The sequence below is a fragment of the Phodopus roborovskii genome, unplaced genomic scaffold (assembly GCF_943737965.1).
Source record: "Phodopus roborovskii unplaced genomic scaffold, PHOROB, whole genome shotgun sequence".
NCBI lineage: Eukaryota > Metazoa > Chordata > Mammalia > Rodentia > Cricetidae > Phodopus > Phodopus roborovskii.
This window is the reverse complement of record NW_026125927.1, coordinates 363,747-435,835: the sequence shown is the minus strand read 5'-3', so window position 1 is coordinate 435,835 and position 72,089 is coordinate 363,747. Positions and strand designations below refer to the sequence as shown.

The 72,089-nt window shown below is 39.0% G+C and overlaps 2 protein-coding genes across 2 annotated transcripts in view; one reads left to right on the top strand and one right to left on the bottom strand.

The window, feature by feature from the left end:
* Eif2s3 (eukaryotic translation initiation factor 2 subunit gamma) overlaps window positions 1-4,761 on the bottom strand; it is a 17,709-nt gene extending 12,948 nt beyond the window's left edge. The window contains exons 1-5 of the mRNA XM_051178989.1: window positions 4,598-4,761; window positions 3,820-3,883; window positions 2,362-2,489; window positions 2,141-2,262; window positions 746-840 (exon numbers count right to left, since the gene is read on the bottom strand). Of these exons, the coding sequence (XP_051034946.1) occupies window positions 746-840; window positions 2,141-2,262; window positions 2,362-2,489; window positions 3,820-3,883; window positions 4,598-4,708 (520 nt within the window). The 5' untranslated portion in view covers window positions 4,709-4,761. The remainder of the gene's footprint in view (window positions 1-745; window positions 841-2,140; window positions 2,263-2,361; window positions 2,490-3,819; window positions 3,884-4,597) is intronic.
* A 21,355-nt stretch (window positions 4,762-26,116) lies between these two features.
* Window positions 26,117-64,083, top strand: Klhl15 (kelch like family member 15). The gene is made up of 3 exons (XM_051178988.1): window positions 26,117-26,601; window positions 41,935-42,646; window positions 61,327-64,083. The coding sequence occupies exons 2-3, from the start codon at window positions 41,942-41,944 to the stop codon at window positions 62,434-62,436; spliced, it is 1,815 nt and encodes a 604-aa protein (XP_051034945.1). The 5' UTR covers window positions 26,117-26,601; window positions 41,935-41,941; the 3' UTR covers window positions 62,437-64,083.
* The last annotated feature ends 8,006 nt before the right edge of the window (window positions 64,084-72,089 follow it).

The window sequence follows — 72,089 nt, the reverse complement described above, 5'->3', positions numbered from 1 at the left end:
ATCCACATCTGTCTAATCTCTTACTAGCTCACATTAGGAAGCACAATGTTAACACCGAAAACTCTCTCCCATGGCAATTATTGTCTACATGGAGGGGCAACTCAAAACACGCATAAATGTCCTAACACACAAATTTTAAGTGGAAATAATATATGTGAAACTACATTCCTTTTTGGATACTGTAAGACTTCTTTGAAGCCATTGTGGGGCCCAGACCAGCTTGGGCACATTGCTGCCATGGCAGGCTTAATAAAAAACAGCTACAAAGCAGGCTTGAGTTTCAGTTTACTGGCAAGCAGCACCAGGTTCCAGAAAAAGCCATAAGCTGACACCACCTGGGGAGGGCCAGCATCTAAGGGGAAGATACCCTAGAGAAATGTCAGCCAAGCAGGGCCTTGAACCCTGAAAATCCCCTCACCCAGCCTCTACTGTGATAAAAAACTATACCCTGCTCAGGCCGGGCACTCTCTGCTCTCAACCTCAAGCTTGAAAAAAGACTCTTTGATTTAGCATGAGTGTGGACTCCTTGGTGGTTTTCGGGGATGCTGTGATCTGGGCATAACAGCTATAACTATAGGACTCTTGCTTGTCATATCTATTAGAAGGAAATGTCATTCTGGATGATACATGGCTATCATTTAAGTAATGTAATGGACATGGCCTCCAAAGGTTTTAGTTCTTCCTTACATATTCCACTCCAATTAGTTCTTTATTGGTTTGTTCAAATCAATTCTGATGATTTTACCTATCAACAGAAGAGCTGCATCCATCACTGCTGCACCGTTCAGCATCGTAGCCATCAAAATGTCATGTCCAGGACAGTCAACAAAGGAAACATGCCTAACAATTGAGAAATGACAATCAGCCTTAATTAAGACCAATCACAACTACAAGCAAACTGTAGATTTCTTAAAAGTTAAGTCACAGGGGAACTGGTTCCCGTTATTGACAAATGTACACTTTGGGTCTCCACAGGTACTGGCGTCCAGGTAAGCACACCCAAACGCATACATATAAACAAAAATAAATATTAAAAAGGAGAATGAGGATTTTAAAGAAATTGTCCAAATTACCACTTCCCGAATTGTGCATCTGAAGTGAGGACAGCACTGCTCTAAAGTGACAATACACAAAGTCAAGATTTTTGAAGAATTTACTTCTTAGATCTTATTTTAATCTCACAGAAGACAGAAGAGAGTATCAGCAACCCTCGAGCTGGAAATTAGAGGCACTTGTGACTGTTGGAAACTGAACTCCAGTCCTCTTTTAGAGGACCCCAGTTCAACTTCTGGCACCCACATAGTGGTTCGCAACTATCTGGAACTCCAGTTCCAAGGGAATCTAGCATTCTCACAGGCATACAAGCAGGAAAATACCACTGCACATACACATTAAATAATTTTTTTAAATGACTGTATTAAAGTATTTATCCTGATTATTGACATTTCTTGTGTTTTCCCCTCCACCAGTAAATTTTGGGCCTGAGAAGAGATCTAATTCTACTCTGATCTAAAATGGTCTTATAGACTTATAACAAAGATGTTAGTAACTAGATACCAGCACCCTCTGGTAAAGAACCAGCATCTGCAATCATATTCAGAAAATTTTTGAAAACACATGCATTTATTTTAAAGAAGTAATTTTGGCTTCATTTCTTTCATATCTAACAAACAGAAATGACACTGTTTAAATCCAGTGAATTGTGTTTTCTCTCCCTTCCCCTCATGCAATACTTACCTTAAAAAAAAATTGTTAATGAGTGTTTTATGTCTGGTACCATTAGAGGACACAAGAGGGTGTGGATCTTCTGGAACAGGAGTTACAGATGGCTGTCAGTCACCAAGTGGATGCTGGGAATCAAACCTGGGTCCTCTTTAAGAGCAGCCAGTGCATGTAACAACTGAGCCTTTCTAGCTCCCTTATGGGATTTTTCAGCTTACAGAACTTCTTTTTATAAGTATTTAAAATTAATCAAAAATATTTAAAATTTTAAAATCATCATTGTATAAAATAACATGAAATAATGGGAAAACAATGAAACCATTCAGCAATTAAGCTTATTGTTCTGTACCTTAAGTATTTTAAAAAGCACAAAACAGTGGTTTAAAAAGCATAAAGTATTTTTTAGCATAAAAGTTACCTGACTAATTTGAAGTTCCCTTTGGTCCCTGGAATGTCTGTAGGAAACTCATCTGGCGTACTGCTTCCACACGACCTGTAACATTCTGGTCTAGGACAACTTGGGTCATCAAGTTTATAAATCTGAAAGTTTCAATATCATAGGAAAAAGGAATAACTGGATTTGTTACCTATGCAACAATTAAAGTTAAACAGTTTCTAACTTCATTGTACATAGATCACCTTAGCATTAGCATATCCAAGCTTGATGGTAATGTTTCTTTCTAGTTCATTTTTGAATCTGACGGTGTGAACTCCAGAAATAGCCTTTACCACAGTAGACTTCCCATGAGCTACATGACCAATTGTACCTATTGAAAAATTACAACAAAATTAACTTCTACATGTAAGTACACCAAACAATTTTTTTTCAAATAGTGTTAAGTAAATAACAAAAAAACCTGACCAAGTGGTGGTGGCTTAGGCCTTTAACCCCAGCACTTGGAGGAGGCAGAGGGCAGAGGCAGGCTGATCTCTGTGAGTTTGAGGCCAGCCAGGCTAACAATGAGAAAGCCTATCTAGGGAAAACAAACAAAAATCTCCAAAACCTAAAAACTCTAACCATGAACATCAGAGTAAAACCAACAGTGATAGGGCTAGTGACATGGCTCAACAGGTAAAAGAACTTTTCACAAAAGTCTGAAGACCTGAGCTCCTAGAACATGTAGTGAATGGAGTTAACCAACTCCTGAAAGTTGTTCTTACTTCAACACCTGTGCATGGACAAACACACACAAAATAATAATAATCATAATAGAAATAAAATTGTTTAAAGTGATTTCAATTTCTCCCTCTATGTGCTGTATCCTATTACAAAGTTCTTCTGAGACCAACTTTGGTAGAATAAGTACTTGAGAGGAAGAAACAAGATGGATAGTTTAAGGTCAGCCTGGACAATGTAGGTAGACCCTGCTATAAAATTTGAAAAAGGAAAAATACTCAAAAATTCGACTATCAAGAGCAGGGGGCAGGTTGGATCTCTGAGTTATAGGCCATTTTGGTCTACATACAGAGAGTTCCAGAAAGAACAGCCAGGACTACAGAGAAACCCTGCCTCAAGGAACAAACCAAATCATCTTTTCTATCAAGAAACATCAAAGCATCATACCCAGTTAATATGACAAACTCTGACACAACAAAAAAAAGAGAGAATACTTATTTGCCTTGAGTTAAGAGTTAAGCTTGGGTGAATACCAGGCTAGCCAGGATTAGGGTTACATAGGAAGTCTGTCTCAAAACTTAAAAAAAAAAAAAAAAAAAAAAAAACACCAAAAAACAGACCACACCACATTTTATACTCAAGCAATATACCTCAACAGTTCTAGGTGCCAATTAGGGGGGAAAGAATTCTACTTAATTATAGCTTATATATCAAATAAAACTTCCATAAACTGCCCTTGTATGACAAGAATGCACTTTCACTTCAAACTTCTGCTACTGTGTGATTACATACTGTCTTGTACTAAATTAAACTTGTCATACATATATCTCAAAAAAAAGAAACACTGTTTACAAGGGCTCCACAACTTTCTTTTTGACACTGTACTGCTCAAGCCGATCTTCAAGTAAACACCCATATTATTCAATTATACAAAAGAAGAGGTTAAAATTACTTTTAAGTCAAGTGATGAGCTATCTTACCAATATTAATTGTAGCTTGTCTGCTGATAACTTCATGTGAAAGTGGTGTCAACTTGGTGACGTCCTGCAATGAAATATTTCAAGACATAATCAATATAAACCAGAAAAATTTCCGTGACTTTATAGTCCCCAGATACAACTCTGCCCTGTATAAGCAGCTATTTTCTCCTGCTAAAATTTGTCTTTTTTCCTTAACGTGCTAAAACTGTCACACAAGACAACTCCACTCACTAAGAGGCCTGGAAATGAGAGGTCATCTAATTTTGGAACCTTAGCAAGTCCTAACTGTCCAACACAGTAGTGTAGTCCAGTCTTCAATCCTTTACAAACTTAAACCTTAATGACTTTTAAGAATCTCGTGTCTCGTGCTATCTTCAAGTTCCATATGTAGCCAAGAATGACCCTAACTTTTGATCTACCTGTTTCCATCTCTTAAGTACTAGGAGTACAGGCATGCAATTATTCACTTCTGGGGATGGAATTCAGGATTTGTGCCTGCTAAGTATTTCGCTCTACACAGTGAACTGCAGCTCCATACTCCTTAATTGTATTTCTCCCGCAAACACTCCAGGAGTTCCAAGTCTCACAATCGTTCACCATTTTGGGGACTAGGCAAGGTACTGGCAACGGAGCTGGCACGCCTTAGACTCACAGGGTCTGGGACAGCTCCTTTACTCCACGCTCCAGCCACCACCGCACGGCCTCATCTCCACTCCCTCCGAGAGTCCTTTCCCACCCTCAGTTCACGGTGCATTTCCGCCGCAAATCGAAAACTCACCAACGTGGCGAGATCCTGTCGGGAAAGATGTGGCTGCCCGAGAGTCACTCCAACCTCACCCCCAGCCATCTTGCTCAGAGAGGAAGGAAACGCTGGGCAGCCTCCTGACATAAACGTAGGCAGGCCCCCTTGGGCGGAGCGAAGGAGGAGCGGCGGGAAGGCGGACTACGGCCCAGACTTGGTAAAAAGGATGACAAATGCGGCACCGATCTCACGCTTGGACTTCTCTGTGTCTTAATTTTTACAGGACCTACCCGAAACCTTACTGGAAAGCACGATACAAAGTTTCGGAATGTATCTCTTGTGGTCCTTTTAGATTTTTGTGCAGGCAATCTTGTGGACAGCCCAAAGATAGGCCCCTGGAGGGGAGGGTTATTAATGCGACACAGTGCGCAAGACAGGGGAACCATTTTCGTTTCCTTTTGGCACTCCCCGGAAGAGCTTCCTGCCGTCTGGGCATTTTACCTAGGATGTAAAGTTAGGAAGTGGAAATTCCTCTTTTATTTTATTCCCTTAATGTATTTATTCGCTTTAAGCATTTCTATTATCTAGTAGAGCGGTATCAGCCCGGCGTCCTCTTCTGCCTTGCTTGGGCTCTGGCTCCAGAGGACGACACCGCATGCTAAGCTCGCCAAGCTCAAACCTGCGGTCCCCAGTGAGCTCACACAGAGCGCCCTCGCGCGGAGATCTGGGGAAGGGCTCAGGGTCGTATTGTTGAGGAAAAGTCCCTCCCTTTTTCCCTGGGAGAAGTTTCTAGTGATGGTGAGGTGGTGCATGGTGACATTAGTTGGTCTGTTGGTCTGCATCCGTGTGAATTTAACGTCTGAAAGCTGGGTGTCAGAACGTCCGCAGCTCTTTTTTTTTTCTTTTAAGCTGAACCTAGTGCATCTGTTTTTAAATTTTTAAATATCTTAAAAGATTTTCTTATTTTTTATCGTCTGTTAAAAAGTGATATTTTCTGGCTGGTCGGTGTGGTGCAAGCCTTTAATCCCAGCATTTGGGAGACACAGACAGGCGGATCGCAGTGAGTTCGAGAACAACCTTGTCTACAGAGCGGGTTACAGGACAGCCAGGACTGTTAAACAGAAAAAACCCTGTCTTGAAAAACCAAAGGGGGGGGGGAGATTTTCTGTGGGTGCTGGCACCCACATAATCCTCACACTGAGGAGGCAGAATCAGGAACTCATAAGCAGGTAGGCCAACCTGTGCTATGTAGAGACCCTGTTTTTTAAAAAGGGGGATGGGGTGGGGCTAAGAACGCAGCTTTATACCAAAGCAAGTTTAAGGACAGGCAAAGCTGTCAAACCTATCTCGGAAAAACAAAAAACGAAGTTTACTCAGAAATTGTTTCCCTGGCATGTGTGATTCTCTAGGTTTAGTTTCCAACCATCAAAAAAGGAAAATTATCTTTTAAAATTCTCTTTTATTGTTTTTTGTTTTGAGAGAGGCAGACTCTTACATATCCCAGGCTGGTCTTTAACTTGCTTCGAGTCAGGATTAACTCAAATTTCTGCCCCTCCTGCCTTTACCTTCCCTTAGTGCTGGCATTACAGGGTTTGATCATTGCTTGGTTCATTGGGTGCTGGAACTGAACCCAGAACCTCATCCATGTTGGGTAAGAACTCTTTTGTTTGTTTGTTTTTGTTTTGTTTTTTTTCCAGACAGGGTTTCTCTGTATTGCTTTGGAGCCTATCCTGGCATTTGCTCTGTAGACCAGGCTGGCCTCAAACTCACAGAGATCTGCCTGCCTCTGCCTCCCGATTGCTGGGTATTTTGGAACTAAATGTTTGTGCCACCACCTCCCGGCCTGAGTAAGCACTCTTAGCAACTGAGCTGTACCCTCAGCCCCATCTTGTATTTCTGAACAAGTTTCTGTTTATAAACTCACCTCACTCTCCCTTATCAATTTTTTTAAGCCAATGGCTATTTGTAATCCCAAATAGCTTTATTATTATTATTATTATTATTATTATTATTATTATTTTGGTTTTTTGAGACAGGGCTTTTCTGTGGCTTTGGAGGCTGTCCTGGAACTCAGGAACTCACTCTTGTAGACAAGGTGTGCACCACCAATGCCTGACAGAGGTGTTTTATTGTTTGTTTTTTGAGACAGGGTCTCATTATATAGGCCTTGGCTGGCCTTGAATTCATAGAGATCTGCCTGTCTCTCAAGTGCTAAGGTTAAAGGCATGCGCCACCACAGCGCACACACACACACACACACACACCTTAACCTCATATCCTTACCTTTTTTTTTTTTCTTTTGAGACGGGGTTTCTATGTGTAGCTTGGAGGCTGTCCTGGAACTCGCTCAGTCTATTGCGGTCTACCAGGCTGGCCTCCAACTCACAGAGATCTGACTGCCTCTCCCTCTGAGTGCTAAGATTAAAGGCATGCACCACCACTGCCCAGCCTGCTTTAGCCTTTTATAATAAGTTTTTTTTAATGTTTTATGAATTAATATTATTCTCTGCTGTTTCCTTGTTGTTTATATTTTGAGATAGGATCTGTCTTGGTAGCCCTGGCTGGCCTGGAACTCTCTCTGTAGACCAGGCTGGACTTGAACTCAAAGATCTGTCTGCCACTGCCTCCTGAGTGCTGGTATTAAAGGCTTGTACCACCACTGCCTGGCTACCTTTTGATTTTTACCTTATATCAAATTTTTGTTTTATTTTGCATTCTAAATAGCTTTATCATTCAATTAAAAAAAAAACATTTTCAACTTTGGTTCAAAATGTTTGCTGTGCATGCTGGGGCCCATGTAGTCTCCACACTCAAAGCACCCAGGAGGACCAGGCAGAAACTCAGGAAAGCTGGGGTTATAACTCAGTTGGTAGAGTACTTGTGAGGCCCTGGGTTCAATACTCAATATTTAAGATAAAGAGCAGTGAGTTAGGCATAGAAGCCAGAATCTGTAACTTCAGCATTGGTAAGCTAAAACAGGAGTTCAAGGCCAACTGGGGCTATGCTCAAGGTGCCTCGGGGGTCTATGCAGGGCCCTATAATTTCAACCAATATAGATAGGATCACAAGCTGTCCCTCAGCCCAGCACATAACCATCCCCTTTCACCAAGACACCCCTAGACAAATGTCAGCCAATCAGGGCTCCTGACCCTTAGAAATCCCCTACCCTAACCTTGGCTATGATTAAAAAACAAAACAAAAAACAAAAACAAAACCATCCCAGCTGAGCTCAAGACTCTCATGCCAATGCATTTGACACACACAGAAAGTATCTAGCTTGAATAAAGGCTCTTGCTTTTATATACAGTATACAGTCTCCTTGTTGGATTTTGGGGCTCTCCAAGATATGGGCATAGTAGGTGTGTGGTGTGATGGTACTATTGATCTGATCCATCCCAGGGCCTCATGCATACTAAGCAAATACTCTCTCACTGAGCTATATGTATGCCCAGCTTGAGTATCTTTCCATGGACTGATTAGCCATTTCAGTTTGGGTGAGGTAGGGGTTGAGGCAGGCTGGCCTCAAACCCTCTCTCTGTGTAACTAAGGCTGGCCTTGAGCAGATTCGCCTGACTCCACCTTCCGAATACTGGGATTATAGTCACATTTTTACATTCTTACCTAAGAACACTTTACCAGTTTTTTATTGTTGATTTTTGTTTTTGTTTGGATTTTTGAGATAGAGTTTCTGTGTGTAGCCTTGGCTTTCCTGCAACTCACTTTGTAGACCAGGCTGGTCTTGAACTCACAGATATATTCCTGCCTCTGCCTCCATAGTGCTGGGATTAAAGGCGTGCACCACCACCCCGTGAGCTATCTCTCTTCTTTGATAACAAGTTTATTTAGACTTTTCCCCATTTTAAGTATCAGGTTGGTATTTATTTATTGGGTGGTGGCTATTGAACATAGAGCCTCCTTCTGCATATACCCTGCAATGGTGATTTTTAAGAATTTTATTTATTTTTATTTTATGTGCATTGGTGTCTTACCTGCATACATGTCTATGTGAGGGTGTCAGATATTGGAGTTACAGACAATTGTGAGCTGCCATGTGGTTACTGGGAATTGAACCCGGTTTCTCTGGAAGAGCAGTCAGTGCTCTTAGGCACTGAGCCATCTCTCTAGCTCCATGATTTTTTAAAACTGAATTACTAGAATTCTTTTTTACATTCTAGAAACAAATCCTTTATTAAATGTATAATTTGAAAATGTTTCTTCATACTCATTACTTTGTCCTTCCACTTTGCTGTTTTTGCCTTGTTTGGTTTTTGTTTTGGAGACTCATGTAACCCAGACTGGCCTCACTTGTTGTGCAGCCCAAGAGACTGGCTTTGAATTCCTGGTCTTCCCACTTCTCCCCACCAAGTGCTGGGATTACATGTATGACCCACAGTGCCTGGCACAGGGGGGAGGAGCAAGGGCACCCATCAGAGTCTTAAATGGTGTAGCCTAACACAAGCTGGTCTTGAACTTGATTTCCAGTTCTCTTGTCTAGGTCTTGTAAATGCTGGGACTGCTTGCATTGCACCACCATGCCCAGCCTTCCCATTTCTTAGTGTATTCCTTTACCAAGCAAAACAATTTTAAGGATAATACTTTTTGCATTCATATCTAAGAACACTTTGCCTGATCCAAGGTTACAAATATTTACCTGTTATGCTTTCTTCTTCTTTTATTCATTTTGATTTTTGAGGCAGGGTTTATATGTGTATCCCTGGCTATCCTGGAACTCACTCTATGGACCAGGCTGGCCTCAGACTCACAGAGATTTCTCTGCCTCTGCTTCCCGAGTGCTGGGATTAATGGTATGTGCTACCACATCCAGAGTTCTGCTTTCTTCTTAAAGGTTTATAATTTTAGCTGTTTTTAAATATGTTCCTTATTGCTGGAGTTTTTTTTGTCCTGCCAGGTCCTGCTGCCACTTAGCACCAAATAAGCACACAGACGCTATGTTAATTATAAAACTGCTGGCCGATTACTAGGCTTCTTACTGGCTAGCTCTGTCTTAATTATTAACCCATTTCTATTAATCTAAGTATTTCCACATTGTCTTTGCTTACTGGAGAATGCCTGGACCTATTACTCCTTTGGTGGCTACATGGCATCTCTTGTTGCACCTCTCTGCACCTCCTTGTCTCCTAGCTCCATCTACCTTCCTGCCACTATTGGCCAGTGTTTTATTCATCAACCAATAAGAGAAACACTTATACAGAAGGACATCCCCCATCAGTTCCCTTAAATTTTTATAAATTTATTTTAGGTATATGAGTGTTTTTTCTTCATGCATGTACCTGTACCATGTGCATGAGTGATGCCTAGGGAAGCAAAAGAGGGGATTGGCCTTCCTAGAACTGTAGTTAGGAATGGTTTTGAGCCTGTATATGGGTACAGAGAACTAAACCCTGGTCTTCTGCAAAAGTAGTAAGTGCTGGCTGGAGAGATGGCTCAGCAGTTAAGAGTATTTGCTGCTGTTGCAGAGGACCTGGGTTTGATTCTCAGCAGTTCTAGTGAGTCACACATAGTAAACAGACAAATATATTCAGACAATACATTCATATACATAAATCTAAAAACTTTTAAAACAGTAAGTGCTCTTAACTGATAAGCCATCTCTCAACTTTATGCTTTTGGCTCAATATTTATTATCTATTTTGAAATCAATATTTCTTTTTCTTTATTTGTTCCTTCCTTTCTCTTCCTCCCTCTTTCTTTCTTCCTTCCTTCCTTTCTTTCTAATAGTATTATCATAAAGACTACCCTGTTGTGGAATATTAGTTGAACATGTATTACATTTGTTTATACTAGAACATTTGTTTAATGATGCAAAGATGTGCTATATTCTGTTGTATTTTGTTTAACTCTGCAAAGCTGTGTTACTTTGTCTAAAACACCTCATTCGTCTAATAAAGAGCTGAATGGCTAATAGTTAGGCAGGAGAAAGGATAGGTTGGGCTGTCAGGCAGAGAGAATAAATAGGAGTAATCTGGGAAAAGATGTTCAGGGATCAAAAGAAAGAGAGGAAAACTCCAGGGGCCAGCCACCCAGCTATACAGCAAGCCACAGAGTAAGAAGTAAAGAAAGGTATATAGAAAGGTAAAAGCCTAGAGGCAAAGGATAGATGGAATAATTTAAGAAAAGCTGGCTAAAATAAGCCAAGCAAAGGTCAGGCATTCATAAGTAAGAATAAGACTCCATGTATTCATTTGGGAGCTGAATGGTGAGCCCCCAAAGAGCAAAGAGTAAAAAACAACCAACAACACTACCCTTTCCTTATTGAATTCTCTTAGCACTTATAAAAAAAATAAATTGACTGTAAGGCTAGGAGTACAGTTCAGCAGTAGAATCCTTCCTTGCCTGTTAGGAATGATGAGCAAAGGGGTCAAGACCAAGCTGAAGAAACCCACAGAGACAGCTGACCTGAACAAGGAGGAGCTCATGGACCCCCAGACTGATAGCTGGGAAACCAGAATAGGACCAACCCAGAATCCCTGAACATGGGTCTCAGAAGGCCTGGGCAGTCTATGGGATCTCTGACAGTGGAACCAGTATTTATTCCTAGTATACGAATGTACTTTGGAGGCCCATTCCACATAGAGGGATAGTCTCTCAGCCTAGACACATGGGGGAGGGCCTAGACCCTACCCCAAATGATATGACAGACTTTGAAGGTCCCCCATGAGAGGCCTCACCCTCCCTTGGAAGCATTAAGGGGATGGGATGGGGGTTCAGGGGAACAGGAGAGAAGAGGATTATGAGGGAACTGGGATTGACATGCAAAAAAAGCTATTTTCAATTTTAAATTAAAAAAAAAACAAAGCAAATGGGTTCCATTTCTAGTGCCACAAAAAAAGTATTGATGCTGAGCAATGGTCGCACACACTTTTAAGCCCAACACCAGGAGGCAAAGGCAAGCAAATCTCTGAGTTGGAAGCCACCCTGGTCTACAGAGCAAGTTCTGGACAGGCCTCAAAGCTACACAGAGAAACCCTGTCTTGAAAAACAAAATAATAATAATAATAAGTAAATAAATAAATACAGCTGGGCATGGTGGCTAATGCCTGTAGTCTCAGTGCTTGAGAAACAGAAGCAGGATTGTACAAAAGTTTGAGACCAGCCAGGGCTACCAAAACAAAAACATACATTGTCTGTAAATAAAATTATTTATGAACTTCTAAGTCTGTTTGTTGTTCTGTATGTCCATCCTTTTGATTTTTGTGGGTTTTTTTTTAACAAGGGGTTTCTTTTTTATATTTATTTTTACTTGCATTGGTGTTTTTCAGGCATGTATGTCTGTGTAAGGGTGTCAGACCTCTAAGACCTCCAGTTATAGACAATTGTTAGTTGTCATGTGTGTGCTGGAAATTGAACCTGGGTCCTAAGGAAGAGCATTCAGTGCTCTTAACCACTGAGCCATCTCTCCAGCCCCCTTGGTTTTTTTTTCAAGATAGGTTTTCTTTGTATGTTGCCCTTGCTGTTCTGGAATTCACTCTGTAGACCAGGTTGGCATCAAACTCACAGAGATCTGCCTGCCTCTGCTTCCTGAGTGCTGAGATTAAAAGCAAGTCTGCAAATTGTCTTCTAATCTCCACACTGTAGGAGGGTAAAAGGGCCAGCCAGAGAAACACACTTTAACCCTGAAACCAGAGCCAAAGAAATACACCCTGACCTTGAGACCAGAGACAATTCACTGGCCCTGAAACCAGAGACAAAAGGTTAAAAATGGCCAGTGAAAGAAACATATCCTGGTTCTGAAACCAGAGCCAGAGAAACACACCCTGACCCTGAGACCAGAGATAATTTACTGGCCCTGAAACCAGAGACAAAAGGTTAAAAAGGGCCAGTGAAAAAAACCTATCCTGGTCCTGAAACCAGAGCCCAAGAAACACACTACCCCTGATCAACTCAGCATGAAAACCAACCAATCCCTGAGCAGGAAAACCAGCCAGTACCTGAGCACAAAATCCAGTCAATATCTGAGTTTGTTCAAACTCAGGCATTGAAATCTGATCAGTTCCCACCATGAACATCTTCACCCTGGAAAATCCTTGCCCCTAAGAAGCCCTGTGCTTGTTCAGTTGGGAACTGCCTTTTCCCACCCTGACAGAGGCAGCCACTCCCTGGATTCCTCCCTCCCAATAAATCTCTTCAGTGAGGTTTGAGTGAGACCTTATTTTCCCAGAGTTGAGTGGGGCAGAGAAGTAACAACTTTCAGTGGAGCGGGAGTAAACTGCTAGATTTCTGTGGGAGTAACCTTTTTAACAGAGAGGAGCAGGGAAGAGACATCCCTGCTGGGGAAACTTCCTTAGCAAAGTGGAGCAGAGAAGTAATGGCTGTCTCAGAGAGGAGCCAGACTGCTATATTCCTGTGGGGAAACCATTCCCCACCAGAACAGAGCTGTGGACATACCGGTGTGGTGATATTTTGTTTGTGCTTTACCAAATAAAGCTTGCCTGAAAGATCAGAGTGTGTCGCTAAGCCACTAGAGTCCAGGGAATGGTGGCACACACCTTTAATCCCAGGACTCTGGAGACAGAGGCACACGGTTACCCTGGGCTACACAAGATTGAATCTGAGTAAAAGAAACACAGAGCTCATACCTTTTAATCCCAGCACTAGGGAGGTGGAGACAGGAGTGGTATGGCTGGGCTAACAGAGGAATATAAGGTGGGAGGAGACAGGAGAGCTGTGCAGTCTGAGGGGTAGTGCAGTATGGAGATGCAGTCTGATTTCCCCTTTGGATGACTTGACAGATTTTGTTGACCCCTCCTGGAAGGCATCATCCTCCCTGTGGAGCGTGGGGAGGAATGGGATGGGAGGGTAGTTGGGAGCATATAAAGGAGGGAGAGAGGGAGGGAGAGGGAACTGGGATCGATATGTAAAATAAGAAAAAAAAAGATTTCCCTTTTGGTCTGAGCATTGGCAGAGGTGAGAACTCTCTAATTGCTGGCTGCTTTGCTTCTCTTCAGCTTTAACCCCAATATCTGACTCTGCGTTTTTATTATTAAGACCAAAGAGAATTTGTGCTACATACCTGGCTTCCAATGGCCAGGATACCTTTCCCTTCAGAGGTATAGGTATAGCCTGGCTTCTGATGGCCTAGATACCTTTCCCTTCAGAGCTGTAACACATAACACACTGACCATAGCTCATTCACCCCTTCCCACCATGTAAATAAATTAAGATATAATAAAAATATATTCTTTTTAAATTTTTCTTGCTATTCTAGGGCCTTTGCATTTCCATATCAAATTTTGGAACAACTTGTCAATTTTCATTAAAAAAAAATCCTGCTTTTTACAAAAAGCAAAAGGGCCCTTAGCAAGGACTGATAACAATCAACAGTGGCAACAGTGATAACTGATAATCTGTGCCAGCAGCAGTAGGAGAGACTCCTGGCTAAGGGCCCTTCATATTCTTACTAATGATAAGAACAAAAACCAGCAGGTTTGGTGACACAAATATTTAATCCCAGCACTGAGGAGGCAGAGAAAAGCAGATCTCTGTAATGAGGTTTTTTTTTTTCTTTTTTTCTACCCCACCAGCTCCCAAATAATGGCATAGAGACTTATTAATTATGAAAGCTTGGCCTTAGCTTACACTTATTCCCTAACACTTATAACAAATTAACCCATTTATTTTAATCTATTTTCTGTTGCATGGTTCATTACCTCATCTCTCAATACTGCTCATGCTGCTTCCTTCACATCTGGCTGGCAACTCCACCTTCTTCTGTGTCTCCTGGGATTTCTTACGTGCCTAGATTCATACCTTCTTCCTTTTCCCCCCTAGAAATCCCAGCTATACCTCCTGCATAGCTAGCGACCATTTAACTTTTTATTACACCAACCACAGCTAAGATACCTTCACACAGTATACCGATATCCCACAACAATCTCTATGAGTTCCAGACCAGCCTGATCTACATAGTAAATTTCAGGCTAGCCAAGGCCCCATAGTGAGAATTTGTCTTGGGCTGAGGATATATTTCAGTGGTAGAATGCTTCTTTAGTATGCCCAAGGTTGTAAGTTTTATCTCTGGTGACAAATTTTTTGCCAGTTTTTCTTTTAAAGCATCTACACTTGCTAGAATCAGCCTATGAGAGAGCAATATGTTTGATTAAGTGTACAATACAGTAGTGTTAACTATATGCATATTGTTGGGCAACTGATTGCTGGAACCTTTTCTTTTCCATCTTACAAAACAGGAACTCTATACCTGTGTTTAAAGGGCTTTCTTTTTTTTTCTGAAACAGGCTTTTGCTATGCTGTACAGACTGGCCTGAAACTTGTTGTGCAGTCCAGTGTGGCCTTGGACTGATGACCTTCAATCTCAGCTTCCCTAGGGCTGGAATTACAGGTATGTGCTCTCTCACACAGGCAGCTTGCTTAACCTTTTCCTCTTCCTTTCCATTCTCTCTTCCCCCTCTTTCTCTAAGCTAGTGACTTAATCTAGGGCCTCCTGTATAGCCAAGCACAAACTGTAACATATATTTATATGTATTGTATCACTAAGCCACACACTCTCAGCCTGGTTGAGACTTTTGAATCTGTATATCAACTTGGGAAGAATTAGAATCTGACAGTATATAGGTTTCCAATCCCCTCTGGGATTTGCTTCACCCATGCTTAGCATTCTGTCATCTGTCACCAGGGCAGTATTCCCCATGTCTCTAGGCAACATTAAAGTCAGTGCTCCTTTAGGCCAAATCTGGGCCCAGTGTTCATATATGGGCTGTTCTGAGTCTTTCTCCATCCCGCCCACCAGCTCACAAGTCATGACACAGAGATTTATTATTGATTACGAAAGTTCTGCTGATAGCTTAGGGTTGATGTAATGAGCTCTTATAACATGAATTAGCTCATTTCTACTAATTTACTTGCTACCACGTGCCTCATGGCTTGTTACCTCATCTTCTACATGTCATGCTTCCTCCACTACTCCTCAGGACTCTGCCCTTCTTCCCAGTATCCTCTGTGCCTGAAAAATCCTGCATAGCTATTGATTGTTCAGCTTTTTATTAAACCAATCACAGTGAAATATCTTCACACAGTGTAAAGGAATATTCCACAACAGGTACCCTGTTTTCTTTCTTTCTTTTTCCCTAGTAACCAACCCAATTCAAAGCTGAGGGGGTCAGATATGACTTAAAGTCCCCCTCTGCCCTGGAAACAACAAAGAAGTTTTGTGCTGAGATGGTTATACAATCACTGGCTTTTAAATTTGTTTTTGTCTTTGAGACAGGGTTTCACTGTGTAGTCTTGACTGCCCTGGAACTTGCTCTGTAGACCAGGCTGATCTCGAACTCACAGAGATCTACCTGCTTTTGCCTCCCAAGTGCTGAGATTAAAGGTGAGTGACGCCACTTCCTGGCTCGCTTTTAATTTGTTAGACACTTATTTATTTGTGAGTGTGTGTGTGTGTGTGTGTGTGTGTGTGTGTGTGTGTGTGTGTGTGTAGGTCAGAGGAGACTTGTTAAAAGTTGGCTCACTCCTTCTACCATGTGAATTCTGGGAATTTAACTTGGGTTGTCAGACTTGAAGGCAGGCATCTTTATGCTCTGAGCATGAAAATGCCTGCCATCACTTAAAAAAAAAAGAAGAAAGAAAAAAGAATTTAGTTACAGCCAGACATGGCAGTGCATGCCTTTATTCCCAGCAGAAAGATTTCTGTGAGTTCAAAGCCAGCCTGGTCTTTGTTGTGAGTTCTAAGTCAGCCAAAACTACATAGTAAGATCCTGTATCAACAAAATAAAACAAACAAAACAGAATTAATTTCTGCTGGGCATGGTAGCACATGTCTGTAATCCCAGCACTTGGGATTCTGACACAAGAACACAGGTATGGAGAGATACCATGCCTAGCCTGCACACTGGTGTGGGGGTGGAGAGGGAGGCGCCTTGGTCCTGCTCAACAAGATGATGGGACAGATTTAGTAGAACTCCTAGGGAAGACCTTACCCTCTCTGAGGAGCAGATGAGAGGTGGGGTGGGGGGAGGAATGGGGTGGGGAGCAGGAGGAGATTAGAAAGGGGGAACTGGGATTGGAATGTAAAAAATGAAATTAAAAAATAAGGGCACAGGTTCCAGGACAGCATTGGCCACAGAGAGGGATGCTGTCTCAAAACAAAGAAAAGGTACAGCATACTGGTGCCCAACTGTAATCCCAGCACTTGGGAGGTGGAAGTAGGGTGACCAGCAGTTCATGGCCATTCTTGGCTATAGAGCAAGTTAAGGCCAGCATGACCTAAGGATACTGTCTTAAAATAAGTAATAAAATATGAATTGGGGGGGTTGGTGGTGGCTGGAGTGTTGGTTTAGTGATTAAGAGCATCTGCTTCTCTGTTTTTATACCATATACATGCAATGCCCAAAGCGGCCACAAGAGGGTGACAGATTGCCTGGAACTATAGTTTCCAGAGGATGTAAACTGCCCAATGGGGAAGTTTGGAACTAAACTCAGGTCTTCTGCAAGAGCAGTAAGTGCTCTTAACCTCTAAGCCAACCTCTCCAGTTCCAGTAAAAATAAACCTTTAACTTAAAAGGCAGAAGCAGGTATCTGAGTTCAAGGCTAGTTTGTCTACATAGTGAATCCAAGCAAGGCAGGGCTACATAGTGAGACCCTGTTAAAAAAAAAAAAAAATTAAAATGAATTTAGTTTTAGGATCAAGAAACAACCCAATAGCCTGCATTAAATCTTTTTTTTTAAATGTATTTTTTTTTATATTACATATCGATCCCAGTTCCCTCTCCCTCCCTCTTTCTCTCTCTCCCACCCTCTCATGTTCCCCAACCACCCTCCCCTCCCATCCATCCCCCCCCCACTCCACATGTAGGGTGATGCCCTCCAGGAGGGGTCATCTAAATCTGTCAAGTCACTTGGAATAGGGACTAGGACATCTCTCCTGTTCCTAGGTTAAGGGAGTGTCCCTCCATGGGGGATGTGTTCCCAAAGTCCTTTTGTGCACTAGGAATACATCCTGGTTCCACTGTCTGAGGTCCCTTAGACTGCCCAGGCCTTCTAACTGAGACCTGTGTTCAGGGGGCCTGAGTCAGTCCCATGCTGGATTCCCAGCTATCAGTCTGGGGGCCCATTAGCTCCTTCTTCAGGTCAGCTGTCTCTATGTGTTTCTGCAGCCTGGTCTTGTCCTCCCTCTCTGCATCTGGATTCCAGTTCAGCTCAGTGTTTAGTTGTGGGTGTCTGCTTTTATTTATCAGCTACTAGAGGGCTCTATGATGGTGGATAAGTTAGTCGTTGATCTCATTATCAGGGAAGGGCATTTATGTTGCTAAAATTGTTAGTTGGGGTTAGTCTTGTAGGTCTCTGGAAATTTCTCTAGGTTCAGTTTTCTCTTCAAACCTATAATGGCTCCCTCTTTTATGCTCTCTCTCTCTCTCTCTCTCTCTCTCTCTCTCTCTCTCCTCTCCTCTCTCTTATCTATTCCTCCCGACTCAATCTTCCTAGTCCCATGTGCTTTCCTCCCCTTCTCTAGAAAGAGTTCCCTCTCTACTCACTGCTCCCCCCACTCCCCATATGCTTAGGAGATCTTGTTCCTTTCCCCTTCTGTGAGGGACCTTATATGAATCTCTTAAAATCCTCCTGGTATCCTAGTTTCTCTGGTGGTATGAATTATAGGCTGGTGATCCTTTGCTCTATGTCTAAAATCCATATATGAGTGAATACATACCATGTGCCTCTTTTTGTGACTGGGTTACCTCATTCAGGATGGTTTCGCCAAGTTCCATCCACTTGCCTGTGAATTTCAAGATTCCATTGTGTAAATATGCCACATCTTCTTTATCCATTCTTCAGTTGAGGGGTATCTAGGTTGCTTCCAGGTTCTGCCTGCATTCAATCTTATTTGTATTTTTTTTGTTTGTTTGTTTGAGACAGGGTTTCTCTGTATAACAGCCCTAGCTGTTCTGAAAATCACTATGTAGACCAGGCTGGCCTTAAACTCATTGAGATCTACCTGCCTCTGACTACTGAGTACTGGGATTAAAGACATGAAACACCATTGTCTGACTCTTATTTGTATTTTTGATCACAGTCCCTGAACTCTTAAATTTTAAACAAATTATTGGAGCCTTTTTTTTTCTGTTCACGGTGCAATATCACATAGCAGCTCTTCATTGCTCCTGCTTAGCTTAACTCTGGTGTGTGTGTGTGTGTGTGTGTGTGTGTTCTTACACATGTGAAATGAAGTACTCATGAATACGTGGCTTGTGTCATGAGACTTCTAAAGTATAGGGTTACATTTCATTAGTTCAGAAACAGCATTAAAATAATTAACTTTGGAAAGCATAGTTTTTTTTCAACATTTTAATTTACAAGGAGCATATCGTCCAAGCTGTCTTTCAAAGTACATTCAGTCAAAATGGTGCTGTTCGTGTCCTGTTTTTAATGATATTGTTTGGATGGTTAGTGATTACACCATTCTTCTAACCTATTGCACACAGTATACCATCTTTTTTTCTTAATCTTATCTCAGCTGGTTACTCTTTCTGCATCTCTTTGGTGTTCCCTATCTTTTCTAGAGGACTCTTCCAGGATGCAGTCTCTGCCCCATTTGTACTTAGCCCCCTGTTAATCTCCTAAATACCTCTGGAGCACAGGCTGGAATTTTGCAATTCTGAAGCCCATTGCTATTCTCATTGACTCCTACAAAGCCCCCCAAATAAAGGACATATTTAAAAAATACATTCCTTTTGTTTTGGCTTTTAGATCTTTTTATTTTTACTTTATTTATTCTCTCTCTCTCTCTCTCTCTCTCTCTCTCTCTCTCTCTCTCTCTGTGTGTGTGTGTGTGTGTGTGTGTGTGTGTGTGTGTAGGTCAGAGGACAACTTCCTGGAGTTTCTCTCTTTCCACCATGTGGGCTGCAGGGGAAAAGTTCATGTCATCAGGCTTAGTGGCAAGCACTTTTATCTGCTGAGCCATCTCTCTGGCCTTGTTTTGGCTTTCTGAGACAGGGTCACATGTAGCTCAGGTTGGCTTGAACTGGCTGTTTAGCTGAGGATGACCTGGGATTCCTGATCCTCGTGCTTCTACTTCCCTCGTACCAACATGTTTGGCACATTCCTTTTAAATATTTCCATTAGTGGCAATGTGGATGTTAATGTTTCGAAGTAAGAATGTTCAGTTAACACAGGAAATAGTCATTGTATCTTCTATTTTCTGTTTCATTTTGTCTTTTTTCTCCCCCCCCCAAGGTTTCTCTGTGTAAAACTCACAGAGATCTGCCTGTCTCTGCCTCCCAAATGCTAGGATTAAAGGTGTGTGCCACCACCAACCAGCGACTAGGCATTTTCTTATTAGTGATTGATGTGGTAGGTCCCAGCCCATTGTGAGTGGTGCCATACCTGGGCTGGTGGTCCTGGGTGCTATAAGAAAGAAGGAGGAGCAAACCAGTAAGAAGCATTCCTCTGTAGTTTCTGCTTCAGCACCTGCATTCAGGCTCCTGTTGAGTTCCTGCCCTGACTTCCTTTCGATGATCAACTTTGATGTGGAAGTGTAAGCAAAATAAAACTCCTCCATAAGTTGATGTTGGTCATAGAGTTTTATTACAGCAATACAAACCGTAAGTAACACAACAATGAATGGTGGTAAATGCAGAGACACACTTGTCGAAGTGCTGAGAATAAATGATAGTTGAGATCTCAGCCATCCTCTCTAGGGCTTAGGGGGTAGGAAGAATGGAGTACCTGGAAGATAAGGAAGGAGCCATGTAGTATTATCTTCTGGGCATGACACAGCCAATATACTCTATACCTCATTGCAACTGTGGCTACCTAAAATGGGCCTAAAGGAAACTGGATCTATCAACAGTCCATTATAGATTGGGGAGGGGCTCATAAGCTGTCTACCCCTTCCTGCTGAACTGATGGACTCTGGAGGAGGGATAGTAATTACTGTCTTTAACTGTCCATTGAGGAACCATCCAGGTGCCAATGGATAGTTACAAACCTATGGAACTATCCACATATGGTCCAGGTGAAAATGAATCTCATAAAAAATGACAAAAACAATAACCACAAAACAAGGAAGTAATGTGAAGACTGTAAGGGTGGGTAATAAATAAGGGTGGGGAGATGTGGGCTACTCATGTTGACTCAGACAGCTTTCCTGACTGCACAAAGATTCCCCTTGTAGGTCCTGCACCTGGACACCACCAGCTTCCAAGCATTACTCCCGGAGTATTATGGCAGTCAGGCTGCCCCTTGAGGCATAAGAGTGCCCAGATGTCCCCATCCCCAGGATCTCCAGTGGCCAGGCCCCACCTCCCTAGACTTCTCTAAAAGCCATAAGAGCCATTCCCAACACTTTCCCTCAAGTTAGGAGAGTGACCAAGCTCTGCCCTATGGAAAAAAGTCCCACCAATTTTGCTTCAGGATGAGGCCACAATAATCCCACCAATCCCATGCCACCCTGAAAAGTTCCATCCCCAAGAAACCCTATATAAAGCCTGCCTTCTGTTCAGCTCTCTGTTGCCTCTCACTCCAGCAGAGGCAGCTACCTCTCTGAGTCGTTCCTCCCAATAAATCTCTTGTGTGAAGTTTGTTGTGCAGTGTGTCTTTGTGGTAATCCTTGGCTCCCGGCTGTCAAGATACCTTTTGCCTCAGAGCTGTGACACTTACATTGGTGATGTGACTCAGATAGGCTCTTCTGGTGCCTGTGCTCACCCTCAGTGTCTGAGCCACACTGGAACCCTATCCCTCATCTCTGGTTCACCCACAACAGACTCACCTTCCAGCTTAGCAATTGTTTGGCACCCACCAGGAGCAACTAGGTAAATTTCCCCTTTAGTTGATGTAAATGCTTCCCTGAGTCTGAAGAAGTGACCATTGAGTATCTGTTACCCCTCTGGTGTAGGTAACCCCTAGTCACGGTCTTTAAGGCTATGACTGGCCATCTTCTTCTACCCTGTCTCCCTACCCTTGGAGCTATAATCCTGCAGTTTCCTTAGGCCCGACCAGGTTATTGGGCCCTTCCTGCCTTCTCTTGCCTTCCCTCCAGAGCTGCCTGTCACAATCCCACAACTCCTCTAGACCCTCACAGATAGATGTTTCCTTCCTATGCCTTTCCCAGTAATTCTTCTATGTGAGGTTTGTTGTGGGGTGTGACTGTGGTATTCCCTGGCTCCTGACAGGATACCTTTCTCTTCAGAGCTACAACATTTATAGAGTTAGATTAAAGAGGGGGTTATACCAATTGAGATGTTAAACATATATGAAATTGTCAAAGAAAAAACTCAATAAATATTAAAAGCAACAACACTGAAAGAGACAACACATAGGTTACTGTCTGTGGCCTTTTGTCCCTTTCTCTTCTCCCCTTCTTTTGGCCTACATTTTCACCCTATTCAATTGCTAGTGGTTGTTGAAGAGCTTTCTGCTTCTCCTAGGTCTAGATGCAGCCTGTGGTTGCCTTATTTACTCTTTCTCCTCCCTCTCCTTCTTTCTGGATTTATAGCTCTCCCACCTTGCTCAATCCTTCAAAGTCTGGGTTCTACCAGAGTACCCTATTATCACCTATTCCTCTGAGGCTAGCTTTGAATGTTTTGAACCCTGATGGCTAGCCACAAGGGCTGTGCTGTTACATTCTAAAGTCTGCTAGGAGATTATTTGCTTCTTCGAGTTTAAAGGGTGGAAATGAGGCTGGGGGTTTATGGAACCCAATGCTAGAGCCTTTTGTTACCTAGCAAGGCCCTGGGTTCTATCTCCAGCCTCTTCCCCATGCCCACTACCCCCAAAATAAAAAAGGGCTAGGTGGGAACTCAAGGGTAGAAGTTAAAAACATTTAGAATTTGCTTGATTTTAGGATAGGTCATGCTGAATTATCTTTTTTGGTCATGTAAATTAAAGTTGTTAATTTATTTTCCTTGGATAGCTCCCTATAGTTTGAAATGTACATAGTTTAGGTACCCTGTCTCTTGGGGTCACACAGATCCTGCTGAGTCATTCTGGTCCTGTGGACTTAAGTCAGGTTACTGATTTATTTTCCTTGAGTAACTCCCAGGGTTTCTGAACTAATACAATGTACACACTTCAGATGCCTCTCTTTGGGGGGTGGGTTACTTAGGTCAGGATGAGTCATTCTGGCTTTGCAATTATGAGTTGCTAACTTGTTGGAGAACCTATGTTCCTGAAAAACAGCAAGGTACATACTCTAGGCAGTACCTTTCAGAAGTTTTATTTTTTTGTCTTCTTACTCAGGATTCTTTCTGGTATTTAAGGACTTGGCTTTACCCTCTATGGATCCTGTGGAGGGATTTGGGCTTCATGATATGAGAAAAGATAGGGGAAACAATGTAGATTCTTACAGAATAACTAGAGATCTGACATAAGGGATAACAAGTGAGGAAAATCCTTGTGTAAACATCTCCTTGGCCTATTTAAAGAGATGGGGGTCTTGATGCAAGTCCGTTACAGTTTTGATTTTTCCTAGAAAAGTGGGTTAGGTTCATGAATTAAGAGGTGGGCAGAGAGTTGGAAAAATTGGGAGAAGTGATGAGACCAGAAGGCCAGGGGTAATAGAAAAGGGAAGGAGCCAGTGCTAATGAAAGGTAACCACTTGCAGCCAGATGCTGAAACACTAATCAGGAATTCTCCTTTATTTACTTGCATCCCAATTTCCCATTAGTCATGCATTATAAGAGCTCAAGGTATTCTTTTGTTTTCAGAGGTAGGGTCTAGCTGGCTCAAATTCTTCATCCTCTTGCCTTAGCCTTGTTAATTCTGGTATTACACGTACACACTTCCTCTGTGGACTTTCAACTTCTTAAAACATAAAACAAAATACAATAAAGGAAAGGGGCAAGGGAAATATAATACCATCGATCCTTACAAGCCCCAGGTAGAGACCACCTTCTAATTCCAGCCCAAGTTTCTAGCATGTCTTAGGACTGTCAGACAGCCAGACATCAACAGACTGAGGGATGTGTATTGTATTCTTAAACACTTAAGGTAGAGAGCTAAGAAAAGGCAACACAGGCAGGCATTCACACTTGTGATCCTAAAACTCAGGAGGCAGGTGCTTTTCGGGTTTCTTCCAAAATGAAGGAACTCCAGTTACTTTCCAGCCCGGTGAGAAAAGTAGCCGTGTGTTATCTCAGGCTTAGAGATGTAGCTCTTTTAATAGAGCACTTGTATAGCATGTATAAGGTTCTGGGTTCAATCCTTGACACCTGAGGTGTGCTAGGCAAGCACTACACCAGCGGTTCTCATATTCTGAATATCAGACATTGACATTACTATTCATAACAGTAGCAAAATTACAGTTAGAGTTACTAAGTAGCAACAGAATAATTTTATGTTGGGGGTCACCACAACTTGAGGAACTATATTAAAGAACTACACTACACACTACTCTAATTCCAACACTCAGGATCAAGGTCATTCTTGGACACATAATGAGTTCAAGGCCATCTTGGGATAAATAATTGAGTGGCCATCTCAAAAAAAAAAAAAAAAAAAATAGAGCTAGAGACAAGTCTCAGCAGGTAATGGCATTGCTACCTGAATTTGACAACCTAAATTCAATCCCCTGCATTCACATGGTGGAAAGAGGGACCCATCTCACCCACCTCTTGCAAGCTGTCTGATCTCCATGGCTCCTTTCCCTACTAAATAAATGTAAAAAATAAAATAAAAAGAAAGGATGTAGTTTCAACTACATACTGTGCTTAGGGTGATGTTCTCAAAAGATTATAGTGAAGCTGAAAAATCCATACTACCCACAGATGTCACAGCTATCCTAACACTGGAGTGCAATACGTTATTCCTTTTGTGGTTTATTCCAGTATAAACAGACCATTGTGCTGCCAGTCATCTAAAAAAAACATAGTACCTGAGAAAAAGTATACACACAGCTTTTTTTTTTTTTTCAGACATAGTCTCACTAGGTAGCCCCTGGCTGGCCTGAAACTCACTATATAGATGAAGTCGACCTCACACAATGATGATCTTTTGCCTCTGCCTCTGAAATGCTGGGATTAAAGGTGTACATTACATTAGGCACTCATCTAGGTTTGCCTAACAGTGAAATTGCCTTCCTATTGATTTCTCAGAATACATCACTGTTGTTGAACAATGCCTAACTGTAATTGAAAATAGGAATTACTGCTGCAGGTGTCAGTTTATTTAGATAAGATTAAAAAGTTATTTTCCTTGGTAGAGTGGAGGTAGAGGTAGTAGAAGCAAAAATTATGTTAAGATCAAAAATGGCCAATGGGTGCCTTATTTTTAAACTGGTCATAGAACTAGTGTCTTCCACTGAGTATTTCTGTCATCTACAATTCTACGACTTCCTCACAAAAATCCACAATAAATTTACAAAACACTCTTGTGGTGCAGTTTCCCCTTCCCCCCCTCTTTTTGGATTTTTGAGACAGGTTTTGTTTCTCTGTACCTTTGGAACCTGTCCTGGAATTGGCTGGCTTTGAATTCACACAGATCCACCTGTCTCTGCTGGGGTTAAAGGCATGCATCACCGCCCGGCTAGTTCCATTCTTAAATCAAGAAAAGGTGATATTTAACGGCCATGACCTTAAATTCCATAGCAGACTTGTAAACACCCCCCCCTCAATGAACAACAGAAATTGATGCCCTCTGAATATTCGTTCTTGCCTGTTTGGGCGTAAAATAAACCTGCTTTTTTAGATCACACTTTTCTGCCTGTGGTGAAGACATGCCATTTTCTTTGACTTTTTCCATCTCTGGGAAATTTTTATGTGAAAGATGTAGTTGCTATGCCATAAGACAAGTGCAACTGTGACGCAACAATTCATTGCAAATTGCCTTACAAAATGATGTCATTTGGTGTTATCTAGTCACTTTTATAACAGCTACTGTTGGCAAAAGCTCCCCTCATTCCATGGTGTGCAAAAAATAGAATTTTCCGGGTTTCCAAGCCCTCAACTTGCGCACTGTGCGTTCGCCGCAGCGCCTCAGGGCCCACCTCCCAGGCAGGCGAGGAGACACTGTCACTGGGGGAGGCGCACAGCCCAGCCTCTCTAGCCCCGACGGCGGTGCTCGGAGGGGAAGCCTCATCCGACCCCGCCTGCAACGCCCCACTACCTCTTTTCCTCGGTTCTCTCCCATTCCCCACCCCCCAGCGCTGCAGTGGCAGGGCCGGCGCAAGGCGCGCGGCAGGAGCGGGACAATCTCCCCTCTACCGGGCTCCCACACCCGCTCCCGCTCCGTGGCGCCGGAAGTGACGAGCATTGGGCTGAAAGATGGCGGCATTGGCGTTTGACCAGGGGGAAGGTAAACACCCGCCAGGCGGCGCCTTGGCCCCCACGGGGCACCCTAAGGGGTTGAGAGGGCCTCCTGGGCCTGCTCTCTGAGCCGCCGCTTCCCGTTCCCGCCCTCTCTCACGGAGAGGCCCGCTTCCGCGTCCTAGACACCGTGGCCCGGGCCCCCTGCAGGCGGGCCCCGCCTCCCTGGGCGGGCCCCGGGCGGCTCCGCGGCCCGCGGGGGGCGCGAGGCCCGGAGCGGCCCCTGGCTTGTGGCCCCGCACGCCCCGCCCCTTTCCCGCCCCTTTCCCGCTTTCCTCCACCCCCGGCGTGGGTGATCCTGAGGCTCGGCGCGCTTCGGGGCAGAAGCCCGGAGACGCCGTCGTCGACTTCGCTGCCGCTGGCGCTTCTGCTGTTGCCCTCGGCCCCCTCAGCTCTCTCCCGGTTCGTGGCCCTAAGCCGGCTCTCCCGCCGAACCTTGTGGGGTGCCGCGAGCCCCCCCTCCCCTCCCTGGTATTGGCAAGTCTGGGCCCCGGCCCCGACGCCGTGCGCCTCCCGCCTAGCCCAACTGTCTGGACTCGCTACTCAAGCGCTGTCTTCTTTCCCAGGACTGGTTCTGAGGGGGCTTCAGGCTCGCACGGTCGACCCGTGCTGGAGTGCTCCGGCCCGGCCAGGGAGCGGCCCCTTGTAGAGGTCCAAGGAGCCTAAGGAGGTCCGTCCCGGCGCCCGACCCTCCCACCGTTCGGCCCACTGGCCCGCTTCTTCCTGATGCAGACTGCCGTCCACTAGAGGCTGGACAGGACCCCCGAGGTGCGTAGCCGCCCCTGGCCGCTGGCCTGCGGAGCCCAGGCTTTGCCCGCGGCCCCGAGGAAGGCACGGGTTCCTTGGCCCTTCCCGCACTGGCCATACCTCAAACATTGGCTAGATGCTGGGACCCAATTTGTCTTTGAGTTTACTTAAATTGTTTGAAATGTAAATTTTTTCAGGGGTAGAGAGGGAGAGGGAGAGAGAGGGAGGGAGAAGGAGGGAGAGGGAGAGAGAGGGAGAGGGGGAGAGAGAGAGTGAGGGAGAGAGGGAGGGAGAGGAAAAAAAGGAAGAAGCATAATTCAGCCATTTTTTGCAGCACAGAGCTGCAGGTACCGTGATTATTTCCCCCCTAACCAGTTCCTTCCCTTTAAAAATCCCATATGTGCCTGAAATAGAACTATGCGAAATTGAGGCATAAACCATGGAATCAGAATGTCTGGGTCTGACTGGGTGACTGAGAAAAATCTCTCACGGATCTTCAGTTTCTTATCTATGAAATGTAGTCAGTAATAGCCACATCAGAAGGTAGCAAGGACTATATGAGGTCATATATGTGAAAATAATCTATAGCTGTTAAGTGCCGTAGAAAATGTAAGGTCATTTCTTTAAGTAACCTTTGCTAGTGGTTAACGTGGCTAACTGTTGCTGCCTCTTAATTTTTATTTTATAAGTAAATAAGTACAGAATAGCAAAACAGTGCACTGATCGATAGCTGTTTGATAGTCACATTGCTGTCCTTCCTCCTACAAAATGCTGCTTATTTAAAATAACGGTATTTTTTAGTTCAAATTTAATGTTACTATAGGGCTTTGCATCTTTCTAGGCCTCTTAGGCCCCTTTCTTACACAGAATATTTAGCACCTTAAATTTGTTTTGTCTTTTTATATTTTTAAGAGTTTTTCTTTTTCAAGCTGTCTTGCTGTTGTCATTTTTAAAAGTGTTTTTTTTTTTTTTAGCTGTATATGCTCTAATTTCAATGTTTGCTTTTCATATCTAGGGAACAGGATGACAGGATGCTTCTACCCATTTGGAAATTGTTTTTGAAGAGCTTACAAATGCATTCATATTTCTCTAATGCTTAATAGATCTTGAAATGTGTAGGGAATTTCAGCTTTTTAACATTTAATGTAATATTTGTATAACTCAATTCTCATTTTTAGTCACAACACTCAGTAGATGCTTTGAGTCCCCGTTTGTTAATTAACACACTTTACTACTGTTTCATTTGGCAGAAAAATAAGATATGTGGTTTGAAAATAGAATTTATTTGCTAGAATTTCAAAACTATAAAATGTTTTGGCTTATATATAGTCAATAAAAGGTGAAGGGATCCTTTTGGAGTATATTTTTAGTTGGTAGTAAATGCTTTTTTTCTGAGTAGTTAGATGTTTAATTTTTAATTCCCTAATCCAATACCAGTTCTCTTTCACAGTATGCTTGTGTGTTTTGTTAAAAGGCAAAATGATGTAAGGTGGGCAGGCTTACTTTGGAAAAAGAACAGCCAACTTTAATATGGCTGATTTTATACTTTGGATTTATCCCTTGTCCTGTCTTGAAGATAATTTTGGCACATCACTACTTTATTAGGAATTTCAGAGTTTGACCTCTCTGTCTTGTTGTGGGTTATTTGGGGCTGAAATCATGGAACCAAGGTTGGCCTGACTGAATTCATGGGTGTTCAGAAGGGGGAGGGGGTCCCGTATTTGGTTTAATAATGTGTGTAAAGTGGCATTGTACAATATAAATGAATAGAAAATTTGTGCCAATAATTTCAAATCTTAATTTTTCTTTACTCAGGACAACATACATCAACAAATAAAAACACATCATGACAAGTCAAGAGAGATGGGAGAAAGGAAAAAGTGTTATTTCAGTACCTTTAACATTTCCCCCCGATTTTGACCCTCTCCCTATGTTGGTGGGCATTTGTCAGATTTGATCTTTGGAACTGCAAATGTTTCATGACTGAATGTTAAGTGAGGACAATGAATCTTGGTCTGGGTTGGGGGCATGTTGTAGATTAATTTATTACCAGCCATTTCTTCAGAACTAGAATGCCATAGCTCCTTTGGGCTTTTTTAAAAATTGAAGAACAACAGAAGTTGGTCATTGTGACATTTTATTTGGGATGTAACAAAGCTTGCCTGAAGATCAGAATGTAGAGCTAGCCATACTAGTTAGCATGTGTAGAGGCCAGGTAGTGGTGGCACAAACCTTCCTAGCACTAGGTGGGTGGAGAGAGAACTATAAGGCTGAAGGTCATGGCATTCAGTCTGAGGATTCCTAGATACAGGATCGCCCATTTTGGTTTGAGGATTTAGTAGAGGTAAGAAAGAAGTTTCTTTAATGGCTGGCTCCTTTGCTTCTCTGGTCTTTTAGCATATACTCCAATTATCTGACTCTGGGTTTTTTATTATTAAGGCCTATTAATAAGGACTTGTGCTACAGGCCATTGGTGAGGGCTTGTAGTAATGGCAGTTAATTAGGAAGGTATAGAACTCAGGAAGACCCTTGCTCCAAAATATCATAGCTTTAGGCCAGTAGGTTGACCTCATAGTTTGGATATTTTCATGTTTAAATTGAATAGTATAGAACATGGAGGTTTGTGAAGTAAAGTTCTTCATAGATCAACTATTATTAAGCATTTACTATGTCCGCACACTGTTCTAGGTGCTGTGGATTCAAGTTAGTGTTACTAGTTTTAACAGTTTTTTTAATCCCCCCCCCCCAGTTTTACACTGTAGCCCAGGTTTGCTTTAAAGTCAAGGTCATCCTCCTGCCTCTGTATCCCATGTACTGGGATTATAGGTATGTGTAAGTATTCCTGGCACAAAACAAAAATTTTTGAACAAAAAATTAAAAATAAAAAGTATGGTGGCCCATTTCTGTAGTTCCAGTACTAGGAGGTGGAAGCAAGAGGATGAGTTGAGAATTTTCCTCAGTAGAGGCAGGCAGCCTGGAATATGAGACATTGTCTCAAACAATTTTACTTTGGTGTTAAATATACTTTAGGAAAAAAATAAAGCAGAGGTGGAGATTCTTTGGTTGATGGTGTAGAAGGCTTTTGTAATTTTTATTTTGTTTGCTTTTTCGAACAGGGTTTCTCTCTGTATGTAGTCTTGGCTCTCCTGAAACTCACTATGCAGACCACAAAACTCATAGAAGTCCACCTGCCTCTGCCTTCTGAGTACTGGGTTTAAAGGTGTATGCCACAAACCTGCTGGGTTCTGTTATTTTAAGAGCGGTTTGGGACAAGGTCTCATTGAATTGACTCTTGCCTAGTGATCTAAAGGGAGTCATAGATGTCTGTATAGAGTGATCCTAGACAAAGAGGAACAGCAAGTGCTGTGAGGCTGGTTTTCGAGGAACAGCAGCAACAAAAGGAAGAGTAGAAGAAACTTATCATTGCCATTTTAGGAACCAATTGGAAAGGCTCCCATAGGTAACTTCTGTCCTAGGTATACCTTGTATTACTGCTGGCACAAAAGTAGGGCTGGAGATGGCTCAATGCCAAAGAGCACTAGTTGTTTCTCTAGAGGACTAGAGTTCAGTTCCCAGCACCCATATGGCATCTCACAGCCATCTGTAATTCCAGTTCCAGATAACTTGAGACTCTTCTGGCTTCCGTGGCCACTAGGCACTTATGTGGTACACAAATAAATATGTAGTCAAAACACCTGTATCACAAAATGATAGAAAATTTAAAATGTAGATGACCGTGGGGGGGGAGGCCAGGAATGGTCCCCCAGATTTTTAATTCAAGTATGAGGAAGGCAAAGGCAGGTGGATCTCTGAGTTCAAAGCTCTCCAAAGCTATAAAGTGAAACCTTGTCTCCAAATAAACAGGGTCTCAGCCAGGGGGTGGTGGCACATGCCTTTAATCCCGGCAGAGGCAGGTGAATCTCTGTGAATTTGAGGCCAGCCTTTTACAAAGAGAGTTCCAGGACAGTCAAGGTCACATAGAGAAACCCTGTGGTGAAAAAGCAAAAAACAAAACAAAAACTCCAAAAAATGGTCTCTGGCTGTCCTAGAATTCACTTTGTAGAGTAGGCTAGCCTCGAATCCAGAGATCTGCTTGCCTCTGCCCCCAAGTACTGGGATTAAAGGCATGCACCACCATATGCAACAGTAGATACCCTTTGAAGTTAGAATTTTTAAAAATATCTTTTTGTCTGTGTTCTTGTGTATGTGGAGGTCAGCACACATCTTTCCCCATATAGTTCCAAGCATTGAATTTAGGTTTTCAGTCTTGGTGGCAAGTGCCTTTACCAGCTAAGCCATCTCTGTAGCCCAGAATTAAGAATTTTAACTGTATTTTGGAGGAGGTTGCTGGGGATTGAACTTCTTCCCAGTGCCTCACATGTACCAGGCAAGTGCTCTATGACTGAATAACATGCTTATCCCAGAACTTTTAATTTTGAAATAATGAAAAGTAAAATATATTCTAAGATTTTTTTTTCCTTTTAGTACTTGGAGGTAGAGGTTGAACCCAGGATTTTGTCTGTGCTAGGTAAACAACTTACCTTTAAGTTATATCTCCAGCCCTTCATATTTTTTTTTATCTCTTTTGTGTATTTGAATGCACATGCATCTGAGCTACGGCAAGAATGTGAAGGTCAGAATGCAACTTGTGGGAGTTGGTTGTTTCCTTCCACCATGTGTGTCTAGGGATCAAGCTCAGATCATCAAGCTTGGCAGCAGTCTTCTTACTCACTGAGTCATCTCACTTGCTGTAGGATATTTAAATACATTTATTTATTTGCTTATTTGTGTGTGCACACATGTGCACAGGCTACACAGCATGAATGTGGAGGATAGAGAACTACTTGTAGAAGTTGGTTCTGTACTAGCATTGGGTCCCTGAGATGGTACTCAGGTCATCAGGCTGCAGCCACTTTTACCCACTGAGAAAGCTCAGTTTTCTTTCTTTAATATGAAATCCTTAAAGTTCATCAGGCTGAGGTGTATATCTCAGTGATGGAGCACTTATATCCCATGTTTGAAGCCCTGGGCTCTGTCCGAAAGCATGGTGTTGTGGGGGTAGGGGAATCTAGCTGAATCATTGAAGCAAATAAGAACAGATAGAAAAAAGTATCTTTTGTCCCTGATAATATCTTTGAATTTAGTTAATACTGCAACATGGACTTGTATTATAACATCAGGAGTTTCCAAAATATTTGTGTTAGTTATATAATTCTTGGGGGAGAAAGAAAATGCTAACAGCACATGATTTGTGATTTCATGTTAAAATGCAGCTTAGAAGATTTGGGATTTTATTTCCCAGTAGAGATTTTCCCTAGAATTCTCACTGGATCCAATCTCTAAAGGCCAGGGAAACTGTTTTCCATGACATCACTCTTGGACTACTACTTATAGTAAGGAATAAGTAAAGGAGAATTAAAGATGAAAAATAGCATTGAAACAGATGGGTTTTTTTTCTTATAGGATGAGTAAATACTAAACATACCTGCAAACTGAAGTAATTTGGATATTAAGTGCCCATATTGAGGCTGGAGGGCTAGATCTTTCTTAGTAGTTTAAGTTGCCATTCACAATTTAGTACTGAGTTATAAAAATATTTTGATGACAAGAACTTCAGTATTAAACAAATATGCAGTCCTTTCTCCCACACTCAGCTTGTGTTCTTTTCCAGTTTGAGTGGTAGCATATATTTGAGGGTAAAGGGAATGCCTATTAGAGCTTAAAAAAAGTCTTGATTTGTAAATTTTCTTTTACCATCACTATATTGAGAAGTGGCTGCTTTGAGATTGTTGAATTTAAGATTATTGGATAGGTTATTGAAATTGTATCAGATTTTATGATTTGGAAATTCTATTTTTTTAAAAGAATACCAACCTTTTAATTTTCCTTTAAATATGCAAGTATGGCATTTCCTGTATAGATGTCATTTTTGGTAGAACAATTTGATAGTGAAGGCAGTATGGACTCATTTACATTTTTCATTAAGGGTAAACATTAACCTTTTGAGAGTCTAGTTTCTATACTGAACAGCTTACAGTTTTGTAGTTTTCAAGCAGCTTTGGGAGGAATATGAAAGCAATAAATTACTGCTTACGTCATAAATATGGAGGTTAGTTGATTTTGTAACATCTTCTACTTAGCTGTCTAGAATTTTGTCTTCAGATCAGAATGGTAGCCTTCTAACTAAAGGGGAAGCATTTAATTTCTATGCCTTTAATTTCCTTACAATTTTACCCCCATAAGACTTAATTTTTTTTTTTTACTGGTCACTGGAGAGTTTGAACTCTTAGAAAATTTTGTGATATAAATAGCTGTAATAATCTTACAAGACAGAGGTGTGCGTGTGCATGTTTTGTGTTGTCACTTATCTCTTATCTTCCCTTCACCAATACTTGAGCAGTCCAAGAACTTCTTTATATCTCTTAAAATTTAGTTGGAGTCTAAACAATGTTGGTTTATGTGGGGCGTATTGATTTATGTAGAAACTGATACTAGGGAATTTTAAAATACTTGTAATTATTTTGAAAATTAACCCCTTGAAGTTGCATAAATTATGATTTTGAATAAAAATAAAAAAATATACACATCTTCTAGAAAATAAGATCTTGAAGTCAGGTGTAGTGGCTCATGCCAGTAATCCCAGCATTTAGGAGATTGAAAAAGAATTGCTATGAGTTCAAAGTCAGCCTAGTCTAGAGTGCAACCCTGTCTCAACACAAAACATCAATCTTTGATAATTTATTGCTGATCATATTTTTCCAAATCTTTCTGTAACATTTGGTTTATTTTTATTTAAAAACAAAACAAAACCTTGACAAGTATTCACATTCTGCATTCTTAAACCTCTGAAAATCAGAGGAAATGTGAAAAGGGCTCTGGACATTGAATTTAAGAAACTCATGTGTGTTAGCTCTTAGCTACATGTCTTAATCCTTAGAACTATTTTTTGTTAGCCCCAAAGCTTTTGAAATACTTTGAGAATAATTTTGACCTTGATAATCCTTTCAGAGGACTGTGACCCTAGTTCTCTTTAGACCATATCATATGCACAAAGACATGAATCAGTCAGTGCCCCCTCAACCCCCGTGTGTGTGTGTGTGTGTGTGTGTGTGTGTGTGTGTGTGTGTGTGTGTGTGTGCGCGCGCGCGCGTGCATATGCACACATTGGGAATTGAACCTTGAATCCAGAGCCCTCCACCACTGAGGTTTGAATTACATCTCTAGGCTCCCATAGCCTTTGTCAGTGCCAAGTTGATAAAGCAGATACACTGTTCAGTATTTTTTTCCTAGTAGTATAAGCATGCCTTTTAATTTTGTCTAATTTAGGTTTATTCCTCTTTTGGAAAAAAATCTATTTTGAATTCTGAAGGCCAAGTATAGACTATGTACACATTAGGTTTATAAGCCATAATTTTATCTTGATGTGAAGATACATGAGAGGTGAAGATAGAGAATTTTTGACCATTTAACATTTTATGTTAGTAATACTTTTTCTCAAAAGTCTCTTACTGGATATTTTCCTAGTCCTCATTGATCATAGAGTTAAATATTTGGGTTTTGTGCTATACTTTTTTATAATTATTTCTTTCTAAAATTGGTATAATTCTGTAGAGAATTTTTATGTAAGGCTTTTTTTTTTTTTTGTTTTGTTTTTCCGAGACAGGGTTTCTCTGTGGCATTGGAGTCTGTCCTGGAACTAGCTCTGTAGACCAGGCTGGCCTCGAACTCACAGACATCCGCCTGCCTCTGCCTCCAAAGTGCCAGAATTAAAGACATGCACCACCAACGCCTGTATGTTTCCTTTTTTATACTTTTATTTTTGCCTTTCTTAGTTATTTAATTAACTTAAATGTATGTTTTGTGTTACAGTTTTTTTTTTCTGTTTCTGTTTAAACCTTGCTATTCTGTCTTTCTTTTTCTCTGTAATGTCCAGGGTATGGATTGTGAACAAGTTGGTTTTGTTTCACGTGGTCATTTGTAAGTTTGGTTATTTGATGCCACAAACATTGTTATTTTAAATCCATGTTATTTAGTAGAATATTCCAGATACATAATGTATTTTAAAATTTTGTTAGCCATAGTGTTTTTAATCCCAAAAGAAAGAAGCAGGTAAAATTATTTTTAATATATTTTATTCAATACAGTATGTCTAAGACAACATAAACTCAATATAAAAACGGATTATTTTACATTATTTTTGTGCCCTTTCTTTCCTTCTATTAAGGTATGTACCCTGTCTTTTTGACACTTAAGTAGATGTGTGACCTTGAATAAAGTCTGTTCATCTGTAAACCTTAGTGTCTTCGTCTATCAAGTAATTTACAGTTGGTCTGGGTTCTGAGAAGTTGGGCTGTGGTTTAAAATGCTGTTGCTAGGGAGAAGGTTTCTGTGAGGTTAGCAGGATTAGATTTATTGTTCAACTCCTAAATAAAAGTGTCAAGTTTACTATTGGGTTTGAGTAGGCACCAAAAAAAAAAAAAAAAAAAAAATAGAGTACTTCAGGTTTGTACACCATGTGAAGTGCTTTATGTGCATTAAGTCATTTAATTCTCAGAGCATCCATTAATGTAGATTTTATTATAACTAGTACCCTCAATTTACATATGATGACACAAGGCCACAGAGAAGCTAAATAGCTTGCTCTAAGGTCACATAGCTAGTAGAGGTAGGTAGAATCACAATTTCATCTCTTGAGTGTGACTCTGGATCTAGACTTTGACTCCTGCTTTCATTGAGAGATGGTATGGTGTTGTCAGTTCATCGTGGAGTATTTCTGCTTCCATACATGCTTTCCATTCAAGTGCAAGTTACTGATCCTGGTCTATAGCTGTTAGTCTTACTGATGAGTTCATTGAGTTTTCCTAGGTGGGAAAGAAATTACTTCATATATGCTCCAGCTGTCAGAAATTACTTTTAGAAGTTGATTTAGATCAGGTAAACTTGATAAAAAGTATTGATGGAACTTTAAGAGTATCTACAGTTCATTTATTTATTTTGTTTTTCAAGATCATGCTTCTCTGTATCCTTGGCTTGCTCTGTAGAACAGGCTGACCTTGAACTCAGATATCACCTCTGCCTCCAAGTGCTGGGATTAAAGGTATGAGCCACCACCACCCAGCTTTAGTTTTAATATGTGTGTGAGAGTACTGAATATCTACATAATCATATAAAAAGCAGAAAAACAAATGGCAGAATTATGCCTCAAAAATTCAGAGATTATATTTAATGCTTTCACTTTTTTACAGAGACAGAAGGCTAAGAAATTTTAAGTAATTAATAGGCATTTCTGTTCTAAGACTTATTTAGGACCCTTGGCTATAAGTAGAAGTTGGTTCAGGTAATAAAAAGGGAAACTTTATTTCAAGAACATAAAGATTTCTTTCAGATCTGGATCTGGGGCCTGGGAAATGAAGCTGTTAAGAAGCACTCTTTGTACTCTTGTTTAGGCTTTCTTCCTTCTCAGTTGACTACATTTTAGTGATAATTAGGAATTAGGCCACAAGTGGATGCCTACCTCTGCTTTTTGACATGTTTTAATTCTAGTCATACATAGTCAGTATACATCCCCTTTCCCCTTTCTCCTGCCCCTTGCCTTTCCAGATTTCTTGACAAAGTGGTATTCATCTTGATTTATATTTCCCAAGTGGATCTGACTATATGTGATTGGGGCTATAACCAAAGTGGAGTCTACTTGCTAGGAATTCTAGGAAGGCTAGGCAAAGAGGAAGGTACCCAGTGTTCAAGACAGGGGACTTGCTCATGTCTTCATTACTTTTTTTCTCTTTTGGACAGGGAGTTTCCTGTCCTTTATTGTCATATGATTTTTCTGCCATATTTAGGTGTTTTGATTACTTTTTTTTTTGAGACTATGTCTCAATGCTGTAGGCCAGGATGTTCTGCAATTTGTAGTAGTCCTCTTGTCTCAGCTTTCCAAGTAGCTGGAATTATAGGCATGATCCACCACACTTGGGTCTGGATTACTTTTTAATATCTCCTACAAGTAGTGCATGGCCTGTCCACAAAACAAAAAATACCCTCCAAATCAATTTCAATACCTGCTTTATTTTTGTTGCATAGGGATTGAACCTGGGATAGGGATTGAACCTGGGGCCTTGCACATGTTGAGTTGTATTGCTGATGTGTACAGCAATTGAGTTGATTGCAGTCTACATAGCTACTTTAAACTTTTTCAGTTAGATGCTGGAGAGGTGGTTCAGTGGTAAAGAGCACTTGTTGCTCTTGCAGAAAGTGAGTTTGGTTCCTAAAACCCATATGGTAACTTACAACCATCTGTAACTCCAGTTCTACCCATCTATGCCCTATTTTGAACCAGTCATGCTTATGATACACATATGTACAGTTATGCAGATAAAGTCCTAGTAAACATAAAATAAACCTTAAAAAGTTATTTTTTCATTCAGATAGTGTTTTTTTCCATAAAGGTGAACATAACTCTTTGAATCCTTTCAATGTAGAAGTAACTATTGCATACACTGGATTATTTTTCCTTCCTTTATTTTTAAGCAGTATTGAAGATTGATGTCAGGGCTTTGTGCATGGTAGGCAAGCACTTTACTGTGCTCTAGCCCTTAGAGATGAGCTTTCTGATATGAAGTAAAATATATACTAATTTAGGCAATGTCAAAAATAATAGCAATGTCTAGGCTTCTTTGTTAAATTCTCATTGAATGTGATTGGTATATATGGGTGATCTGTGATACTTGGCAACCATGACCCTGAGACCCTACCAGAATTTTTATCCAGATTAATATGTTATGATGTTTTACTTGGTAGTGTGGTGGTAGCCTTCTTCTGCAGTGATTATACAAACACAATGCTGTTTGAGGTTACTTTTGTTCCTAGTATTTTATTTTTATATACATACCTTGCATTACTTGAAAACTTCTGAGCTAATTAACTTTTAAAAAGGATACAGCATGGTGGTGCATGCCTTTGATCCTGGTACTCCGGAGGCAGAGGCAGGTGGGTTTCTGAGTTAAATGTCATTTTGGTCTACAGCGTGAATTTCTAGACAGCCACAGAGTGACACAGAGAAACCCTGTCTCCAAAAACCAAAACCAAAACAAAACAAAAATTCAGATAAGACAAAATTGATGGGTTATATTATTAAGTAGCATAGGTTGGTCTTGAACCTTCTGTAACCAGACTGAACTCAAACTCAATCTTCTAGTCTCAGCCTTTTTAACTCTAGAATTATAAGTTGCTTGCTTACTTTGATCTTTAATATGCAAATTAAAATAATTCTGATAAGTATTACATTGTCTAGTATATTCCCCCATATACAAAAGCTGGCCCTCTTTTATCCTATGTTTCTCAAACAAAATTTCATATTAAAAATATTTTTAGCCAGTCATGGTGGTGCATACATTTAATTCCAGCACGTAGGAGGCAGAGGCAGGAGGATCTCTGTGAGTTTGAGACCTGCTTGGTGTACATAGCAAGGTTGAGGATAGCTGGGGCTTCATAGAGACCCTGTCTCAAAAAAAAAAAGATTTAAAAATATTTTTAAAGATTATTTTTGCCTTTTAATTTTTAATATTTGAACAAGGTCTTAACTGCATAACCATGTTTGGACAGGAGGCAGAGACAGCCTGGTTTGCATAATGAGTTTGTAGTCAAGGATGACGTTGAACTCCTGATCCTCCTCTTTCCACTTCAGTGAGATTACAGGTATATGTCATCACACCTAGCTTCATTTGTTCATGGATTTAGGCTGGGTTCAGTACTGATTAACAGGTTAAAAAGTCAAGAAGCTAAAAAGCATAGTATCAAAGACAACATATTGAAGCAGTAGGAAATCGTGAACACCTCATGAGAGTGGAGGAGTGGTGCTTTAGTGTGCTTGAGCACTGCCCTTTTCTCCTTGATTGCATCCATTGTACATGGAGGTTTCCTGATTGGCACATATATCCATATGTAATGTAGTACTCGGCACACAGGTATTTTTCCTTTCAGTAGATAAAAGGAAAACTATGCTAATAGAACAGTGAGATTGGCAAGTGTTATGTCCTGAAGGAGGAGATAGAGCAGGTGACAGGAATCAGATATGTTGCCAGTTGCTTTGTTGGAAGGGCTCTTGTTCAAAACATCCAACCAGAGGAAAAAAGGATTGAGATTAGGTCCCAGCATTGTCACTTGACAGGGTTTCAGAGCCACTGATGTTGGCAGCTACACCTTTTGATTATGTTCTTCAAGTCTGATGTGTAGGTAATGTTTCAGTAGATAACTGAAACATATAATTCAATGAGTTCTAGACTGTTTTCAAAGTGAGGTTTATGGTGTACATACAGGGTTTCTCTGTGTAACAGCCCTGACTGTCCTGGAACTTGCTTTGTAGACCAGACTTGCCTTGAACTCACTGAAATCCACCTGTCTCTGCCTTCCAAGTGCTGGGATTAAAGGCGTGCGCCACCATGCCTGGCTTCATTTCTTAATTATGTGGGAAGGATTTGTTAGTCTGAGACAGGAAGATGATGTGAGTTCAAGACTAGCCTGGACTGCAAAGTGAGTCTCTGAATTCCTGTCTCAAAACCATCTCTCCTCCAATGGATATAATATTTCAGAGATTTGTTCATATAAGTTATGATTAGTTTGGTAACATCTTTTGATTGTGTATCAGTACTCACCAGTAGGGAATGGCTTACAGTTATTTAAAGAAATAACTGTCTAGAGTTATGATTTTTGTTTATCAGGAGAGTATGTAAGACAAAGAGGCAAGAAAAATGGAAGCTCTGGCAGGGGTTGTTGATTTGGTATGAGAAAGTATAAGATATGAAAAGAGTGATAAAGTTAAGATATGATGTAACAAGTGAAGAGGAAGAATGTTAGTAGCTGTGGTGGTAGAGGCTTATGATCATATACTTAGGAGGCAAGAGGCCTGAGTCTTTGACTGGCTTGGGGTATATGGTTTCTTTCTTTGGAAGGAGCAATGTTCCAGGCCTCAGAAACCCACAGAGACAGCTGACCTGAACAATGGGGGAGTTCTTGGACCCCCAGACTGAAAGCTGAGAAACCAGCATTGGACCGACTCAGACTCCCTGAATGTGGGTCTCAGTTAGAAGGCCTGGGCAGTCTAAGGGACCTCTTGACAGTGGAACCAGGATGTATCCCTGGTGCACAAAAGGACTTTGGGAGCACATTCCCCATGGAGGGATACTCCCTTAACCTAGAGGCAGGAGGGAGGGCCTAGACCCTACTCCAAATGACTTGACAGATTTTGTTGATCCCTCCTGGAAGGCATCACCTTCCCTGTGGAGGGGGGTGTTGGGGGTATGGGAGAGAGAGGGAACTGGGATCGATATGTAAAATAAGAAGTTATACACACATATAGAACAGAGAACAATGATTTAAACCACACAAAAAGAAATAAGTAATGTTAATTAGGAAATTGATAGTTTGGATTTCAGATGTGTACTAGTTCTGGATGAGGGCACACCTTAGGGTTTGCAGTGGAGTAATAGCAGTTGAGGGATACTGGGAGCTATGACTTAGTTTTTTGTGGGGGCTATTTTGTGAATGCTGAAGGGGTGCATGTAACTCAGCTAGATGACAGGTGGGAGAGTGAGTGATTCATCAAGAGGAATGTAACAAGAGACAACAGAGGATGGATTTTTATCTTATCAAAAGTCTCAAGTTTTATTTAGGGAAAGGATGGTAGAAAGTTAAGGAAAGGATTAGAAATATCTGTATGCCTTGGAAGAATATTTTTTATAAGATGGGTGAAGGTGAGACTAGAAGCAGAATGTCTGGAAGGTGGGAATTTGAGGAGAAAATATTTAAATGAGGATGGAGAAGGAACTTTGCAACCATCATGTACACGTAAGGATATTTGTGTCTAACGAAGCAAGGTTCTATAGGGCATAATGGAAGGAGTTGTGAGGGCATTCAGGGATGGAGAAATCGTTAGAGCAAGCTCCCTTCCTCCCTTCTTCCCTCTCTTTCCTTCCTTCCCTCCCTGTTTTGGTTTTTCGAGACAGGGTTTCTCCATTTGGAGGCTGTCCTGGAACTCACTCTGTAGACCTCGAATTCACAAAGCTCTACCTGCCTCTGCCTCCCAAGTGCTGGGATTAAAGATATGCATTACCATACCTATTTTCATTTCTTAACTATGTGAAAATTTGTTTACTTTCCTTTAAAGGTTATATATTTTAAATATAGAAGCATTCATTGTTTTAAAAAATGAGGTTAATAATGTAAGTATAAAGGAAATACCTCTTAAAATTTAAAACCCAGGCTTATCATTTTACTATTCTAGACTTTTTCTCATCTGAACAAATACATATGTAGTTTAATTTTGAAGCTATACTCAATATATCATGGTAACATCTAATAAACATCCTTTGTTAGAATAGACATATTGTTACCACCACTCTTACCTTTTATAGTAATCTACTATTAGACTGTACCATATTTATTTTTTAATCTGTTCTCAGACTTGTTTTTTGGTTTAAAGAGTGTCTTGTTATATAGCTCTGACTGGTTAGAACTTGATGCAATTCTCCTGCATCTACTTCCCAAGTGCTGCTTAGATTGTAGATATGTGCCATATGCCTCATAAGTATTAAGTTTTTGAGTTTTTTTTGTGGACAAGGAAGGTCGTTCTTTGTAGCCCAAGGCAGGAGCTGGTCTGGAACTTGCTGTGTAAATCAGGCTGACTTTGAATTCTCAGCACGCTTTGTTTATCACCTTCCTTTCCATCCCTTTCCCCCTTCCTACTTTTCTCACTCCATCATGTGCATACTGGCCTGGAACTCTGGATTAGAGTGATGTTTTTCTCTCAGCCTCTTGAGGAGCTGGAACTGTAGATGCATGCTACTGTGCCAGATACTTTATAGTAGTAGTTCAAGTAGTTCTAAGAATTTTATTTGCACAATTTGGCATATTTATCCAATTTCTTTCTTTGGGTGAATTTCTAGGAATTTTCAAATTTGGCTCTTTTTTGGTATAATTTTTTTTCCTTCCTTCCTTCTTTCCTTCCTTTCTTTGCTTTTCCTTAACTAGGTATTTGCTTATGCAATCTTTTGTACTCCTAATTTTGGAGCATGTATATATTTGATGGACTGCATAAAGTAAGTCAGATGGGTGTGTATTGTAAGTTGACAGGTTACCATTGTTTGATAGATATATTTTTTATTAGTGTCTTTTTACCAGGTAGGAAGCCAAAATCATTAGCTTGGAAACTTTCATGGAAGGTTTCCTTCTTTCTGATGGTTTGTATACTTTAAGATATTGCCAGTAGACCTAAGATATTATAAAAATTCTTACAGCTTTTAATAATACTTTCTGAATGCATGGTCATGATTAATACCATTTTCTGTAATTACTTTTTTTCAGGTGATTCATGGCAGGGGACGTGGAAGGTTTCTGTTCTTCCATCCATGACACCAGTGTCTCTGCTGGGTTCAGAGCACTGTATGAGGAGGGATTGCTTCTCGATGTCACTCTGGTTATTGAAGACCATCAGTTCCAGGCCCATAAAGCGCTCTTGGCCACCCAGAGTGATTACTTCAGAATTATGTTCACAGCAGACATGAGAGAACGCGATCAGGACAAAATTCACTTGAAAGGTCTAACAGCTACTGGTTTCAGCCACGTTCTTCAGTTTATGTATTATGGAACTATAGAACTGAGTATGAATACTGTTCATGAAATCCTTCAGGCTGCAATGTATGTTCAGCTTATAGAAGTGGTGAAGTTCTGCTGTTCTTTTCTGTTAGCCAAAATCTGCTTAGAAAATTGTGCAGAAATTATGAGACTCTTAGATGATTTCGGTGTTAACATCGAGGGAGTCAGGGAGAAGCTGGACGCCTTTCTGCTAGACAACTTTGTGCCACTCATGTCCAGGCCTGACTTCCTATCCTATCTGAGCTTTGAGAAGCTCATGTCTTATCTGGATAATGATCATCTGAGCAGGTTTCCCGAAATAGAGCTGTACGAAGCTGTGCAGTCTTGGCTGCGACATGATAGACGACGATGGAGACATACAGATACCATCATTCAGAACATCAGGTTTTGTTTGATGACTCCATCCAGCGTTTTTGAGAAGGTTGGTGCATTTGAAAGCAGTAGACAGGACTCCTCATTTAGTTAAAGATGTTGTTATAGATAAGATTCCCAGAGTTGGTCAGGAGTCAAAAAAGGAGTAGTTTGTAAGACTATTTTCTATATAAGAAACTAATGTTGTTATATCTTATGCATTTAGGTGTTTTTAAAATACATTTTGTGGGTGAAGGGTAAACCAGGTAGGTAGTAGAATAGTTCCACCTTTAAAGTACTTTTAAGGTTGGATTATAATGTGATGCAAGTATTACAAGTTTGCTTCAGCTTTTCTTATTAACTGGGTTATTTTATTTTTAAAAGTTAATTTAAGTAATCTAGTGCTAGATTTGGCATTGACGATTTTTACATTTCTACATGGTACATATATTAAATGTATTTTCTTATTTAAAATACAGTAAGGGCACATACAATAGCTCTTGATGACCAGTAGGCCACTGAGTGATTGTCTTCCATACTCTTGCTTATTTCTGCTCCTCATTTCACTGTGAATACTAACTAAATTTATCCATGAAAACAAGATATATATAAATTTCAAACTAGTAGACCATAAATTCTCTATATACATTCATCAATCATCCCTGTGTACATTTTACCATGTAAATGGTTCTATTTTAAAATACTTTCTCTAAAACAGCCTCGACCTTTTTGCAAGCATCTTCATTTTTATATCAGAGTCTCACTTGTGATCCATTCTTGCCCAAAGGAGAGAGAGCAGCTTCAGTAATTGCTTAACTTAATTGGTTTCTAATCACATGGTTACCTCTGGGGCTCTGTTTACCTCTTGCATCTTTCCGTCTTTCTAGGAAGCACACAAAACTTGGTCAACAGACACCCTTCATATTAAAACACTCAGCTTTAACTAACACACTGTGTGAAAAATCATTTCTGAAAAGGAGGTTTGTTTATGCCATTTGATAAATAAACAAATTGCACCTTTGAATAACACTCAGCAGCCTGGCATGTTTTTCTTTTTCCCCCTTCTGAACTGCTATGAAATGTCATTATCTTTACTAGAGAATTTTATGGAATTTTATCTTTATTCTCAGAATGTATTAATATGACAGACATATTTGAAACTAAATGATATATTTGTTTTTGTTCAGTAAGAACCAGCCCCATATCAACTATGTAAATCATTTGCTGCTTATGTTGTTGATTTTTTTTCTACCTTTACTATTGTTTTTATTGCTCTCTTTCCCTGGGGATTCATGTTTTGTCTTTATACATTAAATGAGGATGCTTTCTCACTGCTAAAACAGAGGCTCCTGCCACCCAATTTCAATCTAGATTGAAATAGAAAGTATTTGTGAAATAGAAAATAAAATTTCATCTCTTGTGAGACAATATAATGGTTAACCAATAGCAGTTAATGATTTGTAAATGCTGAGCTGCTAGACTAGCCTATATTTCAATTATTTTTCAAGGTAGGCAATTATTACAGTGGCTAAAAGGGTAGTTGTTTAACAGTTGATTTGCTGATTTCCTTTTATACCTATGGCATAATAGTGGTTATTCCCTTTGGCTAAGAGTGTGGCTTTATCAGGGTAAAAATTGTATTAAAACCTCTTTCTGGAATTACTTTCTTAGGAAAACTTAAGACTCAGTTGAGAAATTTTTCATTTTTTTTGTAATATAAAATCTTTCACTTTTAATTGACTAATACTAGCTTATCTTGATAGTATGTGAGATTTAAGTTTATCAAAGCAATCTGTGGCTTTTTAAATGTTGAGATGCACTTCCATTATGCAGATTAGAGGCCCTCTCTCTAGAACTATAACTTTACAAACCAAACCAATATGGAGAATTTGTTTGGCAACTATATATTTAGATAGGGTTTGTCATGGTGGTTTGATCTCAGCACTTAGGCAGAGACCAGATGTAGAGAGACCCTGTCTCAAAACAAAGAGTTTAGTTATTGTACATTTTATATTTATAATTCCTTGAAAATAATATTCATATATTTTTCTTGTATTCAGAATATTACAAGTCCCATACAAGGGCATTTTTACTATATATATATATGCCTGGCCCCAGAGTGGGCATAAAAGTGCTGCTCCTCTTTAGTAAGAGAGATTCCATGTGCAAGAAGTATAACTATTTTTGATTTGTGGTTTTTATCCCATTTGCTGAAATTTATAAAATTAGATTTTTTTTTCTTCAAATAAGGCTTTTACTGTATCCCAGGCTGGGCTTTAACATTTTATAGAGCCCAGGCTGGCCTCACACTCAGGATAATCTTCCTGCCTCAGCCTTAAAGTGCAGGGATTATATGCACTTCCCACATCTGGCAGGGAGTGTTGATATGGCCTTGTTTTGGCTTTTATGTATTTTAAATTTTCTGTTGTAAATTTACTTAAACATGCAAATATAAGGATCACTTGAAAACAAACATACCATGTAAGTTAATAGTTGTTAACATATTTGCTGGATAGATAGAGATTGTATAGTTTTTTTTGTCTGTGTTTTTTTTTCTCCTGCCTGAGCTGGCTCAAAGAATGTTGTAGAGCCAGGCAGTGGTGGTACATGCCTTTAATCCCAGCATTTGGGAGGCAGAGGCAGGCAGATCTGAGTATGAGTCTAGCCTACACAGAGAAACCCTGTTTCAAAAAAAAATAATAAACAAAAGAATGTTGTAGACATTGTGACCATTCATCCCTAACTGCTTCAGCTATCATTTCCCAAGATTAAGGATATCATCCTGCATATACCAAAATACTATTGTCATACTCAAGAGAATTAACAATATTTCTTTAGTGTCATGTAACATTCAGGTCATTTTCTGTTAGTTCAAAGGTGTCTTTTTTGGTTGCTTTTCACGAACTAAATTTTAATCAAGGTTTGCACAGTACATTTGGTTGTCTTTGTTTTAATTTTGAATTATCTCCCCCTTTCCTCATTTGTTATAAGGATATTCAAACATGTGAGAAGTTGAATGAATAGCATAATGAACACTTGTACAGTGTATAGCCATTGCCTAGATTCAAGAACTGCTAACATTTGACATTTGTTTCCTAGCTTTTGAAAATCAGTTGTAAATATCAAGATACCTCACTCTAATACTTAACTGTCTTTCTTCTATGAGTAAGGGTTTTTATTACTTAAATACAATATTATTTTTACCTTAGCACTAATAGTAAGACCCATCAAATTGCTAATGGATAGTCTAGTTTTTGCAGTTGCTTCCAAGATCCACTAGAATCCAGTGTTTATACATTGCTTTTTGGCCATTATGTATATCTAAGTTTTCTTAATACACAGCAGCCTCCACCTTTCTTTTCCTTCCTTCCTTCCTTCCTTCCTCCCTCTCTTCCTTTCTCCCCCTCCCTCCTTCTATCCCTCCCTCCCTTCCTTCCTTCAAGACTTGACTGTTCATTGATAGTCTCAGTACATTTTATATTCTGGATGTATTCTAGATGTTGTGTTGTTAACTTAGTTTCTTTATACCCTTTGTTTCCTAGTAACACATCTACATTTTAGCATCTTGTTTTTTCATGAACAGTTTACAGGAAAATACTGTAATGTCACAGGAAAAACTTGGGAAACCATTTGGCTGCTCTGATTAGGCTTAGAAATCACCTATTTTTGTATTATGACTCCAAGCAGCTAATTTCTGTGATGAAAACAAAAAAAAATTTCACTCTGTTCTGGGTTTTTTTAGTTTTTTTTTTTTTAGAGTAATAAAATTTCCCCTCACTTAAAGAAAAAGTAGAATATTTCAGTTTATTGGAGTTAAATTATGTGAAGGGCTAAAATCCTTCTTAATAAAAAAAAAAATCAGCTTGAGACTTCAGTCTATAGTATAAGCTTAGCATGCACTGTAACTAGTTTCTAGCACTACCCAAATCAGGTATAACTGATTTACCTGTAAAATGAGGATAACATTGAGCTTTACTGTTCAAAGATTAAGACAATAAAAAAGCAGAGCTGGAGAAATGGGTCAGCAGTTAGGAGCACTGGCTGCGCTTCCAGAGGACCTGAGTTCGATTCCTAGCACTCACGTGGCAGCTCATAACTGTCCATAACTCCATTTCCAGGGGAATCAATGGCACCAGACATGTACATTCAGGCAAAATACCAATACACATAAATAAATACATCTTTTTTTTTGTTTTTTTTTTGTTTGTTTGTTTTTTTGTTTTTTCAAGACAGTTTCTCTGTGGCTTTGGAGCTCTTGTAGATCAGGCTGGTCTCAAACTCAAAGAGATCTGCCTGCCTTTGCATCCCGAATGCTGGGATTCAAGGCATGTGCCACCAGTGCCCAGCTTATTTTTATTATTATTATTATTATTATTATGTCTTTTTAAAAGGCAACAAAAAGGATGTTTATTATCTCAAATTTACTTTGGAACTAAGAATTAAACCTAGGACCTTAGTGAATACTAGCTAGGTTCTCTACTATTGAACTAACTATATCCCTAGACTTAAATAATTTTGAGATTGATTACATGTTGAAATTGTACTTTGAATATATTGAGTTAAATATGTTAAAAGAAAATTTTACCTTTTGTGCTTTTTAAAATGTAGCACATGTAAAATTGCATCTTTTGGCTTACATTTGTCATTTGGATTATATTTTTATAGCAGAATACTGCTCTAAAGTTAAGGAACTGAGTTCTCATTAGCAACTTTGACTATACATATAGTAAGCTGATTTTTCTCACATTTAACTCCCTCTCCCTAATTCTCACCCTTTGGTTATGGTTATATACAGTTAGTGTTAAAGAACTCCCAGACCTAAAGATTCATTGTGTGGTTGATAAAGATTAGCTTTGTCATGATCCTTTTTCTGTCTTCAGGAAAATAAGCACCTATACAAAGTTTTGGGAAGAAACTTCTTCTTGAAGCAGTAGCTATCAGATCTGAGCAATGGCATCTTAAAAGGAAAAGACGTATTCTTTTTCTCCGTGAAGATAAGCTCCACCCAATCCGATCTCAGGAATCTGAATAAGGCCCTCTAGCTGTGTTGAAATCACTAGGACCACTAGGTTTATTCTACTGCATTATCATTCCCTATATAATTCCTTCTGAATTTCTCTTAGCATGCACAAGCACACACACACACACACACACAGAGAGAGAGAGAGTTTTGTGTGTACATAATACATATATGTGTTTGCCAGGTTGTGTCCACTAAGTACTTTCCACGTAGGTAGAGTCCAAATGTTATCCTCATTTTATATTTCAGGTTCAGAAAGGTTAGGAATCTTATTCCAGAACAAGTGGCACTGTTTAGACTGGAATCCAGGTCTGCTTATGTCTCATCAGGATCTTTCTTAAAGCTGCTAGACTAATGAGAGCCCTTGGAGGTAACATAATACATGCTATTTACCTGTGATTCACTTTTAGTCACTTAGAAGTTGTTAGTAGAATTGTGAAATTCTAAAATGCTAGTGTGAACAACAACAACAAAACCTAAGACATTCATAACCCTTTAAGAATATAAGGTATGAAAACACATTTTTGTTTTTACTATCTAATCAAATCTGACACTTTTAGAGTCCTTTTTTAATTTAAATTTTTGATGCTGGTTGGGGGTTTAACTAGGGCCTTCACATATTTTAAGGAAGTACTCCACCACATTCCAAGTTAAATCTTGTCTTTTTTAAAACATAGTTTTTTAAAGTTGATTTGTTTGTATCTATGGAAGATTCTTAGTTTTGAAACTAGAGTATAATTTCAATTTTTATTTTAGCAGATATCTTTGGCATGTGTTTTTACTAGCTTTGATGGCTTTTGCATCTGTTAGCAAAGATAAGGCCTATTATCACAATGAATTTCAGTAAAGAGTTAAATAATTTATACTCTTTGTTTTTTGGTTTGTTTTGTGACAGGGTCTCATTGGTAACCCTAGCTTGGCTGGAACTCACTATGTAACCGAGGCTAGACTTGAATTTGAGACCATCCTCCTATCTTGGCTTCTTCAGTGCTACAGCTGTGAGCCACTGTACCTGGCTGGCCTTGTGGTTTTTGTTTTTTGAGACAGGGTTTTTCAGTGTAATAGCCCTGTCCTGGAACTCGCTTTGTATACTAGGTTGGCCTGGAACTCAGAGATCAACCTGCCTCCCAAGTGTTGTGATTAAAGGTGTTCCCCACCACTACCTGGCTTAAAAACAAGAAACAATATGGGCCTGTTAGATTGCTGAGCAGGTAAAGGCATTTGCCACTAAGCCTGATGACCTGAGTTCCATCCCTGGGACCTAAAATGGTGGAAGGAGAGAATTGACTTCCGAAAGTTGTTCTCTGACCTTCACACATGCTATGGCTGCACATGGCCACATATACATAAATAACTATAATAAATTATTCAGTAAATGCATATTTGCAAAAATTATACTTTACTCAAAAGACCTTATTTGTGTAAAATTGTTAAATTATTGATTAGAATATATTTGTTGATTTCTTTAGTGGCACAGCAGGAATGGTGGCTCACTCCTGTAATTCTAGAACTTGGAAGGCTGAGGCAGGGAGATTTTGCCTTGAGTTTGAGACCAGCGTGAGACACAGTGTAGGATCTTGTTTCCAAAAACCAGAAAATAAATAATAAGACATAGTCTAATGGCATCTTAACATTTTTTATTTTGGTGGTGCTAGGGGGGTGACCCAGGGCCTACCATGTGTGAGGCAAATGATTTTCCACTTAACTACAATCTTGAGTCCATATTTTAACATTTTTGAACCTGGGAGCATCTTCATAAATATAAGGTAAGACTCAGCATGCCATTGACTCTCTAGATATTGTATTAATTGTATTAATATGAATTAACTTAAAATTATTAAGTCTTATGAGGATAGAAAAACAGATTAGTTCAGCTCTGTATTTAGAATTTTATAGTTGGTCTGATTGCTGTTTATTAAGGAAGCAGTCTATATAGATGTATTCTGCTTTAAGTAAACCCATCATGCTTATTCCAGACATACTGTTTTATGAACTGCCTCATAATATTCAGATTTCATAGTGTGTTTTTTCTATTGGTTAAGCATAAATCACTCTTTTACCCCAAAATTGAATTTATATAAAAGTTAAAATTTTTTTCTGGTTAGAACATCCAAGGGCATGTATTCTACCACTGGGCTATATGATGACTACTGACAGTTTTTTTTTTAAGTACAAAGCTAATGCTTTTAAGGAGAAAAAAACCCATAATGTCTATCTATTATGTGTACAGAATTTAGAATAGTACTTTTCTATCACTGACAATATATTTAGACTCTAAAATTGTTTATTTTAAGATATGACTTTGGGCTGGCAAGATAGATAGTTCAGTGGGTAAAAGTGCTTGCTTCCAAGCCTGATGACTTGAGTTCAAGCCCTGGGACCTACATGGTGTAAGGAGAATATTATCCTTTGACCTTAATCCATATACAATGCTGTGCACATACCCAGTATACATGTAATAGAATATTTACCACTTTGACATTTTGATAGCGCAAAATATATCTTTATTAGTGAAATTAATCAAAGAGTTAGTGAAAATAATTCTTCAGAAAAGCTTTCTAATACTTTGATATTTTAAAACAGGATCTCATCTAGCCCAGAATGGCCTACCTTGTGGCAATCCTCTTGCCTCATTTTTCTGAATGGTTGTAATTACAGGCCTGTGTCTTAATGTTCACCTAGAATTCATGGCTTCAAAAACTATAAATTGAGCTGGTTGTAGTGGCACATACCTTTAATCTCAGCACTCAGGAGGCAGAGGCAGACAGATCACTGAGTTCAAGGCCAACTTGGTCTACATAGTTTCAGGACAGCCAGAGCTACATAGTAAGAGCCTATCTCAAAAAACAGCACCAACAAATCCCAAACCAAAAATAAAAATAAAACAAACCCTGCAGTGGTAGCAGACTCCTTTAATCTTAGCACTAGGGAAGCATATGCAGGCGGATCTCAGCCTGGTGTACAGAGTGAGTTCCAGAACAGCCAGGGATACACAGAAACTCTTGTCTCAAAACAAGCATTTTGGTGTCTGGGGAAATTGTTCAAATGGCAAAGTGCTTGCTATGCAAGCATGAGAACCCAAGTTTGATTCCTAGCACCAATGCAGGATAAAAAAAAAGTCTGTCATGATGTTGCATATTTATAACCTCAGCACAGAGGTGACAGAACCCTAGTGGCCAGCCTAGCCACAAGCCTAAGTCACCTAGAAACTGGTAGAATTCAAGGATGAGGGTTTGAGTATCTTAAGTATGCCTTAGAATACAGAAGCTGTCAGTGTTCTTCACCAAACACTAACCCTCCACACAGCATCCACAGTGGACTATTAACAGTTAATCTTCTTGATCTCATGCTTGTGGTATGATATTCTCATTAGTTGAAGTACAGCCCATATGATAAAGTATAGATTCTATTATTATGGGTCTCTGAAATCCCTTCATGTGTTCTTGGAATATGCTGACTGATCTGGTACTTCCTTGAAGTAAAACTTAAGTTCAGCAGTCACACTGTTTGTAATTTTAGCACTGGTTAGTCAAAACTTCTTGAAAAGATTTTGGTTATATCTAATGACTTCAATTAGAGCTAGAATGAGTGGAAATTTCTCTGTAAACCTTACAATTTTAGAAGTATATGAAAAATAGTGCTGTATCTGATAGTAATACTTGGGTGTGTGTATATATTGTATGTACACGTGTATATTAAATGTTTATGTATATAGAGTGCCTGTGTACATTTGCACACAGGCTAGAAGAGGACGTTCGAAGTCTTCTTTTGTCACTTTCCACCTTAGTTTTTGAGACAGTCTCACTAAACCTAAAGCTTGTCATTTTAGTGAGGCTGACTGGCCCTTGAGCTCCTGGAACTTGCTTTGCTCTGACCCCCAGTTGTAGCCATATTGAGCTTTTAAATGGGTGCTGAGGATTTAAATTCAGGTCTCCTTGATTTCCTAGCAAGTGTTCTTACCCATGGAGCCATCTACCTAGCCCGGTAAAAATATTTTTAAAGGAAGAAAATTAGACATTTGATTAGAATTTCTGATAAGCTTGAGTTGTGCTTTAAAAAGTTTAAAATCCTCTTCAGATATGAAATAGTATTTATGCAGCTAAAACTTTAAACTGCTTAAATGACCAAATTAGCTCATTTGGCCCTTAGAGTGAAAACAAAAATGGGTGGGCATTTTTTGGAGGGGGGGGACCACTAGATCAGTGTTAAACATTCTCTCAGTTAAATCAGTCTCCTTTTTGCTAATTCTTCCATGTCCCATAGACCAAAATGCTTAGAATTAATGCATGTGCAGTTGTTCCCCCCCCAAATGACCCATAGTGGTTTTTAGGCTTTAAATCTGCTGTGTATAGAGAGAGATTTTTTTTTCCTCTACCTCTGACTTGGATTCAGTTCAGGCTCATACTTTCTTCAAAAATGTCAGAAGCCTAGGTGTTGGCTGCTATTAGAGCCTTGAGAAAAGCAGTGTGTTAGGGGGTAGTAGACCGAAACATATTTGAAAACAGGAATTTCAAAGTTCCATCTTGAGCCAGGCATGATAATGCACTCAGGAAACAGAGGCAGGCAGATCTCTGTGGGTGCTAGGCCAGCCAGGACAGTATAGTTAACAACATGTTTTCAAAGAAAAAACATTTCAGTGTTCCCTTTTCAATAAGAAAGATGAAATAAAATCAAGAGAGTACGGGTCTCTTTGCTGATAAGTAAGAGAAATAACCCTTTTTAATAAGTTGGGAAAGATGATAACAAAAATTAAAAAGATTAAAGAGAGCTGGAAGTATGGAGAGCTTGCCCTAGTGTGGATTCATTTCCATCACTTTGAAAGAAAAAACTGAATGCCATTTGGGGGCAGGGCAGGTGGTGCATGCCTTTAATCCCAGCACTCCAGAGGCAGAAGCAGGTGGATCTCTGTGAGTTTGAGGTCAGCCTGGTCTACAGAGTGAGTTCCAGGACAGCCAGAGATGATGTTACACACATAAACCCTGTCTCAAAACACCCCCCTCAATAATCAATGTCAGAATGACTAGAGGAATGGTTAGGAGCAAGAAAAAACAAGGGGAATGTTTAGATTTAAGGCCTTGAAGTATAGTAATAATAATACTTTATTTTATTATTATTGTTATTATTATTATTATTATTATTATTTGTGTTTTCAAGATGGGGTTTCTCCGTGTAGCCATGGCCATTCTGAAACTCACTCTGTAGATCAGGAGGCCTCAAACTCAGATTCACTTGCCTCTTTTTCCCGAGTTCTGGGTTTAAAGGTATGTACCACCACTGCCTGGCTTGAAGTCTTAATTTTTCAACTTACTACCTAAAAATACATCACATTTCCCTAAATAAGCACTACTCCATGACTTACTGAGAAGTTAGTTTTAGAATTAAACCTTTTATTTGGCTTGATTGCTTTACTATATTTATAAATATTTATATAGTAGAGTATTTCTGAAAATAAAAGACTTCTCATAAATTGTGAATTATAGACCTTACTTGTGCTGTTTAAAAATCAGTATAATCACAGTAAAAAACTATTAACTTTACTTTTATTTGTTAACTTTCAGATCATTTTATCTTTAATCTGGCAGTTCAAATATTGAGAACTATTTTAAAATAATTTCCTACCTTTGTGCACCATTTCTGACAGTGCTCTGTCATACTGAAGTTACAAGGAAATTAAACTTTCTAAGCACATTTAGTTGTGATTTTTTAATAAGTGATCTAGAGATGGTTTATAAAGCATGGTGGAATGTGTGTGCCCACTAAATTTGTAAACCCTATACCGTTTTAAGTAAGAGATTAGAGGATCAGCATAAGTCTGGAATTAATCCTCTGATACCAAGAGCTGAATAATCACAGTGTTACTACCAAAATGATTTGCACCTAGTCTAAACTTACTTTTCATCAGTGTATTTTATTTTTTTTAGGACAAAGGGGTTTATAAAAGGCATTTTGCATCTAGCTCTTTATTTCACATAAATCAGTGTAAGCTTTGTTCTGATCAGGGACATATGAGTGCTAGGCTAGGACTTTACTATACCCTTAATGGAAATAAAGACTTTGAAATGGTAGTTTCCCAATACTACACTTAAGACGGCCCCACATTTTACTGACAAAACTTTTATCAAATGAGCCAGGTGTAGTGCCACTTCCTAGCACCTGGGAAACTGAAGTAGGAGGATTTCTCACAAGTTCATGACCAGCCTAAGCTACATAATGAGTTCCAGGCCAGACAACCACCACCACCAACAACACTAACACCAAAACCCCAAAATAAAACTAAATGCAGTTGTGATTTCTAAAAGAAAAGATTTGTTTTATCACAAGCCTAATGGTAGTACTTTGTTTTTAGATTTTTTTCTTGAGAAGATTAGTTCTCGGTAGAGAAGTAGGGATGAAACTGAAAACCAAGATACAAGCACCCATCATTCTGAGATTTAGTATTTTTGGATGTAGGAAGAGTCAGGAGTACCTGTTCATGCAGCTATTGTTTCCTGTAAGGAAGAAAATGTCTAAAGGAAGGTGGCTCAGATTCTCACACTAAAGGAAATATTAATACACAAGATTTTCTTTAGTTTAGTGGAAATATATTATACATTAAAAATTATTTCATGGCTGGAGGTATAGTTTAGTAGAAAAGAACTTGCCTAGAATGTGCGACCTTGAGTTTGATCACTAACTAGGACTATTCAAAAAGTGAAACATGTAGTGTCTTAGATTTGTTGCATAAAAACTTAATTTTTAGACTGTAGCCAGTTTAGTAAATATTTACATTACAGATTTTGAATTAAATCTAGTAAATTGTGGGGAAATGCATATTAATATTACAAGTTTGTTTTACTTCTCAAAATTATGAGTAGTATGAATAGGTTACCTTTAAAATTTGAGTTTTTAAGCCTGGTGGTAGTGGTACACACCTTTGACCTTAGCACTCAGGAGGCAGAGGCGGGTGGATCCCTGAGTTTGAGATCAGTTTGCTCTACAGCTTGAGTTCCAGGACAGCTGTGGCTGCACACAGAAAAACCCTGTGTCAAAAAGCCAAAACAATTTGCTTATTTGATAAATGTATAATATTTTGAGAAACAGAAATTTTGCTATTCTAGTGATTGGCTGTTTTAATATCTTTAAGAAACCACGGTTAGAAGCCCGGTGTTGGTGGCACATGCCTTTAATCCCAGCACTGGGGAGGCAGAGGCAAGTGGATCTCTGTGAATTCAAGACCAGCCTGGTCTACAGAGCTAGTTCCAAGACAGGCTCTAAAGCAATACAGAGAAACCCTGTCTCGGAAAAAAAAAAAAAAAAAAAAAAAAAAAACCACAGTTAGAATTAATCCTATGTCATATTTCTACAGTATGCATTTATGTGTGCACACAAATTAAATTGAAAAGTTTTGAGGAGGAAATGGCCAACTGAGAATTCAGACTACTGTTTTTGTTTTTTTTCAAGTCAGGGCTTCTCTGTAACAGCCCTAGCTGTCCTGGAACTAGCTTTGTAGACCAGGCTGGCCTCAAACTCACAGAGATATGCCTGCCTCTGCTGCCTGAGTACCAGGATTAAAGGCATGGGCCACCACTGCTTGGTTCAGGCCACTGTTTTTAAGAGATAATATGTGTGTCCTAGGATTTTATTTTAAAACAAAATGCCACTTTTATAATAAAATTCTTAATATATTAAAGCAGGAAAAGTGGTAATCTAAGTATTAAAACAAGGCAGCTTTTTATGTTTATGAAAGGAGAAGAAAAGTAATTCAAAACATGTAATATGTGTCATTCTATATTTATCTTTTGAGGGCTAAGCTGTTACATGAGGAATGAATGATAGGAGAAATGCCATTTTTATGAAAAGACAAGTCACTTTTTGTTTTGGGTAGCTCTCTTCATGAAAACACTTTCAAGGATTTCTTTCATGTCATTTCACTGCTATGCTTTTTTAAAAGTAGAGTGTGAGAGAGAATATCTATATATATCTATATATCCATCCATCTATCTATCTATATAATTACTTAGGCCAAGATTTATTAGAGGCATTAGTTCTACCTCCACAATGAAAGAAGAAATAGGTTGTGCTTGTTGATACTGAGTAATTTTAGAAAAAGCACAGCAGTAAGAAGCTTTGGGAAAAAGAGCAAAGCAGATCTAGAACTTTCCTTGGCCAAAAGAAATTGGAACTAAATTTCTTTGGTTGGAAGATTTTTGAATTAGCTATTTTAAAGGGTACAAATTCCATTATAGGAGGCTTAGAGGCAGAAAAGTTTGATTGGACTTGAACATATAATTGAAGTGAATCTTGTAAGCTCTTTAGAACCCAGGTTTTAAAGGAGTACAATGGAACAAATGGGGAAGAGGACAAAGAAACTAAAAATTGGGTATAAAATGCAAGACTGGAAAATGATTCCCAGAGTAGGAAAGCTGGGTCAGTTTGATGATATCTGTAAGAGCCAGGATTAGAATGTGGAAGGGGATGTCAGGTCATCTACCCTAGTCTTCTGAGACATTGGAATCCCTATCTACTGTAGCCTATCTCTCTCCCTATCCTGCTGGTAGCCTCAACTGAACTGCCTCCAGTGGCAGAAGGCTTGTTGACTCCAGAGATCCAGTTGTCTTCGTTTGGGGTTAATAGTTAACTTTTTTTCCTCATTATTACAAAAAAGGGGCTATGACTCTTGTAAGAAATGCATATTCTGACCCCAATAGACTCAAAATGGGATAGACCCCAGGAACTCACTGCTAGTTGTTTGTTGAACAAATATGCAGTCCCCCATAAATACTTCCAACTATAAAACAATGATTTTTGTTCTTTGAGAGTATATGTACTGTTCTTTGGTTTTCCACATTTAACATTTTGAACATCTGCCAGTACAGTTTGGGTTCATTTCATATACCATATACAATCATTAAAAATAATGATATATATCATAGTTCATTCAACTAATTTTTTTCTTTGAGATAGGGTCTCTGGTTGGCCTGGAGCATGCTATGTATATCTGTAACTTATAGAGATCCATCTACCTCTGCCTCCCACATGCTGGGATTAAAGGCATGTGCTACCTGAAGTTTTGTTTGTTAATACATTAAGTAGTTCATGGGCAGATTTCACTTTTTCTTCTTTTTGCTTAATATCTGGTACTTTGTAAACTTCCAGCATTTTACTGCATTCTTACAGTTTCATTCAACTCTATAATATTTGCTCTATGGGCTCATTTTTTAAACATCTGAATTCCAGATAACTCTGTGCACTGCATCAGGCTACTTTCTTTTTTCTCTCCTCAGTGTGTTTTACAATTAAGGAGTTAGCATTATACTTCAGAGAACCCCCAAGCTTTCCTAAGCTTCTTTGCAAATTTTCTGATTTTCTTTTGAAAAAACTTGAAAGCTACCTGTCTAGGATGTGAAGCTTTCTCCTTTTGTAATCTCTGAACAAGGCTACTTTCTGTAAAGTAGTATTCTATTAGTATATCACCAATCATAACAATTGATGACTTTTATACATGGGCACAAGACAGACACCAAACTAAATCATTTGCACAGGGGCAATCTCAATCATCTTCTGCCACAAAGTTAAGAAGCACAGGTGCTATTGTTACCCCAATAATAACAGATGAGTTAATAGGATTAAAAGTCTGAAGTTGGGCCTGGAGAGATGGCTCAGTGATTAAGAGCACTGGCTGTTCTTAAAGAGGACCTGGGTTTGATTCTCAGTACCCACATGGCAGCTTTCACAACTGTCTGCAACTATAATTCCAGGGGATCTGACACCCTCACACGGACATTCATGCAGGCCATGCACCAATACACATTTTAAAAAAGGTCTAAGGTTGTACAGCTAATGTGTTCGCAAATCAGAAATTTTCTAGATTGAATTCTTAAGCTCCATACTAGATTGCTTGCCAAGATGTTTAATTACTATGCCAGACAAAATCACATTATTAGGAAATTTGTGTGGTACCCAGACCACTGGTTCTGCACATCAGACACTTAAATATGTAATTTCAGGTTTATGGTCCCTGTTAATTTAGTTTATTTTCCCTCCCTCCCTCTCTCCTTCCCTCCTTCCCTCCCTCCCTGTCTTCTCCCTCCCCCCTTCCTCCATTTCTTTGTTCTCTTTCAAGTTAGGGTTTAATGTAGTTCAGGCTGGCATCCATCTTCCTATGTAGATAAAGATGACCTTAAACTCCTCATCTTTCTGACTAGTAGAGTTATAGCTTGCATCACCATGATTCGTGTTAATCATACATTAATTCTTGTTAATACTTACAGAGTATGGATTTTTAGTTCCAACACTTTAATAAGAAAATGACAAATGAATAAAGCACACTATAAGGCAATTATAGAAACAGGGAATAGGAAAGGAAAATAGAAAAATACTTATTTTTATTCATGAAATTTTAAACTACTATGTCTGCCCCTTCCAAAAAACAAAACAAGATTTTACTAGGTAATCCAGGCTGGCTTCCACTCAGCAGCCTACTGTGGACTGGATTTCAGGCATTTGCCACCATGACTGGCTTGAAGTAGAGTATTGATGGTTTTAACTTCTTTTTCAGGGTGCTGGGAATTAAACCCAGGTCTTACATATGGTAGGCAAGTGCTCTACTATTGAGCTATATGCCTCCAACACTTTGAGACGCATTTTAAGATGGAAATAACTCCATTTTTATTTATAAATATGATAAATGATAAGGAACGAAAATATTTATGAAATTCCAGAGACAATCATTACCAATGTAAGTAAGCTTATATAAAAAATGTATTTAATTGGTATAGTGCCAGGGTACTGTTCTTCAGAGAGTGAATAGGACATACTTTGAGAGTTTGAGATATGGCTTAGTTGATACGATACTTACCTGGCATTTGAGACCTGAGTTCAATTATCAGTACCAATAAAATAACTGACTGATCCTGGTCATGGTACATGCCTTTAATCCCAGCAGTCAGTCAGGAGGCAGAGACAGGTGGATCTCTCTCTGAGTTCAAATACAGTCTGGTCTACAGAGTAAGTTGCAGGTCAGCCAAGGCTATATACAAAGCCTGTATTTAAAAACAAACAAAATAATAATAAAAATATGTGAGCATCTTTCCATGTTAATAAATAATCAAATATTATCCCATTATTTCTTCTAAGAGATTGAAGCTTTTTAAATATGTGAACTAAAGTAGTAAAGGATAGAGTCTTTTTCATATTTTCCTTTATTATAATAATTTGTTTATACTTTTTATTTGCTGAATTTTTCTGCACTTGTTTTACTAGAAAGAATTGTGCTGAATGTATAATCATTGTTATGCCAGTAACTGATTTTTTTTATTTTGAGATAGACTTTCATGTACCCAGGCTGGTTTCAGATTTGTTATATAGTCAAATATGGTCTTGCAGTTCTGATCACCCCTGTCTCTGCCTCCCAAGTGCTAAAATTATAAGCATATCCCAACAAGACTGATAGTTTTTGTTAAGGACAGTTATAGAGGGTTTTTGTTTGTTTTTTGTTTTTTTTTTTTTTTTTGTTTTCTTGTTGAGAAAAGCCATTAGTTTCAATCTCTTCCTAGGATTTTTATCTTTCTGGTTTTTTTTTTTTTTTTTTTTTTTTTTTTGAGACAGGGTTTCTTTGTGTGGCTTGGGTTGTTGTGGACTCTGTAGACCAGGCTGACCTCAGACTCACACAGATCCACCTGCCTCTCTCCTGAGTGCTGGGATTAAAAGCGTGAACCACCACTGCCCAGCTATCTAGGTGTTTGTTGTTGTTGTTTTTTTAATTAATGAACATTTTAAGATTTTTTTTCTAAAGTAGAATAGAAGCTGTATTCCTAACATACTGGAAATTATATGAACTTTAGAGTAAAGATCCTGGATCTACCAGTTTTAGTTATGTAAATAACTTGAGTGAATAAGTAAGACAACTTAATATCCTAAGCCTCAATTTTCTTAGCAAGAAATCAGGAATTGTTACTGTTCTCTCACAGGTGAAGTAATTTTAACAAGATCTACAAATGTGAAGTGCCCAACACAGCTACTCTTTTCCAACTTCTGGAGTTAGATAAGGTGTTCTACCTTTGCTAGTCTAATGAAGCCTATAGAGGGAGCCTCCATATCAACGTGAGGTCTTATTTGTATAAATGAAATGCCTGGGATTACAGAGGAGATAAGTTATATTGAATACAGTGAAGAAGACATTTAACTTTGATATATATATATATATATATATATATATATATATATATATATATATATATTTGTACTTATCTGGGAGAATTAATGACAGACAGGATGGATAAATGGAACCTAAGAAGGGAGAAGAAAAAGCTCATATACCTGCTTTTGACTTTTTCTTGAGCTGTCGTTTTGGATTTCCAACAAGGCTCCTAGAAGTTTCCTCCTTCATACTGCCACCAATTTTCCTGCCAGGAAATTAAATACCTCTCCCAAAGTCTAGTTGCTTTCCTTATATTGATAATCTACCACTTGTGTAATACCTCATGTTTAAAGCTACAAATCATATTAAAGTTCTTACTTTTCTACTCTGTTTGGTGTTAAATTAGTCATGGCCATTTGTAAAATTGTTTCCAGTGTGGAAGAAGGCACTCAGGGCCTTGCCTTATGGTAGAAAAGTACTCTACTACTTAGCTATATCTCTAGCCCTTATCTGAGAGATTTTTCTCAATCTCCATAGTGTTTTATTTCTTCTGTCCAGATTTACTTACCTTTTATTGCATCATTGTCATTAAAAACAGATTTTTTTCTCTGATGACTTCCAGCATTCTTTTTTTACAAAGTATTTCTTGGGTATTTCAGGTTGGTGTTTAGAAAAACGAGAACATATGTAAACTGGCCAAGAGAATCAGTTGACAGGTCTGAAGTAGTATAGCACATATCTGTATAGTAGCATTTTAGATGTAGGTGTAAGAATATATCATAAGAACCTAAAATACCAAGAAATACTTTGTGAACAAGGATGCTGGAAACTGGGGAAAACCCCATTTTTAATGACAAAGACGCAATAGAGGATCTTTGAGGACAAGCCACTTATTACACTTACCTTTCTATCTACCAATAGTGCTTAGTGTAGCACTTAAAAGTGCTTCCTAAGATATTGATAGTAACCATCTTAAGATAGTATTTCCAAAACCAGAAAGGAATAGTTGACATATTATCTGCTGAATTTTTACTATAGGAATTGTTGATGTCATACTAAGTGTTTATGTCAAAAACCTACTGGGAATTGTGTATGTATATAAAGTTTTCACTAACTCACTACCATAACTCTCCAGACTCACTTGAGGTTTTTTTTTTTTTTTTTTTTTTTTTGTGGTATATATTATCATTGGTTAAGAAAACTGCAGATGTGGTCTTTTTCTACTGTGAAATAGCCTTCTTTTTGACCTGATTGCCACTTGGCCACTTGTAGCCTAGGGTCTAACATAATAGTGTCTGATGATCCACCATCACCACCACCATCATCACCACCACCATCATCACCACCACCACCACCAGTCAGCTGAGAGTGTTTACTTTTAAAGGCTTGGGAACATACATACATACATATGATTATAAATGCAAGTTACAAAAGCAAATACAATGAAAAAAGCTTTGTAGAAATTAAAGTAAATAATTTTGTCAGGAAAAACAGTTTTAGCAAAGGAGTCTTAAAGCTTAAAGTAATATCTTGATCATCTTAGTAGACATTGATAGTTTGTTTTACATCTATGCTTTATCTTTTGATTAATTTTTCTCTCTTGTATTCCTAGGTTAAAACATCAGAATTTTATAGATACTCTCGACAGCTACGCTATGAAGTTGACCAAGCACTGAATTACTTCCAGAATGTTCACCAACAGCCCTTGTTAGACATGAAATCAAGCCGTATTCGTTCTGCCAAACCCCAAACTACAGTATTTCGAGGAATGATTGGACATAGCATGGTTAATAGTAAAATACTTCTTCTAAAGAAACCAAGAGTCTGGTGGGAACTGGAGGGCCCCCAAGTACCTCTAAGGCCAGACTGCCTTGCTATTGTCAATAATTTTGTATTCCTGTTAGGTGGAGAAGAACTAGGCCCAGATGGCGAATTCCATGCCTCTTCGAAAGTATTCAGGTATGATCCAAGACAAAATTCTTGGCTGCGCATGGCAGACATGTCTGTACCCCGTTCGGAATTTGCTGTTGGTGTTATTGGGAAGTTTATTTATGCTGTGGCAGGCAGAACAAGAGATGAAACTTTCTACTCAACAGAGAGATATGATATTATTAATGATAAATGGGAATTTGTAGATCCTTATCCAGTCAACAAATATGGACATGAGGGGACAGTGCTCAATAATAAGTTGTTTATCACTGGAGGAATCACTTCATCTTCCACATCTAAACAAGTATGTGTGTTTGACCCCAGTAAAGAAGGGACCATAGAACAGCGGACCAGAAGAACTCAAGTAGTCACCAACTGCTGGGAGAATAAGAGCAAGATGAATTATGCCAGATGCTTTCACAAGATGATATCTTACAATGGCAAGCTTTATGTCTTCGGTGGTGTCTGTGTGATCTTGAGGGCCTCTTTTGAATCTCAGGGCTGCCCTTCCACAGAGGTGTACAACCCAGATACTGATCAGTGGACCATCTTGGCATCCATGCCAATTGGTAGAAGTGGCCATGGTGTGACTGTACTGGACAAACAGATAATGGTCCTTGGAGGCCTTTGTTATAATGGTCATTACAGTGATTCTATTCTCACCTTTGACCCAGATGAAAATAAGTGGAAGGAAGATGAGTACCCTCGGATGCCCTGCAAGCTGGATGGTTTACAAGTATGCAACCTACATTTTCCAGACTATGTACTGGATGAGGTTCGACGTTGCAACTGATGAAATCTTTCTCCCTGGAAAAAATAAAACAAAACAAACAAACAAACAACAACAACAAAAAAAGGCAAATCAAGCATTTGTGATAAAGTAGTTTAAAATCATAAAGAAAAACCTCACCAGTTTTATTATCAAAGCCATTGGTCTAATATTGTAAGTTTTCATTCTGTGCTAGCATCTTTCTTTTCCTTTCAGTGGCCTCAAACTCATGCAATAAGTTCATTTAAAGCGCTAGCTCTTGAAACTACTTCCAAAAGCAGTTTATGCACTGCTCTACTTACCTGGGAAGTTGATTTTCTGCTTTAAAAATTTCTTTTAGATGTTAGTGTAGGATTTGTGCATCTTTTAAAGAAGACCCAGTAAGTGTCACTGGATGTGATTTCAGTCCCTCTGTCTGAACTGTTTTTGGATATTATTTTAGTTCAGTATATGTTTTGGTTTATTATTTAAAAGTATAAAACTCTTGACCTTTTTGCATGGCTTTTTGCTGAAAATGCAAAATTTAAATTTTCTACAAATGTTTTTTATATCAGAACACTATTTCTAAGCTGCCTTCTCTTATCTGCATTGTGTTAGTGAAAGCATATCCATACTCACATACATCCTATAAATATATAAGGCACATCCCTTTTATGCGTGGTTAGGATTCTATATTTTTAAGCTAGTGCACTTGCACATACAGTTCGCCATACTTGTTGAAATTTAGATGTAACGTCTTTAATGTATTAATGTTTTTAGAAAGTTAAAGTAACTGGAGTCCTCATTCGGTATCAAAGTAGTCTTTCTTCAGTCCATACTGGTTCAGTAAAATTTGCACTCATATTTCTGAAACATGTATGGATTAAAAAAAACTAATGTCTTACATTTTGTTTTCAGAGGTAAACATTAATATTTCATATCAATGTATGTTTTTTTCTTGTTTGAAAATATTTTTCTTTGCAGTCTGTTTAATGTTGGTTACTCTGTTTTAGTGATAATCAGAGTGGCCTGTGTCAAGCTCTGATCCTGCAGTGTGCAAGCACTTTTAAAGAAGAGTTAGGTAATACTATACTAAGTAAAATCCCCTTAAAAGTAAGTGCAAGTCCCATTGTTTCTATTCAGTAAGGCTGCTGCAGGCGATGAATATGGGGCAGCAACTCTTACACAGTTTGAGCTCAGTTTTGACTCAGAGGTGAGAAATGAGCTAAATAATGTTACTGGTTATATCTGCCTGATCAGTTTGTACAAAATATTCAGTGATACTAGAGAGAGATGTCAACCCTCAATGTCTTTTTAGTTTCTGGAAGCTACTAGCATGAAGAATAGTAACCAGAAAGTTTGGAATGACTCTTGAATAGCTGTTTTAAAGGCATTTATCATAAATAGTTTAGGCTTAACTGCACATTTCAACTCTTCAAATGAGAAGGAAGAAAATATAACTGACAAAATTAAGAGTGATCTGGTAGTGGGTCATTCAAATTGATGCCATTTTCTCATGAGCAGTCTGTATCTGATTAAATCTTGCACTGGCATAGTTTGCCAGATCTGTGGATTTTGGTGCAATATTGCAATGCCTTCTATATGGCTGCTGTTATATAAATTTTCTAGTTACTTTGCTTTGTTTTATTTTGCTGCTGGCAACATTGAACATAAAATGGAAGTGTGAAGTAATGGAAATGTGAAGATTTTGTTTTCTTCTCCCCTTTACCCCATGCCTCCGTTCATAGTATGAATAAGGCCTGATTTTTCAAAACTGTAAACCCAGAGGTGGTTTGTGTTTTAGAAAGTGTCGGGTACACTTTTTTTCTTTCAGGAATCAAAATAGAAGCTTCTTTTGTATATGATTCTTCCATTTACATTAAGTAGCCTTTCATTTATTTCTGATTTCTGAAAATAAAATTTGATATTTGAGTTTCTCTTAGAATGTGGGAAAAGGTTTTTTTTTTTTTTAATTTTAAAAATAAGTTTAATTATTTTGCTTTTGGAAAGTATAAATTAGGTTAGCCATCTAATTTTTTCTGATAGAAGTTTATATGTGTCTCTTTAAAGAAAATAATGTCTTCATTATTTTTCTCGATATCTTTTGTTGGAAATAACCAAGAAAAGGATATCAGACAGGGTACCCATATCAAAGACTTTACACTCCAGTGGCAGTTCTCTTAATTGCTTTGACACAACATCATGGAATATTCTTGGTCTTCCATTTTGAAGATACAAGGCCAAGGTCAACGATTGTTTCAGAAAATTCATGAAATCGTAACTTGAACTAATTCTGGGTTCAGCTTCACGTAAGTCATGTCTGACTATAATCTTAGCAGTAATCAGTTTTGAGCTTTAAGACTAGTTGCTATTGCTTGGGTTTTGAATGTATGAGGAAACTGTAGTTCTGATTTAGATTATAAATCCACAAGTAACTTACATTCCCTTTTAAAATTATGGTTTAATATCTGCAAGAGATTTATTTTTGTTATACTAAAATATGAAAAAAATTTTTCATAGAGTTTTCAAGCTTTTCTGTGCTTCATTTGGAACCACTTTGTCTATATGCATTGTATATGAACAAGACTGTCATTCTGACAAAAACTCAGTAAGTGGTTTGAAGCTATATGGTTTAACTATTAGAATCTTTAAATGTGTCATCTTCCACTTTACATTTTAAGTACTAGACTACACAAAAAATAGCCAATTTTCTTTAATTGCATTTTAGTTGGACCACTTATTTTCTTACATGTCTTTGACATTCTAAGTTGTGATGTTAAAGAAAATCCTTGCACTACAGCCTTTTCATAAAATACAAGATTCTCATGTTGAAGGTTTTGTATTAGAAGAAATGCTACTGGTTTCTAAAAGGCAAAGCATTATAGAATGGTTAACTTTTCTTGATAGCATTTTCTGTGTCCTCATTGCTCTACCTTGTGTGAGTGTTACTCTAATTGTGAAATACTTACTGAGCCCTTCTCGCATCTTTTTTAAAGCAGCACCTTTGGACACCTCATTCTGGGAAGCTTGCTTGAGTCACAGTAAAGGACACACACACTTGTGTGGGGAAGAAGTGGTAAAATGGAGAGTTTTGTCTTAATTACATAAAACTAAGCTTTAAAATATTTTATAACAAATTATTTGAGCTGCATAATCTAAACATGTCAAACGTTTTGTGGGACTATTTTTATATATGTATATGTGGGTGTAGGTCATAACATTTCAGTTTATAATATAAATCGTTATTTCAGTTTATAAGCTATCTCTCAAAAGAGATTAGCTCTTTTGAGAATACATAATTTAAAAGTTTTAGACTGAAGTAAAACAACATAGACAATAGTGTAAATTAGAAATAATTGAGGGCTATATGGCAGTGAGACTGCTAGTGCCAGTTTTCTTGTTCGCCTACCATGTTTTCAGTTTTTGTTTTTGTTGTTTTGTTTGGTATTCTGAACATTTTTGAGAGACCATACATTTGTTTAATTACATTTAGAGTCGGTTTGGGAATAAATATCTTCTAAAAAGAGATTTATATTAAAAATTAAAGTCCTAAAAATGAGTATATTAAGAGTTTATTACTTCAAATACCCTATAGGCATGGACTGGAATAGATAATTCATGGAAATCCCATCCTTTCACTATAGCAGTATAACTCCCAATATTATGTGAGTAACATTGAGAATGCTATAGCTTTGTTCCCTCTTAAAATTCTTGGGTTTGCTTTTGGCTTCTTGGGAACAACTGCATTAAAAGTTACTAATCAGTATATCAGTAAGGATTTGAGATTGCTTTCTGAAGGAATGTTCCCAAGAGGTGAGGTGATCAGAAAGGATCTTTTCTACCTAACTTGTATATGCCCTATACTCTTAGGCATACTATGTCTATAGAAAAAATATTTTGACCTTTAGGTACCTTTGGGGCCAGTAGTCAAATAATCCTAGGGCCGATACTAAAATCTTAGAATAATTTAAGGTTTGCCTTTTATACCTGTTTTGAAAGCCTTTACATTTTTTTGTCAGGTAATTTTTCCCAAGCCGTGGATATAATCTATTCAACATGTTTATGCTATCCATTCTGTTTTTAAATTGAAAAAAGTTAAAAGTGTTTATGAAGAAAAGTTTAAATAAAATATTTTCAATCTTTAAAACTATGTCTTTATCTGATTATTTAGTCTTTAATTTAATCCTTCATATTTAAGTCACTAATAACTTAATAAATAGTATACTTTGTTATCCTTCAGCATACCAAGAAAAGTATGATTTCTGCCAATATGTTTAGCAGAAGATTCAAATGAGAGCATTAAAGCAAAATGATTTATAGTCTTCTATGCAATGGAAATGATATGCCAAAGCCAAATAATTAAAGGTCCACTAACAAGACTTTTTCAGTTTTAGAAAATAGAACTACTACAACCAAGAAAAGGCATATATGGTCCTCAACTTCAGTTGGTAAGCTTTAAGTTTTATCTGACATTTCTTTCATTGTTCTTAAAGGTATTCCTTAATTTAGGACATAGGCAGAAGTCTTGGGTATGTGTGCATGCATACACACATGTGCTTTCTTTCACATGAAGTCCTAAGAAACCTAAGCAGGATTCCATTTTCCAACTTTTCTCACCATCCCCTCATGCATTGCATTTCTCTACCCTTCCTTCATTCATTTATCTTTTTGGTATATTCATTTCAAGCCTCTATTTGTCTTTCCCTTTCCCTGTCAGTCCACTTAATTTATGAAGCCCAACTCAAACTCTCCTGTGCTGGTTGGTGGAGATGTTCCCCAATAATCTCAGGCATTTGAATACTTGATCCCTAGGGGAGGCTTGGGTATGTGGTCTTGCTGGAGAAGTATGTCATTGGTGGCAGGCTTTGAGATTTCAAAAGACTTGCCATTTTGAATGGGCTTTCTGTTTCCTGTTTGTAGACAGAGATGGGAGCCCACAGCTCTCAGCTTCTGCTCACCCACATGCCTGCTACTTCTGCTCTGCCATCATGGACTCTAATCCTTTGGGACTGTTTGCGGTCATGGTATTTTATCACAGCAATAGAAAAATAACACACCTCCCCCTTGAAACTTGTATTTCTACCCAGTTGCCTCTTATACACCCCACTCATTTGTGTCTCTTGATTTCATCCATTTTGCACAATAATGTAGTACAGAATTCTTTCTCTGTGGCTAGATCATAGTCTCCTTGGGTATAAACACTGTTTCTTACTGCTTTGAATGAAAAGACCCTCAGGGGCTAGCCTGTTACTATGTTCACAATAAACCCCGAGCTCAGTGCTCATTGCAGCACAGCAGGTTCCATTGTAGGTTATAGGCAAGTGCTGTAGGGAGTTAGATTATTGAGAGGTTACAGTTCCTTGAATTTTAGCTTTGCTTTCTTTACCTACACTCTTCCTACATAATCTTTGCTGCACCTATAGCTTCCCTTCAAACTTTAGTTCTGCCATCTAGCAAATCCACATTTCTTAACTCAGGGTTCCAGCCAGCTCCTGAACATTCCTCGTGTGTTTCATTGGCATAGTAAAATGAACACATTTATCTCCTGTAATAGTTACTTTGTTGTTGCTGTGACCAAATACCATAACCAAAAGCAACTTAAGTTATTTTGGGTTATGATTCCAGAGGGATGAGGGTCCATGATAGCAAAGGGCCATGGCAGCAAGAAGGGTTGTGGTAGGAACAGGAAGCTACGAGCTCACATCTTTAAATGCAAGCACTGAAGTAGAAGAGAGCAAGTTAGAAGAAGTAGGATAAGCTTTTTACTCTTAAAGCCCACCCCAGGAATAATTCCTCCAACAATGCCACACCTTCAAAACTTCCCCAAACAGCACCACCAACTAAGAACAAAGTGTTCAAATGCTTGACACTGGAGGACATACATTTTCCAAGTACTGCATCTCTTCTTTTCACATCTGGCACACAGTTTGGAGTTCAAGGCAGAAATCTGCATCGTCATCCTTACCCAACATGTGAGTTGAGTTTTTTTGTTTTTGTTTTTGTTTTTGTTTTTTTTTTTTTTTTTGAGACAGTCGCACTATGTATCCTAGGCTGACCTTGAACTCTGGGTGATTCTACTTCAGCCTTCCTAGTGTGGGAAATACAGATCTGCTATCACACTGGTCTTTTGCCACTTTGAACTCTCAGCCATCTGCTTAAGCCATACTTGTCTAGTCCAAGACCTCATGGTTCCTACTAGACTTCCTGTATTATCTTTCTGATCAGCTTCCACATTCTGTTTTATACACTGCTGCCAGAGAGAGCTCTAAAGCTAAATCTGACCTTGAGGTTAAACATTCTTCAATAATTGTCCTTCATCTTGAGAGTAAGGTCCTAACCCACTATTGTGCCATGGAAACCTTTTTATCTTTCTGACCTGCCCTCCCTATTGGGAATATAACCTTGTATCTATTAGACAACATCTCTACACTCCCAACTCCCTGTTCAGTGTCTTATAGCCTATACTATATAGCTATGCAAGCCACATGACTTTCTGAATAGGCCATGTTTTCTCCAACCTCATTGCCTTTCTACCCACACCACACACCCCATCCTCTCTTGGCTCATCCTTTCTTGGATTTCATAAACCAGTCTTGGTAACATTTTCTCCTTTTAAAACTTCTACCCTTCAGTCTTAATAATAGCACCTTGTGGATACCTACACCTCACCTTTTCTGATATAACTGCCTTCTCCATTGTACACTAAGGACAGATATTGTCCCTTTTTGTTTTCCAAGAATCTGACTTAATATTTGGCACATGGTAAGTGCTCAATAAAAATAGAACCCAGAAAATTGGAGGCATACCAACACAATGCTCCCTTTGAGGAGCGAGACTTGTATTAGAAAGCTTGTCTGCCAAGATTGACTTCCCCGAGGACTTCCCTCCATTCATTTCTGCTACCACTGCTCTTATGTCTGGAAAGCTGATGTGTGTACAGCTATCACAGTTGTCAACAACTACTTCCCTTGACATCTCAGTATTCTTGATTCAGGCCAAAAAATACAAAGTAAAACAGACCAAAGGGTGCCTGGCAGCACATCAGCCCCACAAAATGTGGGATAAGAAAGTGTTCACTGGTCTCAATAATATTGGGAATGCATACTATTCTTCTTTCTTAGAGAAACATCTTACTAGATTTAGCATTTTAATTATTAAATGCTCCGAGAAGTTCACTTGACTCATTCTGATTTTTGTTTATAGCCATATAAACTAAATGTTTGATCACAGATTACTCTTTATTAAAAAGTCTAGCTAAGGGACTGGAGTCATGGCTCAGTGCTAAAGAGCACTTATTCTTGCAGAGGACTTGGGTTTGATTTCCATCACCCACATGGTGGATCACAGTCATCCATAACTCCAGTTCTAGATTACTCATGCTGCACAGACATAGATTCAAGAAAAATAGTCATGCACATAAATCCTTTTTAAAAAAAATTTAAGCTTAGCTACAGAACTAAAAAGAAAATGAGTATAATCTTTAGGCACTCTGATTTAAAAGGAGAACTACCCCCTTGCAGGCCCAGTCAGATTCTAGGTTGTGACACCAATGTTTGGTCAAGATGACACCATGTTGAGGGTTTCCTTTCACAAGGAGGGTCCCACTTCTCCCTCTAGGAGACGAGCTTATATAATCTGTACAATTTACAAGGAGTAAGACTTCCAGGATGGCCAAACAAACAGCTCAGCTAACCCTCTCCCCAAAACACTGCTACAATGGATGTGTTAAAATTTAAGCAAAATTGTATTAGAAGCAAATTCCTAAACCTTTAAACTTGTTTGAAAGTATTTTTAATGATTGCTTGACATTCTGAAATATATACTGTAATTTATCTGACCTTGTCCCCAGTAGTACACACTATATTTTAAAGTTCTATGTTTCAAGGCTGGTAAGATGGCTCAGCTGGAAAACACTTGCTGACAACCTTACTTCAATTCCTAGGTTCCACAGAGTGAAAAGAACTAATTATACAAGTTGTTCTTTGACCTTATACAGGTATACCTTTACATGCATACCCTCACAGGAATGTCATAAATTTAAAGTTCTTTTGATTTCTGTCTATACTTACAGCATCCAAACTTCTGAGTATTTCCTTAAAGTAGTTTTCTGAAGATGGAATTTAGAGCATCCTACCCTATATTTACTTATTTTTGCAGTGCTGGGAATCAAATTCGGGCCTTAGGCATACCAAGTAAGAGTTCTATTACTGAACCATATCTTCATGGCCCCAAATGAACTCAAAGTTCCTCACAAATATTGCTGGATTTGGGTTCAGAAAACTATAGAGCATTACATGTGTATTAGCATTGGATCTGACTTAACTGCTATATTCTTACTGGTACTGAGTGTTATGGTTCAAAAAGAAATGATCAGATACCAAATAGATGAAATTTATATTTTAATTCTAATTCTAGTTCCAGTCCCCATCTCTCCTTCCCTCCCTCCCTCCACCTCTCTTTTCAGATAGTCTCTCTATGTAGAGCTGGATGGCCTCAAATTCATAGAGTTCTGCCTGCCTCTCTGTCCTGAGTGCTGGGATTAAAGGAGTGATGTCAGGTTCAGGGAGAGGTCAACTGTGGTGATGAGACAGGAAGACGGCATGTATGTTCAAGGCCTGTCTGGGCAATTTAGTGAGATCCTGTCTCAAAACACAAAAAGGACTGGGGACGTAGCTCAGTGGTAAAGCACTTGCCCAGCATGAACAAAGACTTACTAAGTTCAGTTCCCATTAAAACACCCTCCACCACAACCCAAGTATGATCCAGATCCACTTTGCTAATGAGGGAATGTAAGCAACAACAACAAAAATCACTGAAAATAAAAATTGCTAGATGAAAAAGCCACCTGTGGGGGAGCATGGGAGTTTTAATTGCCATTGAGGAAGATGAGGACCAGTTTCATGGAAGAATTGACTCTGTACTTGGTCATGCAGGACTGACTTCACTAGGTCAAGCAGATTAAGTAGGACTTCTCAACAGGAAAGATTGGAAAAGGGACTGCCAAGGGAGGGAAAAAATGCATTTGGGGGTCAGGCAGAATGCTCTGATGAGGCATGCACTCAACGCTAGCCTGCTTTAGCCTGCTTGGTGAACATTTCAGACTTGGACTCTGATGTATTCTACTGCTGGCAGAAATAATATGAGACAATGCCTAGCAAAATTTGTTTGAATGAAAAAAAAAAATATGCCTGGGCTTATTTTAACTCAAGTGTTTAAGAATTTAAAAACAAATGACAATGGAAAAATTGCAAAGTTGGTTAAAAAATTAACACAATAAAACTGACAATGCAAGGATATATGCCAATGCAAGGATATAGCCAAGAAACATTGTAAATGTATACAATTTTCAAATAATAAAAATTAAAATATACAGTTGCAAAAACTATATAATTGCCTTTTTTGTTTGTTTTTCGAGACGGTTTCTTTGTGTGGCCCTGGCTGTCCTGGAACTAGCTCTGCAGGCCAGACTGGCCTCTAACTCTGCCTGCTTCTTTCTCCTGAGTGCTGGGGTTAAAGGTGTGTGCTACCAACACATAGCCTACAATTGCATTTTTAATCTTAGTTTGGACTCCTTTCAAAAGAGAATTAAAAAGTATGGTTAATTGGAGAGACCATTCCAGGAATCGAAGGTTGGAGAGTGGGACAGGAGATGGAGGAGGTGCTGGAGATATGGCTCCCCAGATAGGAGAGCTTGCTTC

Coding starts and splice junctions, on each gene's coding strand:
- Klhl15 (XM_051178988.1), top strand. CDS start 41,942: ATGGCAGGGGACGTGGAAGGTTTCTGTTCTTCCATCCATGACACCAGT. Junction 42,647..61,326: donor CATCCAGCGTTTTTGAGAAG/GTTGGTGCATTT, acceptor TTGTATTCCTAG/GTTAAAACATCAGAATTTTA.